The 60948-nt window shown below is 48.7% G+C and overlaps 1 protein-coding gene across 6 annotated transcripts; it reads right to left on the bottom strand.

Moving 5' to 3' along the window:
- Window positions 1-284: 284 nt before the first annotated feature.
- Window positions 285-59886, bottom strand: MEF2A (myocyte enhancer factor 2A). 6 transcript variants are annotated; one of them, XM_070400537.1, is made up of 12 exons: window positions 59753-59886; window positions 38916-39001; window positions 32658-32849; window positions 27820-28023; window positions 20110-20241; window positions 17373-17592; window positions 16304-16363; window positions 12262-12449; window positions 10905-10928; window positions 8221-8347; window positions 5105-5231; window positions 285-3959 (listed from the first exon to the last, which is right to left on the bottom strand). In XM_070400537.1, exons 3-12 carry the CDS (start codon window positions 32709-32711, stop codon window positions 3611-3613), a joined length of 1485 nt encoding a protein of 494 aa, XP_070256638.1. In that variant the 5' UTR covers window positions 32712-32849; window positions 38916-39001; window positions 59753-59886; the 3' UTR covers window positions 285-3610. The 6 variants fall into 6 exon arrangements, with proteins under 6 accessions (XP_070256638.1, XP_070256636.1, XP_070256641.1 ...); XM_070400535.1 differs by lacking the exon at window positions 20110-20241 and adding an exon at window positions 19909-20046; XM_070400540.1 differs by lacking the exon at window positions 20110-20241 and adding an exon at window positions 19909-20046 and having other exon boundaries at window positions 12262-12347.
- Between the last annotated feature and the right edge of the window lie 1062 nt (window positions 59887-60948).

Raw genomic sequence — 60948 nt, 5'->3', positions numbered from 1 at the left:
AGGGCGCTTTCTCCCACGACAGCCTTGGAAGCGGACTATTTATTTAGATCTTCTGCCTCTGCTCAGTGTTGTGCGCATTTGGGGTAAAACAGCTAAGATGAGTGGGATCTGCTGTCAGCCCCCCTTCCTCACCGCTGCCCCCGTGACCCCGCAGGACCCGCCGCAGGGGGAGGCCCGGGGCTCGGGGACCACAGGGCAGGGTCCGGAGGCCGCAGGAGAGGCCAGGTGCCTGGACGGCAGTGAGAGCAGGACACAGAGTTACCACAGCCTCAGCAGCTCAGCCATTTGATAAAAAGGTCACTATCATGTTTATTGAATAAGGAAGAAAAACACGTCAGGGAAAACAGGTTAACTTATTTTTCATCGCAAGGATGGCAACAAAGTCCAGCTTGTGCCGCCAAACGGTTCACATGATCAAACCGCGTACAGCTTCGTGTGACCTGGTGACTACAAACATTTACCAAAGACATAAATCTCTTGTAAAAAAGCCGTTTTAAATATAGCAAAGCAGTGTCTTCTCGCACAGCAAAGTGAAGGGGGTTTCTACAGAGAAAGGGAAGTGTTGCATTTGTAAACCCCTTTTCACATTCTCACGGCGCCCAGCTCCCTGGCTCCCACGCCCGGAGCCCCGCTTCCTGCTCACTGTGTCTCTTGTGCGGGATGGTTCGTGCGGAAACGTATGGGTGCCCGAGGGGGAGCCCTAGGGGAGGGAAACGGTGAGACGTTCCTTAGAACAAACCCTGATTTAGCCTCTAACGCAGTGGACAGGCGATGGAGTCTGGGGTGGGGCCATGTGACGGTCGATGGGGACCCCGCCCTCCCTGGGGTGAGGGTCCTGAGGGAAGGACAGCGGCTGGAAGCTGTCCCGGCCAGTGCAATTCACGCGAAGCTTTTTTTGTTTTTGTTTTTAGTAATAAAATACTTCCTCGGGATGGGTGCATTTTCTGGTGATGGTGTCATACAAAACCCACGCGTCTAAAAGGGTAAGAAATGGAGGTGCCGAGCGACCCCGCTAGTGTCCTGCCCAGTCGGGGTGGCGCCCACCAGGAGGCGTGTTCGTCCGTGGCGTCGTGGTGAGGAGTGTCGTGCTCCCGTCCCTGCGTGTGGGACGAGGGGTAACAGTCTGGATTCGGTTCCTGGAAGCGCAGCCCCTCGCCCCCTGGTCATGTGATTGTGGTCATGTGATTGTGGTTGTGGGTGCCGGACAGCAGCGGTTCTCAACCTGTGGGTCGCCTAAGCCCATCGGAAAACACATGTATAATTACATATTGTTTTGTGATGAATCACTATGCTTTAATGATGTTCAATTTGTAACAGTGAAAATACATCCTGCATATCAGATATTTACATGACGATTCATAACAGCAGCAAAATGACAGTGATGAAGTAGCAACGAAAATAATCTTATGGTTGGGGGTCCCCACAACATGAGGAACTGTATGAAAGGGTCGCGGCGTTAGGAAGGTTGAGAACCACTGCCGTACAGACTCCGAGCCGGGCGGGGCCTTGGTCTAGGGGAGCGGGCGTGCGGGTCAGAAACCTGCATAGGAAGAGAGGCTATCGGGACAGTCGGGAGCCGTCTCGTAAGGCACACAAGAAAGACAGTGAACGTGCGGGGCTCCCGCCCCATGTGCGGCCATGGGCATGGGCATGGACATGCAGAGCGGGCGGTCGCCTCCCACGGCCCCGCTCGGTGGGTGACAGCGGGAGGCTCATCGCGAGCCTCGTGGGGGGCTGTCTTGTCTGTCGGGGGTGGCTATGGATGTGCCTGTGAGTGAGTCGGTCAGGAAGATGAGGACATTTTCAAGAGAAGCGAGTCCTTCCCGAATGAGCCCTGTGTGTAGACGGAGGAGAGCACCTCCCTCCCTTTTTGGCCTGGGTGCACTTTAGGGGGGTGGACATGCAGGTACATAGGCAGCTGCTCCCAGTGAGTGTCAAATAGAAAATAGCAGCGTTTTGAACCCTATTTGAGTTTCTCGGGAAAAGTCATTAAAACCGTTGGTAGATGGACATACATTACAGGACTTGGAATTTCGTTCATGGCACCAGCCGGGGACCTGGGACCCCCACTCCTGGGAGAGGAAGGCTGTGGTCAAACCCCAGCTGAGGGTGCACTGACCTCGGGGTGACGGGCCGAGCCCCCATCTGCACCCGAATCCCCCCAGAAGGGCGTTTCCGGGTGGAGCTGGGACGGAGTCTCCATAACCAGCCACGTCGGGTCCCTGGGGGGGTCCGGAGAGAAGACCTGCCCCCACGGCGCCGCCCTCACCGTTTCCACGTGGGAAACCTTTGTGCACCTCGATTTGGCCATTTTCTCTGTCCATCAGGTCAGCATTTTCTATATTTTTAAAGAATGCCTTGTAAAATCCGTTACAAATTTTCCATTTATGCAGGATGAACTTCCTCCACTTTTGCCACTTTGCTATTTATGTACACACATAAAATATAGAATGCTGCTCGACCCATACAGCACACGGGTTACAATGCAACAGCACACACTCACCACTGGGAGGACCCCGCACAGCCCTCGCAGAGACTGGGCCAATAATTAAAACCCAAAGTACAGTATATTTAACAAAATAGGGAATACTCAACAGTGAGTACTCTACTTAAGGATCTCGCCTTGTCCCCCAAATTGGCGGCAAATCCACAAAAATATACTTTTTAATCTGGTGACCATACAATACATAGTTACTTACATCGAAGGTGATAATATATTTAAGATGCTATGTACAGAAAGTTTGGCTCAACTTTTAATTTATATATAGAATAATAAGTGTTCATGGCTTTTTTTTCCCCCAAGGTTCTGCTTGCAAGGTATTTTCCCCCTCTTAGAATAAAACTAAAAAGTTAAAACAAGATAAAGCTATTCTCAAAAAAAAAAAAAAAATTAAAACATACAGCTTTGGCTTATATAAATAATTCATAGCAGAATGTTTTCAAAAGTAGTGAATATAATTTTATATATAGTCATCAATTCATAAGGGTGTTTTCTTTCATATAAAATATACATGAGCTAAAATCCGTTTCTTTAATTTTTAAGATACGACTGTAAAGAAACTTCTGACATAGTCCAATTATAACTTAATATATTACTTTACCTCGTTAATGCTCTATCTCTCTAGGCTAGGGTTTCGGCAGGTCTCATGCGTTTCTAGTCTCTCTTATTGGCTAAGATCACTTCTCGGACCCGATACACTTGCGCGTGCAACATGGTTAGGCGGGGGGTTTTGTTGGACCGGACAGCCCGCCATGCACCCCTCGCAGAGCCCGTGCGGGGAGCAGGGGGACACTATGTACAGTATTGCTTTCTGGTGCCGGCGCTGCTCTGTCTACGAAGCGTTTCTCGGGCCCCGGAGGGAGGGCCGCCTGCGGGCGCGCGTTTCTCTGCGAAACTGTCTCTTAGGAAACACGGAGCCCGCGGCGCACGGACCGTCTGCAGGCGGAGGCGTCGCAGGGAGGGGCCGGGCTCTGTCAGCAACGCACACGCACACACACTCACACGCACACACGCACAGGCGGACGGGCCTGTCTGTACATATAAATAGCGTTACCTCCGGTCCCGGCCCCGGCGCGGGCGGTGCACTGCGGTCACACTCCCGCCGCGGGCCTAGGTCACCCACGTGTCCATCCGCATGCGCTTCACCGACGGGCTTTCCCGGTCCTCGGCGTTGGGGGGCCGGCCCAGCACCCCCGGCGAGTGGAAGTCCCCCCGCGGGTCCTCCCGGTCGCTGCCGTCGTAGGAGCTGCTGGAGCTGCTCAGGCTGTCCACGGGGGAGCGCCCCACTTCCTGCCGGGGCTGCGGGGGCTGGGGGGGCTGGGCGGGCGGCGGCGGCTGCTGCTGCTGGAAGCCCGACGGGGTCACGCGGTCCCGAGGAGGGGAGACGGGCTCCGACTTGATGCTGACGTTCTGGTTGGTGATGGAGAGGCTCGAACCCTGAGATAGCTGCGCCCCGGACCTGCGGGGAGAGGGGGGTCCGCTCAGCGTGAAGCGCCGTCACCGCCCCGAGAAGCCCGCCCCCCGCGGGAAAGAGCCCAACAGGCCCCGGCGACACGGGGGCTAGTTCTGCCCGGACCCAGCGCCTCGCGGCCGGAGCACCCAGCGGTCAGTGTGCAGGCCGCCAGGCCCCCGCGGCTGGAGGGCAGCCCGGACCGCACTGTGCTCCGGGACAGGCCCGCTGTGCTCACAGCAGCTCAAGGCAGCCCGCCCCCCCCCCCCCCGCCCACTTGAGCAGCAGCCTCAGGAAGGTAGGCCTGCCCCCCTCCCCAGGGCTATTGTTAGGGTGTCCCTCCGGGAGGCAGGGCACAGGCCGAGGGGCCTGTCCAAGACCCACTTCCCACAGGGTCACCGAGGGCCGCTGCAGGAGGGCCGGGGGGAGGTGGGGGGTCTGCTACGCTGGCCCAGCTGCTCCCCGGCCTCCTGCTTCTGTTCCTGCTGTGCTGGCGTCTGGTCCCACTGTCCCCTTCACTCGCAGGCGGGCAAGTGGGTGAGGAGTTGCTTGCGTGGGAATCACGGGGTAACCGTCTGTCCTCACAGCTGGAAGCTCCCGCTGCCCACACCTGCCCGTGAGCAGGTTCTCTTGGGGAGCACTTCCTGGGGGGCAGGCGGGCAGCGGGCTGGGTCTGCCCCACACCCACCCTCTCGCCCTCCCCTGGGAGCCGAGCGAGCCCAGGGCACGGCTCCTTTTCCAGGCGTCTGTGGTGGAGGGAGGGTGTGGCCAGGGGGCCTCAGGATGGTCAGGCTGCCTCTCTTCGAACAGGAGCATCAGACACGGGAAGTGGGGGTGCGTGTGGTGCCATCGGCACCCCGTCCCCCTAGATCCTGAGCATGTGCCTCCGTGCGTCCATCAGCCTGGCTGCCTGAACCTCAAGGAACCCCTTGTGCGCTCAACCTCCAAGCTCATGTAGAGCCTGCAAACGGTTCCACACGCTTGGCCACCTGGACACTGTAGGGGCAGGAGGACGGAGGCCGGGGAGCAGGGGGACAGCACCCCCGGCCCAGCCAGGACACGAGGGCCGGTCCTCGTCGCTGTGGGAGAGTCGGTGGACGCCCGCAGAGCCAGACCTGAGAGAAGGGAGCCGAGCCGGGGCGGGCGGTACTCACACCAGGGAGCTGAGGGCGGCCTGGCCCAGGTGGTGCTGCTGCCAGGCGGACACCGGGCCCAGCGACAGCATGCCCGGCGAGTTGAAGCCCTGCAGGGCCGACAGGTCCGCGCTGGTCAGCGAGTAATCTGCAAGAGAGGGCGCCCAGGCAGGTCCCAGGGTGAGTGACACTTGGGGGCGCTCACAGACCTCGCTCTCTCCCACGGTCCGGGGTCAGGTCAGTAAACTCAGTTTCAATGTTGTGCCAAATGTTCACAGTTTACAAGTATCTCAACTTTTTGTGAAATTATAAATAATACAAAGGCCATCGCCCAAGGCTGTTGCTAGGCAACTTATTTTAAATACTCCCCCCCCCCCCCCCCCCCCCACTAGCATCCTAAACACACACACTCCCTCCAGCTCCTGCAGACTCGGTCCCTGTCAGCACGTCCCAGGGACGACAGCGCCTTCTCCGGTGCCAAGCCCGTGCCCTGGACAGTCCGCGCGTCACTGCACAACTCACTCCATTTGCTACAGGACGGCCGTCCCCCTCGGTGGCAGGCAGCCTGTGTCCAAGTTCACGAGGAAACGGCCCCGACGCCTGTGTCAGTCACCACCACTGCGGCCAAGGCCCGGACACGCGCTCACTCAGTGATTCGTTCCTCATTAGCACTCGGCTTCCCATCTACTTCTAAACGAGGTGCCGAAAGCTCTTCTACTTTTAACTTTCTCACGTCTCCAGGGGCGTTGAAAGAAGTTGGTCTTCCCACCAAGTTACCATTTTTTTTAAAAAGCAGCTGAAGCTGTTTTCACAGAACGAGACCAAAGAATCCAGAAGTGTGTGTGGAACCTCGGAGGCCCTGAGTGATCCAGGGATCGTGGGAAAGAAGAAGTGGGAGGTGTGACCTGACATCAACCTGACGTACAGACGCCCACCAGGGGGACGGCAGAGCGCCCAGGAGGCAGCCACGCTGTACGCCAGCGACACTGGGCAGGAGGCAGGAGCTGACGCCGGGGAAGACGGGCACAGCAAGGCCCCCCGCTACCCAGCAGAGTGAATAAACTCACATGGATGAAGACTGAAATGTCAGGCTCGGAACGTAAGACTCCAGAAGAGAACGGGGTAAAACCTGACGATTCTCAGCGATGTTTTCCTGACAGATCCCCTCAGGCGGGAAGCAGATGTTCCGACTGAAAATGGGCCAAGGACCTGAAGGAGCCTCTTCTCCAAAGAGGACATGCAGCTGCCAACAGGCATCACTGACCGCCGAGAGGCAGATCAGAACCACAGGAGGTGCCGCCTCACCCGTCAGAACGGCTGCCATCGCTCCGTCCACCACCGAGCGCCAGAGGGTGCGGAGAAGGGAGCCCCTGTGACTGCCGGCGGGAAGGCAGACGGCAGCCGCTGAGGGAAACTGGACTTTCCTCAAAAATTAACAATGACCCCGCCTATGACCCAGCAAGCTTTTATCTGAATAACACACGTTCAAAAGAAAAACACGCCTGTTCCCTGCAGCACGTGCAGCAGCCCAGGTGCCGTCGGTGGGGAGTGGATGGACGGGCTGGGGCACCTCCACAGTGCGCACCCCTCGCCCTGCAGGAGGCTCTACCTCAGTGACGGCCGGGGGGGCCGGGAGGGGACTGTGCTAAGTGACGTCAGACAGAGAAATGACATGTGAGGTCACTTGTATGTGGAATCTAAGGAGCAAAATAAATAACAGATTCACAGACGCGGAGACAGGGGAGGTGTGGGGACTGGGTGGAGGGTGAAGGGTAGAGAAGAGGAAAGGGGCGGTCACAGAGCAGCCATGGGAACGTGCAGCGAGCACAGGGAATGGGGTCTGTAATGTAATCATGACGCTCAGGGAGGGGATGGGAAATATCAGGGCATCAGTTTGTAAAGTGTCTGTGTCACCACAATGCTGTCCACCTGAACCCAATACAAAACAATGTTGAACATCAACTGTAACTGAAAAATAAAATTAAGCAAAAGCAGCCGAGTGGAAACAGGATTCTCCCTTGTACTGTCCCGTGTCCCTGAGAGCGCCTCACCCGGCCCCACAGAAGTGGGGGTGCAGGCCCATCGCACTGATGCCTTCCACAGTGACCCTCAAAGCCCACAACCACCTCTTCACCTCTGACTGCCAAGCCTTCCAACCACCTCCTGGCTTGTGCGCTGGGATGTGTCCACGCGCCGCCTCTCCTCCTCCACACCTGCTCCTCTGCTCACCGTAGCAGCCTTCGCCTCGCCGCTCGGCCCACAACCTGGGGTGTCACCCCGACGCCTCTCCCCCATGTCCGCTCGGTTCTAGCTGTGTCCGGGCCACTGCCCCGGCCCACGGGGCCTTGCTCCCCCTGCCCCTACGCAACTGCAGCCACAACTAGGACCCCTCCCTGCTGAAAGCCCTGCGGCTCCCAGCGCGCTCCAGGCAACGCCCGCACCTCCCATGGGGCCTGTCCGGCCCTGACCCGCAGTCTCGCCTCCAACACCCAGCGCCCTCCCGGCCCGGGTCACGCACTGTCAGGCCAGAGCTGAGATGGAGCCTGAGCACGCCTGTCAGGGGTCGTTCCAGTGTCGTTCTGTCTCTCTCCCCCTGGACCCCAACTTCCCGCTAACCACGCCCTCTTCCCTGACAAACCCGCAGGACACGCTCAGTAACTGGTCACCGCTGACCGCTCAGTGTTAGGATGTGCCGCTCACCCCCGAGGGGCACTGGGAGACAAGGCCTAATGCCTGAGGGGAGGGAGGGAGGGAGGGAGGCCGCAGGCGGGTCCTGGAGGCACAAGGGAGCGCGTGCCGCCTCCTGACTCCCATTCCGCAGGGACAGGCCTCCCCCGAAGGAGGTTAACGGGGAGTGAGGGGAAATGGCTCATTCAGGGCCGGGCTGGGATGCTGTGCTGGTCGCCAGCAGGAAAGGCTGCGGGACGGGCCCTCCTCCCACAGCTGCTGTGCCTGTGGGTCAAGGTCACCGGGGAAGCCACTCGCTGGCCTGTCTTGTCTGTAACGTCCTAGAGGGCGGTGTGTTCCAATGCAAATGGGAGTCTCAAACGCTGGCAGTCATGTGTGTCCGTGAATGTGTGTGTGAAGAAGTCACAGGAGCACACGTGGGTCACAGGACAAAGGCGTGAGCCGCTTACCCGTGTTGTAGGCGGTGGGCATGGCCGAGTACACGAGCCCCTGCGGGGGCAGGCTGGGCGTCGTCACGGACACCACGGGGGTGGCGAGGGGCTGGGAGGCCTGCGAGCTGCTGATCCGCTGGGCGCTCTGGGGAGAGAGGGAGGTGTCATTACGAGGAACCTGCGCAGGCTGAGCCTTCACAAAGCACATTCCCTGAGAGGTGCCAGGTCTCAGCTGTAGGATGTGCCATTTCCTGCAGCAGTGACGATGTGAAAGCCTTACAGGTGAGTGCTAATGGGCAGATCTCAACGTTTCATGCTAAGGGGCATGTTTTTGCAGCAATGATTCACTCCCTCGCCTTCCTCATACAGAGCCGACGGCTGTCAGCCGCGCCCTGAGCGCCGGGCCCTGTGTGAGCATCAATGAGGCCAGAGGCACCGATGCTGCCAGGCCGCCCAAAACCAACGCCTGTGGGTTTAAAGGCTACGGCCAGCCAGGCACTCATGTCCAGGGAACAAGTCCAGGGCACAGGACCAACTACTTCCCAGCCGGGCTCCTCCCTGGGGTCCTGCAGCTGGAGGGTGTGTATGTATTTTTTACATTAAGCCTGTGTTTTAGGGAATCGGGGGGACAGATTTCCCATGTGCCCCTGCCCTCCTACACGCGTGCCCTCCCTCGTTACCCCCATCGCCCACCTGTGGGCCCCCGTTTAACAGCAGATGCACACGCATCGCTCCAGTCTCCCCCGCCTGCAGGGCTGGCAGAGGGCGTGGAGAAGGGGCCCGGACGGGGCTGTGAATGCACAGAGCAGCTGCCTGCTGGCGCCCCATCCCCAGGCGTCCTGCCCGCACGGAGTGGATCAGCAGGACCAGCCGTGCAGTCGGCAGGGCGAGGCAGTCCCTGTCCCGTGTGTAGGAGCGGCAGCCGCTTCTCGCCACCGTGGCTACAGGGACCCTTTCCAAAAGCCAGGGGCAGAGGGACCGAGCAGCCCACGCTCCGTGTGGCGGGGGCAGAGAAAGCACGTAGCTCGGTGGCCTCTGAGGGAGCAGTGCCGGCCATGAAGGCACAGTCAGTGCCTGGGAGGACGAGGAACCGACTGACTGGGCTCCTCTCACCACTTTCCAAGTGTCGTCTGCGCACAGGTGAGCCTGGAGGAAGGGACCCCTGGCTCCGGAGCCACATCTCAGCTCTTTCTCGTTTGTTTCCTGTGCCATCTTAGGGCAGAGAATGTGGGAAACACATTCAGGATGTGGGTACGCTGCCCGGGTTTGGTCCGGATCCACCACCTCGCAAGCACTGGGAAGCATTCCCTCCCCTGAACGCAGTCCTGCGAAAAGCAGCAGAACCTGTGGTCCAGCCACCCCTCAAGGTTCTGCAGGACTTGGGATTCGGAACCATCCCCGGAGCCGGCGGGAGGGACAGCTGGTCTAGAACCGGGGTCTCGGCCTGGCTCCAGGACACCTCCTTCCTCACTCTGGGTCAGAGCCATCAGGATTCTATTCTCAGTTCAAACTCTACATTCTAACAGATGGTGCTTGGCGCTGTGACTTCCGGAACCACTAGAGGGCGACATATTGCTGGGTAATTCACAAGGACACATTCATGACATCAACTTCAGGGTAAACAGTGAAATCTAATCTAATATAAATTATTTTATCTTGAATTGTAAACTTCCATTTGGTAATCATTACTGTGTCCCTAAGTCTTTTCCCAGTAGATAGTCCACATCTGCACATGATACAATCCGAGACAATGACAGCTGGCTGGTGTATGGAAGTTAACCAATACAAACCACATCCAAATCTACGAGAGCCATCACCAAGTTAAATAAAGAATGAGCTCTTGTTTTAAAATAAACAAATTGTGCAAAACACGCCAGCATGCACACAACCCCCCCCCCACACACACACGTGTGTGAATAAAACCAACAGATGCCATTCCCATGCTTTCATGCAATCTGACCCTGTCCATGCTAAAAACGAGGCATTTTCAAGACTTCATTCCCCTGAAAGTCCTCTCATTAGCAGCTGACTTTGAATTCGTCTGAGCCCTGCTATGAGGTGCGGGTTTTAGTTCTCAAAGAAAAAACATCAACTGAAAGTTATTTTTAGTCCAACTTATTTTCTAGAAGAAAAGCAAATAGAAATCATGTTTTGGAAAAAAGGGTATTAATAGCTACATTTTTTGAGAATGAAAAACCTTCTGATGGAAAATAGTAAATTTGTATAGAGTCGCTTACAGGCCCCCTGTTGGCGAACAGGGAAGCCCTTTGCACAGTGGAGAGATTCCAGCTCTGCAAAAGGTGACCTCACCGAGGATGATGTCACCATCTTGAGAGAAAGATAAATAACGCACGGCCATGTGTTACAATCTGAGGAACTAGGACTATGAAGGTGAGGTCATCATCTAAAAATATGTGAACTCTTGGGGAGCTATACACGGTGTTTGCATCTTTCCTTAAAAGCTGTAACAGCTGCCTCCTGACCATGGACAGCTATGGTTTTAGTCCAATGTTCCCTCCAACAAACAAAATGGACCGAGATTTACAATTATAAATAAACTAGACTGGTTTAGTTATTCACAGTGTTTCAATCACGTTTGATAAGAAAGAAACCTGTGCAGCGGAGGGAACATTGGCTGTAAACACATCAGAGTTAGTAATTTCCACCTCTTCCCGAGTCGCTGTAACAGACACCCCACTCACCAGCTCCAACTCCTCTTCCTCCGACTGCGCTCGCACAGAGAGGGAGAAGAGAGTTAGAAGCAGCTGGTACTCGAGAGAAAGTCTTTCTTTAGGAAACGTAACGCGGACGCGAGCGGGTGCTGGAAACCCTACAGGGACCACCGCGTAGGCAGCACCGGAAGTGACTTATTGTCTGTACACAGACAATCCCCCAGGGCCAGGTTCAAAGGCCTGTCTCCCCAACTCTATCTACCCTTCTGGCTGCACCTGCACACAGGCTCCTGCCACAGGGTTTGAGGGGCTCCGGCCGGCCGGCCGGCGGGGCTCAGTGGCATCTGGATGGAAAGCCCTCCCCTTTGCTTTAGGACTTCGTGTCTGGGCCCTGGCTCTTCCTCCCCTCCACCAGCCCAGGGCAGCTCCTGGGCGAATGAGCTGATGCTGGGACGTGTGGGCGCCCACCCACACTAGTGACCCCGATGCAGGATCTCTCATTCCGAAGCCTCAGAGGGCGCCGTCAGCGGCCACCCAGCCCCGAGGACACCTGGGTGCTGGCAGGCAGCCGCCACAGCATCGCTGGAAAGCCTGCGCGTACAACGTCTTTCTACAGAGACGGGGGGACGGACACCCTCTCTGCTCCCAGACCCCGGGTTCAGAAGTGAGCGAGGCTGGGACTGTAGACACCGCCAGCGGCTGGGCCGGGGAGACCGTATTCTTCATAGACTCAAATGGGAAGGGTTTTTTTGAGAAGAAATAAACAAAAAACTTACTGGCAGAATAACTCATTCACGTTTTTATGCATTCTTCCCTGTTCCACCACAGCTTTCCTTGGCGTGTAGAACTTTCTAACAAATAGTGTTTCCTCACAGAAAGCAGGCACAGTAGGTGACTAAAAGGAGGCCCTCCACGGAGAAAAATAACCTCTCCCTATTGAGCTTTGATTTAAATCGCCATTACCAGGTTCACTCCTGGTTCTCCATGCTCTCATCTCTGCACTTAAAATTGACTTGTTCCTTCAAATGTTAACTTCACATAGAAATAGTCATTAGGAACAAGTCTAGATTCTAGGGAAATATGAACATTATAAAGAAAACACAGACCGAGCCCGGCTGGCGTGGCTCAGTGGTTGAGCATCCACCCAGGAACCAGGAGTTCAGGGTTCCAGTCCCCGTCAGGGCACATGCCCGGGTTGCGGGCTCGATCCCCAGTAGGGGGCGTGCAGGAGGCAGCTGATCCATGATTCTCATTATTGATGTTTCTCCCCCTCCCCCTTCCTCTCTGAAATCAATTAAAAATATTTTTTTTTTAAAAAAGGAAATATAGGCCGAGTGTGTGTAGAATTCGTGCCCTAAAGGACAAAGCTGAGGGAAGAGTGACGTACCAGGGGAGGCATCATGCCTTTGCTGGACGGAGGGATGACGACGCGAAGGTCCGGTTTTCGACTGTTCATGCCAAGACTGCCGCCACCTGGAGGGGGGGGAGACTTTGTAGGCATCACTTTGCCTAAGCTATTCGCACCGGTGGTTCCAATTAAATTTGGAGAAGCTCTCGAGTTTACAAAGCCATTCCCTGGAAAAAAGAAACATCGCTCATTAACAAACAGTCATCCACTTACTTGGGTGTGAATATGCAGCAAGCTTTCCCCAGTTCTCATTTCAAATGAGTTCTGTAAGGAAACTCATTGGTAGCTCACCGTGTACCTTTGAACATTTTTAAAATAAGCAGAGGAACTTGACCAAAGTGTGACATAGATGTAATGCTTAAGCTCAACGTACTACTATATTTCACAAACTAGAACAAATATTCCAAAAATATACATGGAACCACAAAAGGCCACGAATAGCCACTGCAATCCTGAGAAAGGAAACACAGCAGAGGTATCACGCTACCTGGTCTCAACTAGGATACCAGGCTGTAGGAGTCCAAGCAGCATGGCACTGGCATAAGAGCTGACATGGGGCGCATGGAACAGTAGAGACCCCCCCACAGGTGCGGGCCTAGGTGGTCAATGAGTCCATAACAGAGGAGGCAAGAACACGCAATGGAGTAAAGGCAGCCTATTTGGTGAGTGGTATTGGGAAAACTGGACAGACACATGCAAAAACATTAAACTAGACGCCAGCTTACACCACACACAACGCTGACCAAAAAAGAAAACATTCGGAACAGTGACCTCCAAGTTCCTGGGAGGCTGAACGGCCCCCAATTCTCTGCTGGACTTGGCGTTGGCACAACTGTAGCAACATCTCAGCTCCCACACAGAGCTACCTGCATGATGTGGCAGTAAACCTTTACACCCGATTATGTGTGGAACACGCAGGGGGAGGGCACAGGAAAGAGGAAATCTACATGGTCTTCACGCAGCTTTTCCTCGACTGCCCAGGAGCAGGAGCAGGCACACTACCGAGGTGGGAGAGGGCGAAAGCACACACTAAGGGCGAAAGCACACACTAGGGGAGGAAGCACACACTAGGGGCGGAAGCACACACTAGGGGTGCAAGCACACACTAGGGGCGCAAGCACACACTAGGGGCGCAAGCACACACTACGGGCGCGCACGGAGCTTAGTAGGAGACAGACAGCTAGGCCCGCGCAGGCCTGGGGCTGTGGGAATGGCTCCGCGCAGGCTGCATGGACAGTGACAGAAGGCAGGCGTCAGGAAAAGGTGGGGACGGAAGGGACAGATAGCGGAGTCCACGGCTGCTCCATGACCATCACAGGAAACGGCAGCTGTGTTTGCTCTGCTCCTTCCCTCCAGCAGAGAGCAAGACAGACAACTTTACAATCCGCCACAGATAAGTGCACGCACACGCGCCCATGGGAGACCTGCGAGGACCAGCCCCTCAGTGTGTGCCACGCGCTGACAGGGCCCGAACCCTCCTCTCGCCCGAGAGCACCCTGAGAGAGGCCGCGGCAGTGAGGAGGTGAGACACATGTGCAGCCGCACGGGTGTTCGTCACTAAGAGCTGGGAGCTGGTGATGGGGCTGCTTTAATTCATCAGCGCTTCTTGTGTGAAACAGAAACATCATTTATAGCCGCTTAAAACGTATAGAGCGTCTGGCTGTTCAGGAAACATTTCAGGAACAGTATGTAAGGAATGGGGTCAACTGACAAACGGCTACATCAGTTCTGAAATTAAACATATATATAACTAGTAAGAGATGGAGTAAGTTCTTGAAGGCAAATGGAAGAAAACGGGCGCTTCAATACATCTGCTTGTAATACAGAGCTTGAGAAAGCCGTGTCACTCATTTATGAGACACTAAAAAGCGATGCTTTGCCAACAGGACGGAATCCGCCTCGTTGGCTCCGAACCAGCCTGTTTCTAAGGGACAAAGCGGGCGGTGAGCTGGTGCGAGGACTGGCGCATCTCCTCCAGCTGTCACTCAGGACCTCAGGGTTCCTCCCGCCCCCCACTCGCACCCCCACCCGGGCCTCTGGCTCCTCCAGAACTCGGCCTCGTGGCCCCAGCCGCAGTGTCTGTGCGACTTCGCCTGCTGTGGGTTTCGGGGACCCTCAGGGGCTGTCCCCTGCCGCCTGCTCCCCTCACCCTGAGGGGGACATACTGGGCCCCGGCCGCCGCTCCTCTCCGCGCCCAGCGAGCCGTTTCCTGCCTCTGTGGCTGCAGAAGCAGGGCTGGTAGGAAAAGTCTCCCTCAGCCACCCCAGCGGGCAGAGCTCGGCTGTGAGTCGGGCAGAGACGACCGCCAAGCAAGGCATCTGGGCAGGAAACACTTATCAAATCCTTTCGGTCACAGACAGGACGGGTTACTAGGAACCAGAACGCCGGGTTAACACGAACAGTGAGCTCAGCAGCCTTTCCTTCACGAAGTAAGGGCGCGATGTCTTTTCTCAATCTCTCTGATCGCGCTTGGGAGATGCTTATTTCCTTGCTGTGCGCTCCAGTCTGAAGGGTCAAGTCCTCTCAAACATTAGAAGGCGATACAAAGAGGTGATTCAGAAGAACGTTATCAAGAAGCGCTAGTTCCCCTTCCCCCGTGGACGCTCTGAGGCCGTTCGGCTGGACAGGGCGGCTGGTACCCGGGGGTCCAGGTAGGAGAGAGAAAGGGATGGGAGAGCGCAGGGGACGGGAGGGAGACGGGGACGGGAGATGCCCCTAGGTGCCCCATTCCTCTCTGAAATCAATAAAAATATATTTACAAAAACTACAAAGAAAACAAGACCCACCCAGTAAAGTGAACACTGAATGCAGTGGGAATGGCTGCTCCAGCCTCAGGCAGCTGGAGGTAAAGGGAGAGCAAGATGAAGGGGGGGGTAGTAGCGGATGAAAGTGCAGATGAAACGCTGACGTGCACACAGGTACACAGAGATGAAAGGCTGTAAATATTTGGAAAGACACATCCAAGTGTGAGAGCCCCGACGGATAATTGGTGAGGCCTTTATGAATTTTTGCACATTAATTATCTATTTAAACAGATCCTACAACTGGTCTTACCTGTTTAATTCCAGTTAAATGGCACTTAACACGGTGGCAGATGTAATTGGGCATTTATTCCGACATCAGGTCGCTATGTTTGTCGCTTGTCTTACTAATGAGCCTGTTTATTTCTCTTCAGCGTAAATCAAGTTATTCAGCATCTCGTCGTTTACTTGAGGAGAAGCTGGTTCCGTTTGTGTGAATGAGTGGGAGGCGTGGGAACTGTCCCTAGAAGTCTCCCGGGCCCACAGCAGTGCTAAGGCTTTTATTCTCAGGTCACTAGGACGGTAACCACAGATCAGAGACCAGGAAGCCTTAGTAGGACGGCAACCCAGAGGCACACAGCTGTCCTTGGAACTCGGGCACACGTGCCGTACTGTCATGGTAAGATCAGTCTCTCTTCACCAGCCGCCTGGGCGGGGCGGACACACTGTGACAAGGGTTTAAGGGTTTAAGTCCCCTTGGGAGGGTCCCTAAGTGAGAAACCAGCGTGGCTGCGACCACGCCACCATGCGAGTGTCCTGCCGTGACCACCAGCGCCCGCGGACCCGCTGCTCCCTCCTCTGTGCCTGAAGCAGCCGCCACTGCCTCCCCGCAGCTCCCCGCCCACATCTCCCGCTGTCAGATGGACCGGTGGTCTGTTAGTCTAATCTTGGGAGAAGAGATGCTACAGAAAGCTTCTCCTTAACGGTGTTGATGTAAAAGTTGTACTGTGGCGACTGAGACTTTAGAAAAGAACGATGCCTGCTGGGAGGGGGCTCTCCACAAGTAACTGAATATCTGAACTCCAGGCCAAGGTGTGAGGAATAAAGCAGGGAGTTTCCAGGAAACATGTGAGGCAGAGGAAGGCGTGCCCTCAGGGAGAAACCAAGTCTACAAGGGAATGCCACCACCCCTTCCCCCATCGGCAGAGCCCGTGGGAGGGACCGTTCCCTTCACCACAGCCGGCAGGTGCCCACAGAGCGCGAGCGCAGGATCCACTCACCGACGGGGCTGCTCCCAGCTCCATTGGGCACCGTGAGGTCCGACGAGCTCAGCATCCCACCTGGGAGGGAGAGAGGACACGGGGTGAATAGGAACCGGCCTCCTTAGCAGCATATGAAGGAAGTGCACGGAGGTGGCCTGGCTCCACGCCTAAGGGACACCAGGCCAGTCTGAATGTGGCATTGATGGGTAACGTACATAGGTTAAGTTACAGGCCATCACTCCCTAAACGGTAACTCATAAGTAAGGATAAAAATAACAACCACCATAATATAACCACAATATAAATGATACATTAATCAATAATAACGCTAGGGAAGCTGTGCCGCACACTCGCAGCTGCCGGCCTGCTCTGCCCGCCCTGCACACCAGCTCGCTGCCGGGCCCTGCGTGTGCCTGCCTTGCGGGTGTCAGTGCTCGCTGCTGGGTGAGCAGTGCTCGGGGAGGCGCGCATCCACTGAGGGCGGCCGGCAGTGCACTGCGAACCCTGCCGAGTAATGAACACATTCGGGCAGGGAGAGATGCAAAAGCACCAACTCCAGTCAGTTACGTCCGTTCCGCCATTTTCAGCATGAATGGCCCAGACAACTTTAAATCTCTGCTCACGATGTCCTGCCCGTCCAAGCACGGCTGTCCCGTGAGGAAGGCTGACAGTGGCGGGTGGTATATACTGCTCCCCTGGACCTGGCGCAGTGCCAGAGCCACAGCAGATTGTCAAAAACACTTCAGCCCGGCCGGCATGGCTCAGGGGTTAAGCATGAACCAGGAGGTCGAGGTTTGATTCCTGCTCAGGGCAGATACCTGGCTCCATCCCCAGTAGGGGGTGTGCAGGAGGCAGCCGATCCATGATTCTCATCATTGATGTTTCTCTCCCTCCCTCCCTCTCCCTTCCTCTCTGAGGTCAATAACAATATATTTTTTAAAATACTTTAAAAGAAAGCCAGTTATTGTTTATTAAAACAATAATACTAAGAGCAGCAGCATTAAGAACTGCTTAGAGTAGCAATTTAGTTTGGGTTTTTTTTTACCCTTTTTGATAAAGAGCTGCCAGCACAGCCGGCACTACCTACCCGCACTGCCGGTGCTGGGCGGCCGCTGCGGGGCGCCGGGGGACACGGTCCTGTGCAGCGCGGCCTGCGGCGGCGAGAGCATGCCCGAGTCCGCCAGCGCGGAGCCGGCTGCCAGCGCCGGGGACACCAGGGCGTTCCCGGGGTTGGTGTAGGACAGAGCGTTCGGGCTGCTCACGGGGACCGTGACGGACATGGAGAAGTTCTGAGGCGGCAGCCCAGGCTGTAAAGAAAGAACAAGAAGAGAAGCTGTCAGTTTCATGTCCACCTATGTAAACGCATTCACTTATGAACTTCACTAACTCACTAGTTATTAAAAGCAGAGGATGGGGACAGATCCTTATAAATCTTCAACTCGCAGGTGTAAGCGCTTTCCTTTAGAATTATATTTAAACAGGAATATGTTTCACACGAACCTTTTCCATTTTTTATGTATTAATACATATATTCTGACATAATGTATGTGTTATATATTTCAAACATTCAGAGATGAAAAAGTCAACCTAATGTTAAAGTACTGTGGTCAAATTTAGACATTACAAAATATATCGTGTTACCAAGTTAAGCATAAATCATCACTTTAATGAAACCAGTTTAGTAACATTACATTTCTATTGGGAGATTCCCATTATAATAAAAAGGGCAAAGTGTGTAGAAATATTATAAACTTAATACATAGAATTTCAGACATTATAAATAGCCCTGGAATGATTTAATTGACTGACATTCTTAATGGACAAAACTAAAAACAATTAAGTTACATATGTAGCACAAAGCAATCCGAGGGTAACGAAAGGGAAAAAATAATCTAAACAATAAAATTAACACTGACAAGCTCTCTCTAAATTGTCTGATGATTAAATTATAACTATTATCAATGCTATCTTCCTTCCCTCCAAACAGTCCACACCCCCTTTAAAGTATTTTCTGTTTTCCTCCTTCATTCCTGCATAGACCATTTTCAACGGATGTGTTAACCATGATAAATAACAATCCTTTTTATAATTTAAATGAGAGAAAAACCTTTCCTCTTCAGACTTTTTAAAAGTGATTTGCAAAGTAAGGAAACACTGCTAATTCAAAGTTGGAAGAATACAGTTTATATATTCTATTCAATAGTGTATTTCAGGTAGAAAATTATAAGTCATTAACAGACACAAAACAATGGACATAAGATTTAAAATTTTTTCCAAGGTAAACACTTTTATTTACACAATATTTTTTGCAGCTTAACATTAACTGCAGGGTCACCAACATCCCTATGAGGTCAGAAGGAATTTTATTTTTTTGTTTGCTATTGTTTTGTTTTTAAAGACAACGATGGTATTAGCACAAAAATATGTCCTTAAGTCTATCTTTCATGAGTGGCGTGTACAGTAATAGGACTGCTCTGAAGAAATAACCCATGATGCATACTTCAGGGCATAGTTTTAAGAGCGTTAACTCTGACGGTGAAATAAATATCAGCATCAGAACCAACGTGTCCCGTGAGGCCTACACAACACTCACAGCGTTTGAAACTCAGATTCACAACAGCTGCCGTGAGGAGCTCTTGCCAACGGGGCTTCCAATGAGAACTCTTTGAAGAGCTGTCCAAGGAGCATGAGCTCAAAGAAAGACCGTTTCCTTATGGTTGGAGGCGTGAGCGTGGACAGTTCTGAACGACTATTCACTCTGCAACCAGGTTAAGAAGCTGCTTCTTAAACTGAAATAGAGCCGGGGCTCCCTTCCCCGGTGCCCACAGGCTCAGCAAAGCACAGATGTTGTTGCCAAGTGGTTTGAAGACATTTACAAAGAGCCAAGCAGTGAGCAGCTACGATCACAGCAACTACACAACACGAGGAAAAATAATTTTGAGCCCCACCAGCGGGGCTCAGTGGTTGAGCGTCAACCCGTGAACCAGGAGGTCATAGTTCAATTCCTGGTCAGGGCACATGCCGGGGTTGCGGGCTCCATCCCCAGTGTGGGGCGTGCAACAGGCAGCCAATCCATGATTCTCTCTCATCATTGATGTTTCTCCCTCTCCCTTCCTCTCTGAAATCAATAAAAATATATTGTAATAATAATTCTGAAACAGCCAATTTTTTAATAAATCTAACCACTTTATACCCCATAGTCTCAAGATCTATTTAAAGTGCATGAAATGTTTTTTTTAAGTCCTAGGAGGGAGAGGACAGTCATCTGCACCCTATAGTTAAAATCGCTGAAATTTAGAGCTGACGAGACCTTAAACATGATGTGAGGCAACCCACTCCTTTACAGAGAAGGAAACTGGAATCCAGGATGTGGTAGGTGCCCCACCCACAGGTACAGGGCGCAGTGGGAAGCGAGCCTGATTAGAACGTTTCTCCTCACGTCTATGTTTAAGGCACTGAACATGTATGATGAGATTTCAGCAATTTTGACCTAAAGTTCTATAAAGTAAAATACGCTTTTTTTTCTCCTCCTACTTATCACTGCCGTCACTGAAAATAAACAAGACGTGTGGTCAGTCTCTTCATGCACAAGTTAAAAGCACAAACCAGACGGTAGTACTCACTGCGATTTTATGATTCCGCATCATATTATCAAACTCCTCATTAATTTTTTTATACTTCTCTTCTGTATGTGGCGTTAGCACATAGGAAGTATCGGGGTCTGGGCTGTCGCACCCTCGGTGCTCCTTCTTGTTCAGAGCCTAGACGATGAAGTTAACAAAAAGGATCAACACATCACAAGTAGAGGCGAGGGAAGTACTTACAGGGCCTCGTTTGAACATAAAATCCCCCTCTTCATTTAGTTTGCTGAATCTGTCCTCCGAGAGTGGACTGTGCTCAAAGTAATCGTCAGCATCGGGGCTCTCACAACCATTAAGGCCTTTCTTTCTTAACGTCTGAAACACAATTGGAAAGTTCACACACACAGGATACTGACGTGCCGCGAGGTTTTCTGTAACGTCGACTACGAGCACACAGGAGCCACTGGCATGGTCTCACGTGATCACATGGACTTGGTTCCTCGGTGAGGCAGAAGCAAAATCCATGTTCCCTCTGCACCCCAACAGCAAAGGAGTGTTTGTGTGGGCTCTTCCTTTCCGAACTTGCAAGGGAATACTGACCCATGGCCACTGCTCTCCAGCCTCGGCCCACCCTGATGAGAGCCTCACCCCCATATGATCATGAGGACGCCCCGAGAAGTTAGGATGGTACCTTAAAAAAATGGACATTTCAGCCACTTCATCTACTGACTGTGCTCTGAGAGTTTATCCTAATCCCCAGGGAGAATCACGTCAGCACAATATCCCCAAAATTTCCTTCTTAATCTGCTCTGAAATACGACCATTTTCCTACCTAACTTTGAAGTATACAAACTCAAATACTTATTTAATATATGACAGTAACGACTCCCTATATGGAATGAACGTATTAGCGCCCTTACATCTTTTTAAAATTTGTAAAAATAAGCAACTCAGCATTATCTCCCCGGCTCTTTCCATAGCACTTCATGGGTTAACTTAATCCACTCAGGTGACTTCCTGGAGAATTTTCTCGAATGTCAGCAAGTATCCCTGCACCAAAATGACTTTTCTTCTTCTTATTATTAATATAGTGAAAATACTCTGCACAGCTGGGTTTCTGCTTTTAAATTTTTTTAATGAAAAATCATCATGAAATGATTTGTCCAGTATTTAAAACCAAGGGCTTGACAATCTATGGAATACTAACTTACTTCTAGACGGTCTGTTTTTAAAAGTCCTCGTGGGTCTTATTTTACAGAATTCCTGGGTCCAACAACTTAAGTAGCTTTGAGATTTGTTGATTTCCCAGCCAACCAAAGGGAAGCTTTAGGAAGGTGAAATTTTCCAGGTAAGCCTACCTCCCAGAGTTCATTTAACTAGGAAAGGGTTTGATCCATAGACCAGCACTAGATAAGTTCATTCATAAATAATTATTTAAATTTGATTGAGGAATCTTTTAAATTAATCCATCGTAACAGATTTTGGCCTCCTTTAAAACATGACTTACAATAACTGTGAATGCCACTTTGACTCCTCTTTTCTTGGAAGAAGTAAAAAGTAATCGCACAATACATTAAGATTTGTGACTTTTTTCTTAGTTTCTCTGAAGTAGTTATTTTACGATTTCACTTCACTAAATGTGATTTTCTTTTCATGCTTAAAGAACCATCAAAAATCATTAGTACAGATATATTAGCGTCTCAAACTACTCGGTATGTGCTAGGAGCCCCACGCACAAGGCCCGACACCCACCAGTCTCCGACCACAGATCCAGCACACCCTGCAGCTGGTCCCAGCACCGGCCTGAGCCCTCGGGGCTGCGGTCTCACTCAGCACAGGGACCGGTGCGCTTGGCCATAAAAGGTCCTGTTGTTTGGAACCCAGGATGAGGACAGGCGCCCTCCCCCCGCAGCGCCCGCCCTGCCAGAGCCTGCGAGCCGCTATCGCAGGAAGGTGTTAACACTCAGAACTCTGCTCCGAGGAGCTCCAGGCCCGCACCGCCCTGACACAGAACACACAGCAGGTGCCTCCGCACATGTCATCATGAGGCGGCCGCCTTCTCCCGGCCCCACGTCCCCGGACAGCTCCCTCCTCTTCCTCAGCCTTCCGAGTAGACGACGCACAGTCCTGCGCTTTCACTAACAGCGATCACCTAGTGCGTGTCTCTTTGAACACCTTTTGTTACAAAGAAACATGGCCTGTTTAGCAGTTACACCCAGTGTTCACTGCACAACGGTGGGGTCGGCCTGCCCGCTCTCCGGGCCGGCGGTCCTGGAGGGAATGCGAGCCGCTATCAGCCGCAGATAAGGACCTAATGTGCCTGCCGGGAGCCACTGCGTCCTTATCCCCGAGCACTGAGGACCCGCTACCTAAAAAGGCCTTTTCCGTCTCCTTATCGTGACCACACAGCCCACAGCGAGGGCTCCGGGCAGGCCGGGTGCTAACAAGTGGAATGCTGTGATCTGCGAGGCCAGGCGAGGCGGAGAAGACACAGGCCGGCCTGGGCTCCACGGCTCCCGGGAGCCGCCAGCTGCCTGGTCGGCAGGGCCAGGCCTGAGAAGCTGCGTGTTTAACTCCTGCCTAAGAGAATGAGCATGTTCCTTAGTGTGTGCCCCGTTCTGGGCTGGTAACTGTCAAATCCCACTCCACAGGAACGGGGCCTCCGCGCTCAGAAGTGAAACTACGGGCCTGCAAGTACTCAGAGGTGTCGGCCCGGCGTTAACTGCCCGGGCAGCTCAGAGTACATCCCTCCACGCTCCCGCCACCCACCCTCGCCCTCCCTTCCCCCAGGCAGCTGAGCAGCGCATGCTCCCTGGGTGCCGGCTGAGTGGGGAATTAGATGGAGCACAAGGTACAAATGAGCACGTGTGAAATAACAGAATAATGTCCTAAGTCGCAAGGAACTTAAACTCTTAGAATTTTTTTAATGAGAAAAGTTCTCCCTTTCCCCATTTTTAATAATTGTTCTCAATTTTGAAAGACACTTATGTTTCCTAGACAAGTTGAAAATACATAAAAACATTTAATTTTTTTTTTATTTTAATTGTGAAGAAAAGTACATCAAGCCCGGCCGGCGTGGCTCAGTGGTTGAGCATCGACCTATGAACCAGGAGGTCATGGTTCGATTCCCTGGTCAGGGCACATGCCCGGGTTGCAGGCTCGATCCCCAATAGGGGGCGTGCAAGAGGCAGCCAATCAGTGATTTCAGAGAGGAAGGGAGAGGGAGAAAGAGAAACATCAGTGATGAGAGAGAATCATGGATCGGCTGCCTCCTGCACGCCCCCTATTGGGGATCGAGCCCGAAACCCAGACATGTGCCCTGACTGGGAATTGAACCATGACCTCCTGGTTCATGGGTCGACCCTCAACCACTGGGCCACGCCTGTTGGGCCGTATGTACATTTTTGCATAGTCTACACATCTGCACACATCTCTCTAAAGTATTTGAGTGAAGCTGTTAGTTCATAAAATGTCCTTCAGTTGGACCAGGCGATGCCACACTGTTTCCCAGCAGCTGTATCAGCGGACATGTCCCACCTGCGTTGCTCTCATGACTAAGACAGTAAAGCACACGTCGTATCTACTGGCCATGTGGGTTTTCTCTTGTGTGAAGTGCCTGTCAAGTCCTTTGCCAAGTTTTCTCCTGAGCTGTTTCTCTTCCTTATTGCTTTAGAGCCATTGTTTATTTGTAATCAACACAAGTCCTTTGCTAACTGTATGCGCTGTAGAAACCTTTCCCCATGCTTCGGCATGTTTTTTTTAATACTTGTCTTTGGATGAAAATGGTTCTTAATTTTAATAAAGTCGAATGTCCCCACTTTCTCCTTTACAGTTTTCCCTGATGGCAGTAATTTTTATGTCTTGGATAAGATGCTTTCCCTTCCTCAACATGATGCACACATTTTCCTATTTATCTTCTAAGAAGTCTGATCATTTTGCCTTTCCCAGTGCGGGTTACACTTTCCGTGAAGGTGGCTTTTCCCAGAGCACACGGCTGGCTGCGTAGGCGCTGCAGTGTGTGTGTGTGTGGGGGGGGGGGGGGGGGGGGGTCCGGGAGGCACAGACTGCCTGACAGCAGAAGCACCCGGACTTTTCCTTCAGGACACAGCCTGCACCCCACTTACTCTCCCTTCCCCAAGTGAGACCCACTCTTCTTCCTACACCTCAGCATTACTAACAACCTATGGAATTAAGAGATGAGAGAACAGTCTATTTTCAAAAGCTGTAAACCTCTTTAAAATGCTCAACCATGTGGCTCAGTGGTTGAGGCTGGACCCATGAACCAGGAGGTCACGGTTCAATTCCCAAGGGCCATGGGACAAATGTCAAATGCCACAGCCTGGTGTTCAAGGCGCTCTCCCCATCAACCGTCTCCACCTGCCCCTTCCTTACCCGATCACTCCCCTACACAAACCTACTCCACACTAGGGTGCGCCCGGCCGGCCTGGCTCAGTGGGGGAGTGTCCACCTATGAACCAGGAGGTCACAGTTCGATTCCCAATCAGGGCACATGCCAGGTTGTGGGCTTGATCCCCAGTGTGGGGCGTGGAGGAGGCAGCCGATCCATGATTCTCTCTCATCGTTGATGTTTCTCTCTCCCTCTCCCTTCCTCTCTGACATCAATAAAAATATTCTTTTTAAAAATTGGAAGGTGGATAAATGAGTGTCGTGTCTTTCTCACTATCTGTTTATCCCAACACCAACAGCTTTAGAATGTATTTAGCACAGCGCTCCCAGACAACATACAGATCCAACTCCACAGGCACAACACACGTGTCCTCACGCTGCAGACCATGCAGGTGCGGCTAACAACACAGGACTCCCGCCCTTTCTCTTCACAGTGCGTCCCAAAGGGCTGGTGTGTAGGACACATGGAAATGCATCTACAGTTGACTCCACTTTAATAGTCAGCGCTCTGCCAAAGGACATTCAGGTAAAACCCTGCCGATTGTAGAGACGAACAAATGTGCACCCGGAAATGGGTGAATTCAGCTTGAGGCCTTAGGAGAGCTGCTTGCCAGGTTCCCAGTCAGTTACACTTGACCATATTGCATAAGGACACACACTAGAGCCGGCCGCTTATAACGGTTTATATGCTTCCATTTCATGCTACACGAGAAGGCTAAAGAGTCTAGACCACCGCACACCAACGCGTTAGAAGCTCGTGGATATAAAATCCTCAGCTGGAAAAAGCTGATCTCAGTGCGTTATCCAACTCGGGCAGGAGGAACGGGCACTGGCTTCAGCTGGAGCTCTCCAATAACACCACGGCAGAGCCCACGCTCACAGGAGCCCGTTACTGTTGTCCAATGAGCAAATGGACATCAGAAAGAGGGCTTGCAATGACTACAGCTGTTTGAAAGGGAGCTCGGAAAACGGGAAATACTTACAATCGCATTCTAAAAATATCTTTAAGTGAGATATCTGTAAAGCGCTGTGAAGTGTCTGGGCCCTAGGCAGCTCGATATGAGGATTTGTCATTTCTCTTATCTGGTGAACTCGGGGTGGCTCAGAGTCAGTGCTGCATGAGCATAAGCCAGGGCCACGGCTGACAGAAGGATTCAGACGTGTGCGCACTGCTAGTGTGGCCAAGTTGTGGCACCTTCTATGTGGAAGAACATCTTACAGGTGCACCCACCGCTGTCTGAAACACAGGCGACCTCAGAAAGGCATTAACACACAGCAAAGGAGAAGCAAGCCTGAGCATGCATTCTACCACAGCAAATGAGTCCCTTATCATCAACTGTCTCCTACCCTCTGCATTTATGAACTTCATAAAAACCTGCTGGTAAGAGTTATGTTCCCTCTACGAATTCCAACTCTAAAGAAAATATCAGAATCCCAGTGGGAACCTGGGCTGCAAAAGTTCTCCTTCCTATTGAAGCAGACGTAGCAACACAGGAGACGGCTGAGAAGTGCTGAGACCTGCTCCCCGACACTCGGACACAGAGATGGAGACGGAGTGTCTCCTGGAAGCTCTGGGGGGACCGAGTGAGACCGTATTCTTCCTGGTCTCTGAGGAGGCACACGCTGCCTGTGCAACGCACGCTCGACTTCTGGGGCCCAGAGCGACACTGCTGCCCCCGCCACAGAGCAGAGAATCAGGTCAGAAGGTGGCCGCGCCTTCCACGGGAAACCAGCTCCGACATCTATTTGCTGACAGTATTACAGACAACTCTGTTTTTTTGGTTGACTTAAGGCACTGCAACCTTGTATAAGAAATCGAGATTTTAAAAAGAAGATATCATTTTAAACTAGATACACAGGGATCATCCCCATTTCAAGAAAATCCACTTATGAAATCTCTGTTAAATCGAACCCGAATGGTGATCTCCTCATTTACAAAGTTATGACTCAAAATTCATTGTGTTTCTATAAAGGGAAAAGGCTGCTGCATAGTTCGAGCTGGATGTAAGTGATGAGATGGACCAAAAATGCTCAGTGATATACAGTAATTTACAGTGAAGGGGGCGTGGCCAACGACGTCACCACGCAGTTTAAGCAAAGCGCTCAACAAGCGCCAAACAAAAGCGTCAGACACTGTCAGGGCGGCTCCCGAGTGAGCCACTGAATACAACCCGGCAGATCAAGCAGCAGAGACGAGTCCTCGCTGTAATTATGCTGCACTTTTCCTTCTATTTTCAAACAATTAACTGCTTTAAAAGTAACAGAAGGGCTCTTTTAATACAAGAAGGAGAATTTTTTTTTTTTTTTTGGCAGTCACAATTACTGTGAAAAAAGGAATGGCTAAGGCAGAGAAATATAGAAAAAACGTATAGATCTCATTGTCAGATCTATAATATAATCTGTGGCAGCAAATAGATTCCTACACAATAAAGTATCTTCACCTAAATTTCAATTATTTGAATGGGATCTAGATTGGAGCTTCATTCCTTCTTTTAGAGTTGGTTGTGATCATTTCACATGGTTTCAGTACTTTCACCAAGGAAATACCTAATTTATTGAAATCATTTTCTAATATTATGAGATTAAGCCAAAGTGTCTCTCTTTTCAAGGAGTAAAATAAATATGAATAAAAATAAAGCAAAATCTCCAAATATAACAAATAAGACAAAAGTAAAGACTGAGCTAACTGTAAATGCCATTAGGAACACACACGGGACGCTAGCTTTCATGAGAAGAGTTTGCAAGGGGAAGCATGCTGGTCCTCCTTTTTCAAGGCTTTGTTTTAAAACACCATTTCTGAATAGAGAGAAATCGTTCTAAAAACAATCCCGTCTCTTTCCTTCCCGCCAATGAGGTTGGCGGAATGACGATACGGACGGGCAGCAGATGGAGGAGAATGGGCCATCCTTCCCCCACAACTAAAGCGCTATTAGCAAAAGAGAAATCGTATCGACATCCCTTCCTTTCACTTCATTAATGGTTAGAGTTGTGGGCAATCACTGACATAATCACACAATTAAGACATTAAAGCTGTAACTCAGAGTGATAATCGTTTCTTAGAATATTAACTTAAAAACAGGGGACGTGCTACATGATGCCGGGTCTATGGTACCACAGCCTCGTTTCTTGTGTCTCCATGAGTAGGACACGGTTATAGCCGAAGTGGTTCATCCCATGCAACAACTAGATCCTCCCAAGAAATGATCCAGCCCGGCTGGTGTGGCTCCGTGGTTGAGCATCGACCTATGAACCAGGAGGTCACAGTTCCATTCCCGGTCAGGGCACAGGCCCGGGTTACGGGCTCGACCCCTGGGGGGCGTGCCGGAGGCAGCCAATCAATGATTTCTCTCATCACTGGTGTTTATCTCTCTCTCCGTCCCCCTCCCTCTCTGAAATCAATAGAAATATATTTAAAAACAAAGAAATGACTCAGAGACAAGATGTACCTATGACTGATCGGTATCTGGGATACAGAAAGCATCTAACAGTCACAGCCGTTACAGGAAAGACGCGGTGACGCCTGCGGTGAGGCGGAGGGGCCGTTACCTCGACGATGTCCGAGTTGGTGCGGCTCTCGTGCGGCTCGTTGTACTCGGTGTACTTGAGCAGCACCTTGTCCATGTCGGTGCTGGCGTACTGGAACAGCTTGTTGGAGCTGTTGAAGATGATGAGCGCGATCTCGCAGTCACAGAGCACGCTGAGCTCATAGGCTTTCTTCATCAGCCCGAACTTCCTCTTCGTAAAGGTGACCTAGGCAGGCAAAGGGGAAAAGGCCTTTTTTATTAAAAGCTTTAGTAGTCGCCCTGCCGGGGTGGCTCAGCGGTTGAGTGTCGACCCAGGAACCGAGAGGTCACGGTTCGATTCCCAGTCGGGGCACAGGCCCGGGTTGCGGGCTCCATCCCCAGTGGGGGGTGTGCAGGAGGCAGCTGATCCATGATGTTTCTCTCTCATCGATGTTTTTCTCTCTCCATCCCTCTCCCTTCCTCTCTTTCTAAAAATAAATTAAAAACATTTGTAAAAAGCATTAGTAGTACTTGAATATAGGCTCCCTGAAAATGAGTCTTCTTAATGCTGAGTCCGAGTTTGAAGATGGAAAAGGTTCCTAGCTTCACGCCCCCCACGAGCCTCTACCTCCCCATCTGCCATAGTGCGACAGTCCCGAGTGGATCTGGTATCTCCGTGGGCTCTGGTAAGGCAGCCTCCCAGGGGCTACTGCTTTACCCCTGGCCCTGTTCTCCTGCAGAAGGCAAAGGACCACAGAAGGAAACAGGTGCCAGTGGCCCCTGACCGTCTGGCTTTAAGTGGTTCCCACCAGAAACCCCCAGTCCTCCCTCCAGGAACCCCTCGTCACTCGACTCTTCCCCCCACAACTGCACTGAGCACACCTGACCTAACGCGGCCTCTCCCAGGCCCTCGTGTCGCACCCACTGAAACGCACAGCCCAGGACCAGCCGCTCCCTCATGTCCTCTCAGCGTTCTTCCCATCCCTGCAGGCCTCTCCAACAGGGACCCATCTTTGTTCAGCCTGGAAGATCCGTCCTTTTTGCTCCCCAGTCTCTTCTAAATTATTTTTCCCTCCTTCCCCTTCAAAAACCCCAGGTACTCTAAGCTCACACCATGGCATTTATACCACCCACCCCCCGTGGCAGGCACCCAGCGAGCCCCGGCCCTCTCCCTCGCACACTGATGGGCATCACCTACCCACCTCTGCCTAGCCCGGCTCGTATTCTGTCTCTGGTGACTCAGCTTGGGGGGGGGGGGGGGGGGGGGGAGATCACTGCAAACACCGTGGCCTCTCAGTTCCTGCGTCTCCCAACGCCAGATGGTCAGCCTCTACCACACGCCAAGTGCCCGCTCCTGAAGGCGCCTGTAACTCCGCCCCCAGCAATCAGCTCCCCCGTTCCGCTCCGCCGGCCCCTCTCCAGCTGTCCCACGTGTGCTGTGTCTCCAGAAACTCCTTCACCTTTACCAACCCCCGTTACTCATCTCACCACGCTGGTACCGTCTGTCCTCTGCAGATCCCATGGTCCATCACTATTTTCTCTCCCTGCAAACACAACTTCCTCCCTCTTCCCTCTTCATATAGTTGCCTGCAGAGCCCCGCCCAGGGGCCGACCCCCATTCTTATACCCATGATCCCTGCGTCTCTGTCCAAGTAGCTCACACTCCTGGGCGCGCACACACACACACACACACACACACACACGCACACACAACCACTTGGTGTTTCTAAACTGAAGATCACAGACCTCAACCAACCCTCAGTGTTGCCTGGCAACCAGGACTTGGTGTGTCTGACGGGCCCGTTCTCCCAGTCAGCTACTTCCTACCTCCCTCCCTCCAATCCCCTCTCCGCTGAGGAAACAGAAATGGGCGGGAGCTCTCTCATCTCCCTTCTCATCCCAAGTCCGTCCGTTCAAACGCTTCATGTACCTTCCCACGCCCTCCCGTCTCTGCTGTTGGTGATGGCACTTCCGCTCCTTTTCCTTCCCGTACACTCCAGGCTCCTCCCGACCAGTGGCCCCGTCCTCTCCTGACCCCGCCCTGCTCCTCAGGTGCCGCCCCTTCTTGCCCTACCCCGAGTGCACATGCCTGATAGAAACACCTATACAGTGGGGCCTTGACTTACGAGTGTCCCGACTAACGAGTTTTTCGAGATACGAGCCGTCTCTTGGTGATTTTTTGCTTTGAGTTTCGAGCTAAAATTCGGGTTACGAGCCAGCTTCCGATACCCCACCGCTAGTTGGCGCAGCGAACGTCACAGTGAACGCCACAGCATCAGCCCAGCATCACGTGTCTCACTCGTTCACTTTTTGATTTGACATACGAGTGATGTGAGTTACGAGCTCCGTCACAGAACGAATTAAACTCGTAAGTCAAGGCCCCACTGTACCTTCTCCAATCTCATGCCACCCATTCGCCTCAACCTGCTGCCCTCAGACTCCATTCCCCGTGATCCATGAAGACTTGTTAACATCCCCATATCCTTCCGTTTATGTGACTGAAGTCAGTGGTCACTTTTGTTCACAACTTAGTCTATATCTCAGCGAGGCTCCAGAACACGCCCGCTCCGCCCCCCCCACCCCGCACCCCCCACCACAGTCCCGGGGCCTGTTCCTGCCGTTCCTTCCTAGGGCGTCACCTCTGGCTTTCAGCACTTACAAGGCTTACTCAAGGGCAATCAACAGTCTGCAGACACAGAGCAAGCATCAGAAGCACAGCCGACCTGCTGGAATCAGCCCTAGGCGGTGTTGCTCAGTGGGTAGAGCATCGGCCTGAGGACTGAAGGGCCTTGGTTCGATTCCAGTTGAGGACATGTACCTCAGTTGCAGGCTCAATCAGGGCACGTGAGGGAGGCAACTAAGAGATGTGTCTCTCTCACATCGATGTTTCTCTCTTTCCTCCCTTCCACTCTAAAAATCAATAAAAATAAAAAGAGATGTTGGAATTATCGGACCAGCAATTCAAAACAGCTATGATTACCAAACTAAGGCTCTCATGGAAAAAGTAGACAGCATGCAGCAACAGGTAAGCAGAGAGGTGGAAATTCTTTTCCTAAAAAATTCTTTTTAAATGCTGGCAATAAAAACACTAACATAAATGATTGTCTTTGATGGGTCCATCAGCAGGATGCAACTAATGAGGGAGAAACCTCCGAGCTTGAGGCCATGTCAACAGAAGCTGTAAATAGCAGCAAGAGAAGAAAGAGAAATAACAGAAGAAATATTTGAATCACAACATTTGAGAATTTCCCCAAATGAATGTTAAGACACCGAACCACAGATCCGGGAAGCTCAAAGAACACCAAGCAAAATAAATGCGAACAACAAACAAACAAAATCCCCTCCAAACCCAGAAACGACAGCAAGGCAAATGATATATAAGCTACAAAAATCAAAGATAAGAATAACCTGAAAGGAGCCAGAGGGGAAAAAAGCACCTTATCACTGAGTGTAAATTAAGAGCTGCATCCAGGTTCTCCTCAGACACACGCAATGCGGACGAGCACACGGATACGCTTCAAGTGTCGGAGGGCGGGGGAGGACCCACCAACCTGAAATGCTGTAGCTTGAGAAATTGTACTTTAAAAGAAATAAGACCTTCTCAGACAAACACAAATTGTTGTGCACAAGCAAAACACAGTTTGTTATTGTATTATTATTTATTACTAGTGGCCCGCTGCATGAAATTTGTGTATGGGAGAGGGGGTCCCTCAGCCCGGCCTGCATCCTCTCCAATCTGGGACCCCTCGGGGGATGTCCAACTGCCGGTTTAGGCCCAATCCCAACCGGCAGTCGAACAACCCTCTTGCAATCCGGGCTCCTAACCGCTCGCCTGCCTGCCTGATCACCCCTAACCACCTCTGCCTGCCTGATTGCCCCTAACTGCTCCCCTGCCAGCCTGATTGCTCCTAACCACCTCTGCCTCAGCGCTGCACCAGGGGCCCAGGATTCCCTCCTCTAGTCGGCCACAGGCACCCAGGACCCAGGCTTCCCTCCCTCTGGCTGGCCACAGGCACCCGGGACTGCGAGGTATACAGTTTTTCTCTCTCTCCTGAGCCACAGCTGCAGGTGCTGGCACTAGGACCACAGGCAGGGGGCTTTGTCAGGAAGGACGTCCAGAAGATGTCCAGTCTAATTAGCATATTACCCTTTTATTAGTAGAGATTTACTGAAGGCCCAATGCATGAAATTCGTGCAAGAGTAGGCCTTTCTTCCCCCGGCTACCAGCATCGGCTTCCCTCTGGCACCCAGGACCTGGGCTTCACCTGGGACCCGGGCTTCCCTTGCAGCCCGGCTTCGACCAGAAGGACATCTGGTCTAATTAGCATATTATGCTTTTATTATTCAAACAACTGTAAACCTACTTTTGCCCACCCGGTACATAAATGATGCAGAATATTTGTGATAACAAGAGTTGTAAAAAAATATGATTATTTTTTGGTTAACCTGAAAATTTAACTGACCAGAACACATTCACTGATAGCAGTAGTTAACTTAAGAATTACCTACATATGAAAATAGAGGTGATAATTTTAAATGATCAATATGTAGGATACTAATAATGAAATGTACAGAATAATAAATATATTATGAAAAATGTACACAATTAGTGTACATAAAATCACTGCACGGATTTTACTTTTTTTCTTTCAGCCTATGTTTTTGTAATTAACACATATGATTTCTGAAATAAAATGTTTCCTTAAAGCACATGATAAAATGCCAAAACTTTCTGATTGCTAAAATATGTAATTTAGTCTAAAACTAAAAATATTTAGACTTAAAATTATGTGTAAGAAAAATCCAACGTTTATCCTACACTCCTTTTTAAAGAAAAAATATGTACATCTGTTAAATAGATAAATTAAGACGTTCATTTACCTGCCGGTTCCTTTCATCCATTATGCGTGTGATTTGTATTTTCTTCCGCCCCATTTTCGGTCACCTTTCCTCCCTTCTGTTCCAAATATTTAATTCAAAAATTATTTTTCTTCAATAGCCTAATGCATCATACACGGCTTCTGTTACTGCAGCTTCTAGTCCCAGGGCTACCGCTGAAATTTTCTGTAAGATCTAAAAGAAAACACAAATTCGAAAATTTAGGTTCTATAGATTTGCAAATCATGACAATGCTGTACCAATTTCAAACCTGTTTTGATGCTGCATGCGGACGGGAGTATGAGTTGCATTTCTGGTCACATTAACCAGTAAGTAATAAGGTGAAGCCCTTCCTCCCAGGCCGGGCCCTGGCCGGGGCACGTGCGGGAGGCAGCCCATCGATGTGTTTCTCTCACATCGATGTTTCTCTCTGTCTCTCCCCCTCTCTTCCACTCTCCCTAAAAATCAATGGAAAAATATCCTCAGGTGAGGATTAACAAAAAATAAAAAAAGTTGAAGCCCTGTTCACTCGACCCCTAAAATATCTCTTAAGTCTTTTTGTACCTCCAGTCCTGGCTACAAGCGTGCGACTGTGAACTCTTGAGTTTTTCCTCCAGGCTTGTGACTATAGCAACAAGAGCCAAGACTTAGGAGATTTTTCTGTGTGCCAGGCGCTTTTCTAAATACCGGATACGTTTTCATTCATTCAACCCTAACTGCAATCTTCTGAGTCATTTGATAGCTAGGATTACTGAAACACAGAGATAGTATGTAACGTGTCCAGGGTCACACAGTAAGAGGCATAGCATAGAATATGAACAGAAGGAGTCTAGCTCCAGAGCTTCTCCTCTTAAACATTATCAAATACCCTCAAAGGCTTCTGATGGCTAACAATCTGATAACTCCAATCTGCTTTTACAAACTTCCTGCAAACTGCCACCGACACCAGCAAAAGTACGATTTGTCAACCCACAAAGACACTCTACTTCCCTAATAATATGCACTTACTGTAATGCTTTTCTGTTGGCTATTTAATGAACCCTCATCCATCGGAACGGCATTTCCCTGATGAAGCCAAAATCAATGCCCCCGTAGAATCAACCCAGCGCCCTGCTCGGTGGGTGTGGCCTATGAGCCCCATGTCCATTTTCCTCTGACTCTGGGTCATTCAAAAACTAGGATTTTCTATTCCCTTTGTCTCTCTAGTGGAATGACTGGCCATGATATAATTTGTCATGTTGTGAATGACAGTTGTGTGAAAACCTAGTGCTTTCAAAACTTGCATGATAAAAATACTTTTGGAGGGATGGGGCGCAAATACTAGGACATTGATAAATTCACAGACCAAATGCTATATAATTCCACTTACATGAGGTATTTAGAGCTGTCAAATGCACAGAGACAGAAACAGTAAACAGGCAGTTGCCAGGGTCCGGAGGGAGGGGGTGGAAGTTAGGGCCAATGGGTGCAGGGTTTCAGTAGGAGATGATGGAGCGGCTCTGCAGATGATGGTGGCGATCCTCGCTCGGCAATGGGCAGCTACTTAATGCCACTGACTGTGCACTTCAACTGGCTAAAGTGGCAAAGATCACTTCACTACACTTTCAAAAAATACAATACTCTAAAAAGTATGCATGCACCTTTAAAATAATTGCAGGAGTATTATTAAACTCCTTTAATACAAGGAGTTTTAGTAGAAATAGCAACATTTAAAACCTACCTTGAAAACTAAAACTCATGTTTAACGAACACCACTGGGCACTTTTTTGCCCATAGAGAAAGTAATTTATCTTACCGTAGGGGGCAAAAATGAGTCTAATTAAATGCCAGGCCTATCACTGTATTCAGGCAAAATTAATACAGTAAAAAATCAGTTTAAACTGAACTCTCAGGTAACTGAATTATTTTTTGTAGAATGTCATTTAAAAAAATCAGGAACTAGAGTTTAAGCAAGATTCCCAATATGGGTTCTGTTGTCTTTATTTGCAAGATACCAGAATCTAGCACTCAAATTCAGACCAAGTCATTCTAATACTGATTATAGATGTTCAGTCTTTTACAATCAATTTTGTTTACTGTTTTAAAGAACCTGTGGTTTAAGTACATCAATATTTTAAGAGCACGGACTTTAAACAGAAGGTGAACTTTACTTCAACTTGGCCCTTATTAAGTAAACACCACTCTTTGAGGTCGCTCATCAGAACACACCATTTGGATGATTCTAATAATCAACTACCTGTTAAATTTTATCAAAAGCTACTAAAATAAACTTTCTAATAAAGTAACTATGTACAGTCAACAACTGAATGCTTTTAACAAACAAACAGGCATCTATCATGAGAAAATCTATAAGGATTCATTCCTTCTTTAAAAGAGAGGAACTTAAGAATTCAATTTTGGTCACATTAAACTTGAGATGGTCATGGATCAGGCAACTGGAAATGTCAAGTAGGAAGCTAGACATAAGGCTCAGACATCAGCGCTAAAGATACACTTTGGGGAATCTTGGGCATCTTGATGACATTAATATTGGAGGGAAAATGTGCCCACCTTGGGGTAAAATATAAAATGAAAAGGAAGTAAGCAACAGGGAACAAAACATTTAGTATTGTCTTTGAAAATCAGTCACTCAAAACTATCCTCTAGAGCAGTGATGGCGAACCTTCTGAGCTCGGCGTGTCAGCATTTTGAAAAACCCTAACTTAACTCTGGTGCCGTGTCACATATAGACATTTTTTATCTTTGCGACCATAGTAAAACAAAGACTTATATTTTTGATATTTATTTTATATATTTAAATGCCATTTAACAAAGAAAAATCAACCAAAAAAATGAGTTCACGTGTCACCTCTGACACGCATGTCATAGGTTCGCCATCACTGCTCTAGACTGAAGGTTCTTAAATGATTTGATCCACATTTAAAATATTTTTTCAAAAAGAAACCTAAATTTCAGCTTCCCTTGAAAAATATTCCACTTTCAAAAATTCTAAGGAAATAAGACAATGACAAATATATGTAAATGGATGTTCATCCAGTGCGATCCACATAGGAACCACAAGGGCAAATAGCATGTAAGCACAGGGATAACCTGTCTGTGTCATAAAATATGGCAGACAGTGTTTCCAGATTTGGTTGTAATGTAAAGAATCTAAAAAACAAAACAAAAAACTAAGGATTTTCTCAAAGGAAACCATACTATGGCAAATCCTAACCAAATGACTAAAATAATCATTTGAAAAAGTCTTTTGAGCAGTCCAAATGAACAGAAAATTTACATAAGGGGGTACAGTGTAACATCAGACTTTGTCAAAAACTAAGCAAGTGGACATAAAAGACAGACACACAGAGAAGGCAATAAAACAAACAAACAAACAAACAAAACTAGGTGAGTTATTTCAGAAACTATTTCACAACATATTACCAGAAATAAAGAGGGACATTTCAAGACAGTGGACCCAATTCATCAAGAAGACATTAAAAAAAAAAACACTAAATATGCATGCACCTAATTATAGAGTTTCAAATTCCATGAGCCAAGAAGTAAAAGGAGAAACAGACCAGCCCATAATCAGTGCTGAAGATTCCCATACTGCTCACTCAGCAGTTACTGGAATAATCGGAAATCAGAAGGGATAAGTCTTGAAACACTCTATCAACCAATGTGACCAAGTTAACATTTCTAGAAAACTCCACTCAACAACTGCAGAATGTTTAATGCACACCAAACAGTCACTAACGCAGACAACATCCTGCACTTATAACAAATACACAAGTATGTTCTTGGACTACAACAGAATTAAATTAGAAGCCTACAGAGAAAAATACCCATAAGAGGTCAACTCTCCCCAAACTGGCCTGTAAGATAAAAACATTCATAATCAAAATGCCATCAGGCATTTTTGTAGAGAATGACCAGCTGATTCTAAAATACATGAAGAGAAATGGAAAGAACCTAGAATAGAAAAACTTAGAAATAGAAGAACAAAATTGGAGGATTTATACCATTTGCTTTTAAGACTCACCATAAAGCTACAGTATAATCAAGACAATACAGTGTTGTCATTAAGGACAGATTTATAGATTAATAAGAACAGAACAGAGTCCTGAAATACACCCACATATAATGGGCAACTGATTTTCAACAAAGATGCCGAAGTAATTCAACAGGGGACTATATTAGCTTCTCAAAAGTGTTACATTTGCAAAGAAATAAATCGCATCCCTTACCTCACACCATATAAAAAAAATTAACTCAAAATGGATCACAGACCTAAAACAGAAGCCCAAAACAGTTCCAAGACATGAAAGAAAAAAAAGGTTAGAAAAATTTTTGCCCAATCTCTGTGCCAACTCCTCCCATTTCTACTCCAAATTAGGGCAGAAGTATAGGGGGAAATCCCTAATCGGAAGCTGTTGAGTCAACATATGAATCTATTCAAAAGAAAAGAGCATTCATTTCCCATCTAAGTTCTCAGAGTAACTCGTAAGCAAGTAGTTATGAACTCACGCATCACCCTCAGAGCCATGGAAAGCCTGTCATGAAGAATGAGACACTGGCGACACCCTGGAGCTTAGTTAGGGAAGGAAGCCTCGTAACTTCCTAACGCTTAAGCATGACCCAGAACAGAGCAGCTGCAGTTACGCACAGAGCCATCAGCAAGGCTCAGAGAGGGCCAGAGTTCTGAGCAACGGGCAAGAGAGTTCTGAGGCCAAGTGCTCCCTCCAGTGCTCCACCTCCCATCATTCCGTTTTGAGCAGTTAGTGACTTAGGAGAAATGTCGATAAGATGAAAAAGAAAGAAAATGAACATTCAGAGATTGACACAAGACCAACCAAGGATTCTATTTTAAAGTGTGAATGAGACATCCTTAGCCCCATCCTGCCTGGACATATATAAGTTTTGGTCTGAAGGATACTTTGCTTCGACTGAAAAACAATGCCTGTTCTCCATGTTCTCCTAAACTGAAAGATATAAGAATACACTGTTCTTCCAAGTTTAACAATAAAAATATAAAGCTACAAGAAACTGATATCAGAATAGTGTATTCTAACAAGGAACTCATTTTCTAAATTTATAAAAGTACTTTCTAACATATTCAAGGAAAAAATTAGACCTTATGTTAAATAGCAAAACTATTCTTACAATGACAAGAACGACGACGAAAAGTCTTAAGTACCTTTCCCAAGGTTTTTACTGACATAACCAGGCTTAATCAACGAGATCGAATATTTGAAATGTTAATGCTAACTTATTATAACATTCCAGAAATACCCCCTGCTAACACTTTCCAAAATTCCACTCTTTTAAAATAGTCTAGCCCTAACCAGTTTGGCTCAGTGGATAGAGCGTCGGCCTGCAGACTCAAGGGTCCCAGGTTCGATTCCGGTCAAGGGCATGTACCTTGGTTGCAAGCACATCCCCAGTGGGGAGTGTGCAGGGGGCGGCTGATCAATGTTTCTCTCTCATCGATGTTTCTAGCTCTCTATCCCTCTCCCTTCCTCTCTGTAAAAAAAATCAATAAAATATATTTTTAAAAAAATAGTCTAATGTCGATGTAGTTTTTCCCCTATTAAAAACAAAAAGGTAGACTTCAGATGAGGGTTCACTCATGAAAACTTCTGAGTAAGACTACACATCTTACTGACGTATTGGAACCATTAACCTGGACCAATAATGCTTAAAATCGAAATAGAGCACTCCAGGGCCTTGCAATTATGGGCCTATGATTTAAGGCAATAATTCAAAGTCACACAAAAAAGCCCACATTTTTAAGCATCTCCTAAATTAGCTTAATTTTTTTCCATTGACCCTTCCCATCTTTCAAGAAACAGGGCTAGATTTGTCCTCTTCATCTGTTATTTGAAAACTCCTTCCTCAGCTTATGCAATTCTCCTCACACCCTCCCATCCTCCTCATTCTTGCCACAATAAACACAGACTACCTACTGTAGATATTTTTCTTCTTTAAAAAAACCAACAAACAAGGTAACTGATATGGAGGTGGCAGCGATGAAAAGATCTATGTTATCTGAACAGTGTCAGATAAACTATCACTATATACTCTTATGCACTTCAATTGGACTCTATAAATCCTTAATTCATCTATATTAATCCCCAAGATAAACTCCAAAATGACTGCCATTCAAACTCACAGACAGTCTGAATGGGTTATAGTTAACTCCCAAAGTTAGATGTTTAAACAAAGCATTTCCATGGTACTTATTTACTTCATATCAGAGAAAAATGAAAAGTGTCTTACTAGAAACGACGTATCAACAAAAAGTGCACTTAGATAGGATCCTTGAAGAAACTTCTTCTTTGTGACTTTTTCACAAAATGCGACTCCTTAATAAAGAAAAAATATGAGATGGGTTAGTAATTGCTCTTAACTCCGACACAGAATTAAATATATTTCATTATTACAAATTCTAACAACATTATGTCTGGGAGATAGCTCCACAAATACTTGCTGAATAATAAAAAAATAAATGTTTAAAAGTCAATTGTTTTATTTGGCTAAGAAATATAATGTTAGGCCACTGAGCATGTCTAATGTCACTAATCCATTTTTTCAGGAAGTGTGACTGAAATGTTCAGTAACATTGTATGCACTCCAAGATTCACCAACTGGCTCCCTGGGTTCCATTTCCCCATTCGCTAAGTATATCACATGATAATGCTTTCTATTCACCTGATACACACAGCCTACTGAATTTATGGTTGGATAAAATAGTTGAGAATGCAGTACAGTGAACATTTCCATTTAGAAAGAAAACTGTCCATGGGTGATTTCTATTGCCAGAATACATGTTTGTATTCGTATACAATATATATACTTGTAGCTTTCACTGTCTTTCAAGGGAACATAACACGAAAATGACCATAAAATGCCAAAAATGAATATAAAACTGATCAATGTCAATAATTCACATTAACAAAGGAACACTGGGAATACTAACCAATGAATTAGTGCATAAAAAATAATCCAGTCCTGCTACATTTTTGCTTGGAAATAGTAGCAAGACATTTAGGCAGAAAAGGGAAACATGGTTAAAAACTATGCCTCTCTGTACCCCAAATGCCAGGCTAAATTATGATGCTAATCCAATAATGCAGACTTGCATGACTGGGAGACTTGCATGACTGTAGTGCTTGTATAATTATCTACCATGAAACACACTCTCATCTTCAAAAAATAAAACCAAAACTAAAATGTTAATGCTTTAGCCAGTTGTAAATAAGTTTCATATATTGAACCTCTAAATTCCACTGCTTGTCCAGGCACGGGCTAGACACCTGTTCCTCTAACTGCTGCCCCGCCCAAACCTGGTCCCAACCAACCACCTAGCTCCCTCTACTTCTAACTAACTTACATGGACTACAAGCCATTGCCCAAACTATCAAATCAATGTCTATGACTTTCTTCAGCTTTTTACCCAAGTGACCGAAGAATACCCCATAGATATGGCACGTTAGTAAAAAGTCCTTCATGAGAAAAAGAAAGCGAGAGAGAAAGTACTGCGGCAGGAAGGGGACTAAACCATGAGGAAAGGTATCCAGGGAAGACCCAGTGTAAGAATAGTAACAAGAACAATTGCAACAGCAGCGGGAACATCTGAGTCTTTATCATCTGCTAATCGGTATCCTAATTGCTTTACATGTGTTAACTGATGTAAAGCCAACAATAACCTCATTATTGTCCCCGAGAGGAAACTGAAATACTAAGAAGCAACTTGCCAAGCGTGACGCAGCTAAGCTGGTGGAGCGGTGAGGACCCAGGCATGCTCCAACAGCTCTGCCGCACCAACCACAGTCCAAGTCATGCCCCTATGAGTGAGCTAAATAAGTGACAAAACCAACGCACACTGTGGCAACAGGCTCAAAAGACCGCAAAGCAAACCTCAGTCTCAGAGGCCGGTACATCCGAGCAGCTGCTGATACACACTGATAGGCACTGCCCATCCACACCTAGAGGTGACAGATGCCCTGACCAAGGGCAGCGGGTGCCTGCTGTGAATACAAATGACAAACGGAGACCTTCTCTATACCTTGTAAGGTATACTTTAAATTTCTACAGGACAGTTATCACAAAAAAAAATTACACAAGATAGTATCACAAAAATCGCATGGTAAGTATTTTTTAATGAAGAAGGCACTCTGAAACAACCGAGACCTTCGAAGGCATCATCATTTCAATGATGAGTAAATGCTGACTATCATATTTTATACTGTGGCACAAGTTACTGTCAATTTCCAATTTTCCGTATTAACAAGAAAGGTTAAATGACCAAGGTCCAAATTCCTCTCTTCAAATGTCTCAACTACACTTGACCAAGCAAACAGACAACCCGTTACAATTGTTGATAACTGAAGTCCCAAGTGACCCAAAATAAATCACTTGCTCACTAACTCCTCTGTCGTTATTGATGCCTAATCAGTGAATGCCAATAAGCGAGAAAGCAAAGTGAAATCAAAGTACTGCTGACATGATAGGCAAGAAAGTATTCTACGATGGTGAGAATAAAAAGACTTCTATCTAGATAATGAACAGACATTTCACCACTGAAGAGACACCAATCCTATATAATAAAAGCCTAATATGCTAAGTGTCCAGTTGTTCAGTCACCTGTTCAACCAATCAAAGCGTAATATGCTAATGATATGCTAAGGCCACTCAACTGCTCGCTATGATGTGCACTGACCACCAGAAGGCAGACGCTCCGACTGGCAGGTTAGCTTGCTGCTGGGGTCCGACCAATCGGGACTGAGCAAGATGGGCCAGACATGCCCTGGAGCCCTCCCACGATCCCTCCCCGGCTGCCCAACCTCCCCTGTCCCTCTCCAGCTCCAATTGCACAAAGGATGTCTGACTGTCGTGCCTAAGGTATCAGTCGGACATCCCTGAGGGTTCCCGGACTGCAAGAGGGCGCAGGCCAGGCTGAGGGACCCTCCCCACCCCACCCCCCCCCGCCACCAGCAGTGCACAGATTTCGTGCACCAGGCCTCTAGTAAGTAAAACTGTTTAGTATCATTACTCAAAGAAATGCAACTTAAAACCACAATGAGATGCCAGTAGCCAGTAGTCCCCCCTTATCTGCGGTTTCACTTTCTGGGCTTTCAGTCACGGTCTCAAAAATGTCAAATGGGAAATTCCAAAAATAAACAATCCATACGTTTTAAATTACATGCTATTCTGACTCGCGTGAATCTCGTGCGGTCCAGCTCTGTCCGCCTGAGATGTGACTCACCCCTTTGTCCGGCGCATCCACGCTGCACATGCTCCCGCCCATTAGCCGCTGAGTAGCCTGCTAGGCCATCAGGTCCACTGTCGCGGTATCACAGTGCCCGTGCCCCAGTGACCCTCATTTTACTTAGCAATGGCCCCAAGCACAAGAGGAGTGATGCTGCCATTCGGATCTGCCAGGGGGAAGCCGCAAGCGCTTCCTTTAAGTGAACCGGTGAGTGTAGTGCAATAGGAGAGAGAGACCTCATTCTGTAACTTTTATTAAAGTATGTTGTTATAATTGTTCTATTTTATTAGTTATTATTGTTAATCTCTTGCTGTACCTAAATTAACTTTACCATCGGAATGTCTAGATAGAAAAAAACATAGCATGGATAGGGTTCGATATTACCCGTGGCTTCAGGCCTCCACTGGGGGTCTCAGAATGTATCCTCCCCCACCCCCCCCCACACACACACCATGGACAAGGAGGGGACTACTGCCTAGTCCAGCCATGGGCAAACTACGGCCCGCGGGCCGGATCCGGCCCGTTTGAAATGAATAAAACTAAAAAAAAAAAAAAAGACCGTACCCTTTTATGTAATGATGTTTACTTTGAGTTTATATTAGTTCACACAAACACTCCATCCATGCTTTTGTTCCGGCCCTCCGGTCCAGTTTAAGAACCCATTGTGGCCCTCGAGTCAAAAAGTTTGCCCACCCCTGGCCTAGTCACTAAAATAGCCAACCTTAAGGAGACTGACAGCACCCAGTGCTGATGAAGATATGGAGAAACGACAACTCTTACTGCTGGTGAGACTGTGAAACCGTACAACTACTTTGGAAACCAGTTTCACAGCTTCTTATCCACTTAACATACACTTAGCATGTACGGTAAAACATACACTTAACATGTGTTCCAGAACTCCCACTCCTTGGTTTTTGCCAAGAATAACGAAAGCATACGTCCACACAAAGGCTTGTACTCAAACGTACAAAGGAGCTTTATTCTTTTTTAAAAATATATATCTTATTGATTTTTTACAGAGAAAAAGGGAGAGGGATAAAGAGTTAGAAACATCGATGAGAGAGAAACATCAATCAGCTGCCTCCTGCACACCCCCTACTGGGGATGTGCCCGCAACCAAGGTACATGCCCTTGACCGGAATCGAACCTGGGACCCTTCCAGACACTCTATCCAGTGAGCCAAACCAGCCAGGGCAAGCTTTATTCTTAATAGCTTCAACTAGAAACAACCAAGATGTCCACAGAAGGTGAACGGAGGAGGTGTGGTATAAAGATACAATGAAATACTAGGCAACAGAAAAATGGAACAAAAAACGGATAGACACAAACATGAATGAATCGCAAAAACACGTTGGCGAGAGCAAAATGCAAAACACTAGTGAGTGCACACTGTATGCTTCCACTTGGGAATAAATCTGCCAATTCTTGAGCCCCGACCAGAGAACCTACAAAGATCCAAAATTGCCACATTATGAAAGCCAGTCCTCAACACTGGGAAGCTCCATACACATAATTTTCTGACCTTACAAAGTGCAGAACAATCGGCATTATCTTTTAAGCCTTGGTTTCTGCATCTGTAATAATGTAATAGTAGCTCATAAACTTCACAAGTTTAGTTGTGAGCATTCAACAAGCATCGAACATGCTCGGTGCTAACTAATCAAAGGGCTGTTGTTGCATCGCCGTCACGGTCACTGTAATTACTGACGGGAGGACAATGTGTTCGGAAAAAGAGAGAAGCCAGAAAACAGACAAGCGGGACAGACGGATGCCCCTGGACACCAATGAGTTAACTTCCCTATTAAAATCTCATCCTTTGCTCGAGACATCAGAAAGGCAAACATTACAGCAAACACCAAATTAGAACTTTTGGAATATATTTGGAATCATTCACTATCTGATACTAAAATTGAAAAAAAAAAATGCTGCTGAGGTCTTACAAGGATGCACAGGCATATAAATAGATACTAAGTCACAAGAAACAGTATCTTTAAGTCGGTAAAATTTCACAGAAGCAAGCCTTTAAGGAAGAAAGTGGTTTTAAGCACCCAGGGACTGTTCCAGTTACAGGAGGTAAGAAAGATGACACAAACTTGAGTAGGTGTGATGAACAAAAAGAGCAAAGCCGGTGCAAGGCAGACAGATGGGCACAGCACAGTTACGCCCCACCTTGGAGAGGGGAAAGGAAAGCATTTGAATTTCATATGACAAAAAAAATGCAAAGATAAAGGAAAGGCAAGACTAATAATCCCGTCAGCTGGAATCATGCACAACCCCAGCCCTGAGTAAGGTTTACAAGCTGGTTCTTATATAAGCCCCACGACAACACAACCTATTCCGTTCTCTGCCAGGCGAGAGAGAAGTGAGCATTTGTGTCCTATGTGACAATCTACTAAAGCCAAGAAACGCTGTTGTCCACCACGCCCCTCCACCTCCATCAATATCCCCTGAACTGCCCACGAGGCCCCAAACATCTCTTCACACAGCTGCTGCTCTTTTTTAAAGAAATACCACACAGCGTTCCTGGATAGAATTCGCACACCATACAATTCACCTGTTTACACACTGGAGTGTTTTTTATAGTCACAGGGATGCGCAATCGTCACCACTAATTGCAGAACATATTCACCCAGTACCCATCCGCAGTCACTCCCATCCCCATCCCCAGCCCGCAGCCCAGCCTGCAGCCCAGCCCGCGCGGTGGGACATCGGCTCCTGGCTCTATAGTCTGCCTGTTCTGGACGTTCTGTATAAACGGGACCACACCAGCCAGGCAATGGGAACACGCACTTCAGGCGGGAGACGTGCAGATGTGACACACGGCCTCACATCAGCCCAGGCCACTTCTTGCCACCGGATACCTTGAGGAAAGCTTTTATTCAGAGATCTCTGGCTATCAGAATTGCAGACAAGGGCCTGGCCAGTGTGGCTCAGTGGTTGAGTGTTGACTTATCAACCAGGAGGTCATGGTTCAATTCCCCATCAGGATATATGCTGGGTTTGCAGGCTCGATCCCCAGTAGGGGGCGTGTAGGAGGCAACCGATCCATGATTCTCTCTCATCAACTGATGTTTCTATCTCTTTCTTCCTCTCCCTTTCTCTCTAAAATCAATACAAATAGATTTTAAAAAAGAAAATGTATAAAGAGCAGGTCAAGTCGTTATCTAAGAGTCATGGAAAATATGAAAAAAGAAATAAATGAAAGCTCATAAATGAGGTTCCAAAGACGGACTGGGCATAGGTTCTGACTGCCTTTAAACCCCATTAGGAAGCAAGGTGGAGAGTTCCAAAGGCATCATCAATCGCAAAAGGTTTTCATTGACATTACGAGAGATTTCTGGTGTTTACAGTCAATATGCCCTTTAATTCTGGGTGATAGTTTTACAAAAAGAATGTAACGTGACTAATGAAACAAGTCAACTTCTACAGCAACATAAAACACTGACAAAAAAACAAAAACTTTCATTCTAGGGAAAAAGTGCTTACAGGTAATACATATTTCAAACAACTTCTAGAAACCAATCAGAAAGAACCCCCATGCCTAATTCCTACTTTATTTTAAATTTCCCTTGTTAGAAAGCATAAAAGACAGAACCAATTCACTTCACCTCCAATGAACATATACAGTGCCACCTTATGAAACTCAACAAGGCGTGTAGCGCCTAGGAATGGCACACCTACCATTCATTACAACCATAGGACAATTATCAAGATCATAAAATAAAACTGGGAAAACCAAGAGAGGAGAAAAATAATGAAAAGAGGTACATGTGGTGTAATTTTCAAAGATGATCATATTCACCAGATGAATCGTAAGTGTGGAAGCCACCTTTTCTGAGAACGTCCCGTATGAGAATGAAGTGGTACCACAGAAGCCCTGGGCTGCATATGGGCCCAGAGCTCATTCGTGTTAGGATAGAGCCGAGGCTTTGCCAATATACATCCCAGGGACCAGCCTTCGACAGAAGAACCTTGCTTTGCAGATAAAAGCATGTAAGACCCTTGCCGCCCCCAGAACCCGCAGCTGCGCGCTGTCCGATGCAGCCGGAGTGTTTATACTCAATTAGCCTATTTCTCAGACAAGGAACTTTCTGGAGCCCCTAGCTCACCCGGGGAAGCTGACTGCCCATGTCCTTTCTTAACTCCAAGCTCTGTAGCACCGACAGCATAAATCAGTGTTTTTCAACCTTTTCCATCGCACGGCACACACAAACGCATTCATTACTAAAATTCTCTATTTTTTGCCGATCTGACAGAAAAATCGGTATGATTTTGATTCCTTCACACCAGACGGCTATTGTGGTGTTGGCTGCTGTCATTCTTCATTTGACAACCTAAGGGAAAAGAGGGCAGTGCCCCGACTACACCGTCAGGTGCTGATGTTGTTAAAGTTCTTGCACCTCACAGGTTGGAAATCGCTGGCAAAAATAGAGTCCCACTCCCTCTCCCCCGAGAGTAGAGACTTTTATTCAGAACAATGGTGATAGAATATCTAAGTAACTCTAAAAACTATTTCCCTAAACCATATGAAAAAAGGCAAAGGAAATTCTACCAAAAAAAAAAACAACACAAAAAAACACACACACGCTTTCAGCATCGCCTGCAGACGAAGAATGCTGATACCACAAAATAAGGAATGAAGCCAGGAAGCTCACCCCATCCCAGCCCTTGGGGTCTCAGGCTGTCCCTTCACCCCCACTGGACACAGGCTTGGTGGCGAGGAGGCTAGCAAAGCAGCCGGGGGCGGGGGGCTGGGGAGGGGCAGGCATTTGCAAGGACCCCTGAAAATATTAAACCTACCCTCAATCTGAAAGTCCTGGAACCCAGTCAGGTGGATCAGAACTGAGAAGGAAGTTCAAAGTTCTAGCAATTTAAAGGCACAGACACCAATGAAGGCGCCCCTGCCATGTAGAGGGGCGCACCCGTGCCCCATGTGGCCTCTGGGGGAGGAAACGGAGAAGGAAAAGGGATGTCCTTGGGCAAGCGGACAGTAAAGGCAAAAAGAAAAGGGGGAAATCTAAGGTCTTGGGAGACAAAACAGAACCGTAACATTCCAAGTCTCACAGCCCTTCTCTGACCAGTCAAACCAACCAGAACCAGGGAACTAGCAGGGCAGTGGACACTGACAGAAGAGGGCACCAGGAAACTAGGGGTACCACAAACCCCAACGCCGTAAAGACCAACAAGGACACCGAAATCCAGGAGACCAGGAGACAGAATGTGGCCCCTACCGACCGAGCGGAACCCCTACCAACACCCCCGAAAGCAGGCGAGGAAAAGGGCCACTCAGTCCTCCAAACAGAATTCAATAGGTTCAAGCCAGACCTGAAGGCAGGAAAACCACTGAATCCAAAATCCAGACATTTAACCAAAAACGGTCCAAATGCAGAAAAGCTGGCCGAATGCAGAAAAGAAATAGAAAAAAATGAAAAGTTATCACAGAAGGGAGGCACCCAAGGGAGAATGGACTCAAATACAAATGCGCTACCACAGCCCACCGCGTGCGCCAGGAGCCACGGCCACCCACATCTGTGCTGTTTCCTCTGCTTCCACACTCCCTGTCCGCCTCTTCATAATCACTCACGAGCCACAGCCCTCCGACACCCACTTACATAAGCAACTTTGCTGTTGTTTTTCATAGGGAAGTGCCCTATCCGCTATGTCCTCATGTATGACTTAACCATTGAACATGTCTAAAACCATGCTGCTGTTTCAAATAGGTTTATCAGGTTCCTATTCTCTTTTTCACGTGTCACTAACGAAGTTTTTGAGTTTGTTCCCCAACTCCATTTATCGCATGAATCCTGTGGTATTTCGTGCCCAACCTCGTATAGCGCAGGGAATTTAGGGACGCATAGGCCGTATCAGACCTGACGGCAGACGTGTACGTGTGGTTGGTACACACACGCATATTCCGTCACTCTATTGAGAAGGCCTAGAAACAGCAACACCCCGGCCGCAATGAGCACACCCGGCGCCCAGACCTTGGTTTCTAAACGCCATCCTCCAAGAAAGCCAGGGCTCTTTGGGAAAGAAGATGATTCCAGGACTAGGTAAAATGCACGCTGAGCCTGCAGCTTCTTACAGGGCCAGACAGCAAGGAAGTCCTTCAAAAAGGATGGAGACAGGCCCAAAGGACACAGAGTCAACCAGAGGGACTCCCAAGGGCCAATGCGGACCAATTGGAGCAATAAAGTAAATAATGATAACGTGAAATCACAGCCTACCGATAAAGCATCTTGGGGTCTATACCAATATAAAGAAGTGACTAAATAAATAACGGAGAGGGGACAATTCTTCATTACGGTAGACTTTCAGTTGGTAACTGAAGGAAAAAACAAAATCATTAGGTAAACATTACAGTAGTAATTGCTGTAGATAAGTTCCACTGATGGATGCTAAAAAATGAATGGGTGAAAGTCTGAAGAGAAACGGGAAATCTAACAGACTCCCCCCTAAATATTTTCCCTTCTCGAAGAGAAAAGCTAACTGTACAATGGAGAAACCCAGCGGCCACCTTAACTGCGATCAACATGAGCATCGGCAGCAATAAGACACCGATGTAAATGGACCTCTGGGCCTGCCACCATTACTCGGGTGGTATTATTGCCAAAAAGAAAACCCCATATGAATCGTAAGAAAGCATTGAAGAAACCCAAACTCAAAGACATTCTAGAAAGGAATAACCAGTACTTCTCAGGAGCATCAGATCGCAAAGGCAAGAACGAGTTCTAGCAAGACTCCTCCTTATGCTTCCTGTACATAAGCCCCCTCGGGTCCCTGCCCATTTCATCCCTTCCCTTCCAGTGCCCTTCCAGCACCATTTCCTGGCCAAGTCCTTGGGCCTTATGACCAGGAACTGTCTCACTTCCGACAGCGAATCCTTCCCTCCCCTGACCCAGCTGTTTACCACCCATCAGGCGCTCCCTCACAGGTAAACACACCGCCATCCTCTCACGCCTGCTGCTCCTCCTGGCGCCCATTCAGTAAGCTGCCCACTCACTCCCCCCTGGTTGCCCATACACCTCATCTTCACTCCTCACTCTTCCTTTCACCTTCCACATGCCTCCCATCACGGAGTCTTTCCATTCTACCGCCCACCTCTCTCACAAATCCACCAATTCCTCCCTTCCCCATCCCCTCAGCTGTGGCAAGGCTACCTGACCCCTTTAACCAATTTCCTGCCACCCCTTTAGTTGTTCTCCCCGCCTACCAGGTTTAACTCTCCCCAGAGCTCTCTCCACAGTGCAAGCAGCAGCAGTCCATTCCCTCCCAGGCTGAGGGTGCTTCATTCTCCCTAGGACCAGCTGCAAATTCCCTAAGGCAGTGGTCGGCAAACTGCGGCTCGCGAGCCACATGCGGCTCTTTGGCCCCTTGAGTGTGGCTCTTCCACAAAATGCCACGTGCGGGCGCGCACATACAGTGCGATTGAAACTTTGTGGCCCATGCGCAGAAGTCGGTGTTTTGTGGAAGAGCCACACTCAAGGGGCCAAAGAGCCGCATGTGGCTCGCGAGCCGCAGTTTGCCGACCACTGCCCTAAGGTCCCTGGCAAACACTGTCCTCCCTCCTCACGCAGCTGTCCTATTCAGTCTGCAGGGTTCAACCTACATTGAAGGTGCCACTTCTGGAAGGAACTTTTCTGCCTCTCTTGCACCTGGTGAATCGCCCTTCTTTGTGTTCCCGGAACTCGCACTGCCCACATCAAGCACACAGCAGAGGGGATGATGAACATGTATGTCCACACCCCCATCCATCGCGCTGTGAAAGCCGAGCCTGTGCACCGGGAGCCTCCTCACCCAGCCGCGTGGGCTGAACGCAGAAGGCAAGGACCATCACGGTGAAAAAATCGCCAAAGCAACACAACGCTTAAAAGCAGCGAGCCCCAAGGAACCCCTGGCTCAGGAGCACAATATTCCTTCCACTATCTTTGTGGCACTTAATTCTTACTTTCATAAACAATTCCATGTTAATTGGACACAAAGCATGCCAAGTTAAAGAGCATCTAGATATCATCTCATTTTATAATTAAAGCGATGCCCAGAAAGGGTGTTACTTGCTAAAGCAGAAAACACTATAAAACAGCAATGCCAAGACTGGGCATTTTGATGTTCTTCAACTGCATACTTTAATCTCAGGAGTCAGGGTTTTAAATGTTGAAGTTGAAAAACTTGACCATTTTTTCATTTCTTCTAGGAGAGCAGATGACTAAAAACAGAACAGATGAATCACCAATTCACTTTAAAGGATCCACAAAATTACCTAAAATGTTATAACAAACATAAGAATATTTAATTACGGCATGAGAGTAATAAAGATAATACTGAGTCATTATTTTAATTATATGTTATAAACAAGACATGGGTATCAACTATATTCCAGGCCTGTGGAACATATTCGCTGAATATCTAGTGAGGTATCTAAAAGAGGATTCTTACTCCAGAGAAGCTGAAAATGTGGAAAACAACACCCAACCATTACAAAATTATGTCGAAAAATCAGGTGAAAGTCGTCCCTTAAATTGTTCCCACTTTCAGAGGAAAAGCCTTTCTTCTCCGAGCGTCAGGAATGTGAGGAGAAGTTACAACCTGCTGCCTGAGGCATCGGCATAAACTGGGAATGTCTTAGCCTGGACAACGCAACCTCAGTGTCAGCAAGCACACCTACCTACTGCCCCGTTCTGGCTTCTAAATACTCTCCCCCAGTCAAGAAGACGAGGCTCCCCGAAGAGATGGCTGGTTCTCAGGAGGAAAAGCAGGAGGGCAGCCTGGAATAACTATGGTCCCCAAAGAAGGAAGTGCTCCGGAAATGACAGGAGCACTTCCTGTCAATGAATTAAGCAGCACCCACTGACGGAATGTGAGTTAGCGTGGAACCTCAAACTCACATCAAAACGAGTCCTGTGCCAATAGGGAACAGAGTATAACCTGCTTGATAAAAAGAGTCTATGAATCTATGGTGTTATTAAATAAGCAAAGGAGAAGGCAAAGTTCTCCTTTACCATGGAATCAAATGCCAAGCAGTAAAGGTGGGAGGAATCATAGAAAAACACCGTTTTGAAACCATTGTGTGATAGCTGATTCAGGCAAGAATCCTCAATGAACGCTAAAACTCCTATGTGAGCATTGTAGGGAGGACAGAATATTTACAGCCCCAAGTGTCTCCCCACAAATTATTCAGTAACAGCAACGACTACAATGATCACTTTACGGGGAGAACCGGCGGGCACCCCTGAACTAAGGGGTCCCAGTGCGCATCATCAACAACGGGTCAACCTGACATCACACTGCTCCTAACGTGGTGCTGGGGACACGCCGTCACTCAGGTGGCATTCCTGCCACAACAGCGTAGCCAGGGTCTAACAGAGCAGCAAAATGGCGAACCCAAACCGAAAACCATCCTACAAAGGGCCTGTGCTCCTCAAAACTTTTAAGTTGGAAAAAGAAAAAAGAAAAGGTTGAAGGACCGTTTCAGAAGAAAAGAGACCAGATATGACAACTATAATGGAATAGATACTATATTAGAAACAATGCTACTAAAGAATAGAATTGGCATAAATAAGATTTCAACAGGAACTGTGTATTATAGTATCAATATTAAATTTCTTGAATCCATCACACAATGGTTACGTAAGAATATGTCTTTGTTCTTCGAAGATATCAGCTGAAACAATTAGGGTAAAGGATCATGATGTGTGCAACCTACTCTCAAATGGTTCAATAAAAATATTTATAAGAGGAAGAAGCCCGGCTGGCGTGGCTCAGTGGTTGAGCGTCAACCTATGAACCAGGAGGTCATGGTTCGATTCCTGGTCAGGGCACAGGCCCAGGGTGCGGGCTTGATCCCCAGTGTGGGGCGGGCTCGATCCCCAGTGGGGGGCGTGCAGGAAGCAGCCGATCCATGATTCTCTCTCATCATTGATGTTTCTCTCTCTCTCCCCTCACCCTTCCTCTCTGAAATCAATAAAAAAAAATTTTTTCAAGAGAAAGATGAAGAGGGGGAAAAGAGGAGGAAGGAGAGGAAGCAACAGGAGATCTACAGAGTGGATTCCTGCTATTACTTTACAAGACATGCTATTCTAACGTGCGGGTTCCTTGTTTCAAGAACACAGTGATGAATGAATGCAGCATCTCCGTCTACCCCTGTGTGCATCTGGGATGTGCTGCATCAGATGATACGCGTCTGACTAACTGAGCAGACGTCCAGCTTTGGCATACTCCACAAGATGTAATCAAGGGGCTTCCAACTGTAAATAAAATAAATACTAACATCTGTTTCCAGACTTTGGGGCCACTGTATAAACAATAATGAAGCAAACATGCCAAATGTTAACGATTGACAGGTACATGGAAGTTCGCTGTACTGTTCTTGTAACTTTTCTCTAAGTTTTTCCCCAAAACAGAACAAACACACACACACACAAATTTGTTTGCCAATACTAAAATGTTACTCGTCCTGGGAAACTGAGCCATTTCTGAACAACGCAATCTTAACTCCCAGATTCTTCTTTCCCTTTCCCTCCATAAACCTTGTCAAATGAAGGTTAACGCCATTAAGAAAAAGGTTTTCAGTGTCAAAATAAACATCCTGCTAAAGTGGTCCCCAACTTGCAAATGGGAGATAGTCCAAAACCCCACGTGGGAGTCAGCTGCTTAAAATGCGGAATGATTTTCACTATCACCAACAGTGGTTAGGTCCCTGACCTTGGCCACAAAAGCTCTTCGAAAATCTTTGTTAGCAATACAGGTGAAATCCGCACTGTGTTTCACGCAGACGGTGCTAAACTGCAGAGTCCCTCCCCCTAGCCTTTCTGAGATAAAACAGAAGTCGGTGGATAAGCTGAAGGGAGGAACTGGATGGAGGAGATGCTGGTTAGTAAGGAGCAACGAGTAACTAATGACACTTTCCAACACTGTTTCACAGGGAGAGGCATTGCCAACGCAACAAGATGGCGAGATGGAATATCAGGAAATGCCACTTGCGCTCAGCAGCTCTGACCTAAAATGCTGATGGCAATGTTTCTATGCATACGGATTCACAAGGGAGTCCTTTACAGCCCGGAAAGTCCCTTTATCGCTTTTAAGGCAGACTGGGAAAACCAGTTGTGGTTGATCCTTCTAGCTGATTAGGAAAACTTCCACACTGGCTCAGCATTCCCTCCGTTCCTAGGTTCCGTGATGGGCTGGTAGGTCCCGAGCACACACAGAGCCAGGTAGCCCTGCTGGAGGGACGCAGCCTAGCACCCCAAATGCTCTGAAATGGTATTCATTCTGCAAACAGTGTGTTGTATCAACACCAAGGGAGAGAAACTTTGTCTTGAGAGATTAAAATTGGTATCACGAAGACACTTGAGCCACAACTTGAATAAATAGTGCGATAGGTATATAAGCAAAGAAGCACGCTGGTTCCTAGCAAAAATATGAACAAAAGACACCAACGCCCTCATTCAAACATCTACTGTCTGCCCAGTGCCAGGCAGTGCGCTACTGCCTGGAGATGCAGCCACCAACCAGACAGACAAGGCCCCTGCCTTCACAGAGTTTACGTTCAGGTAATGGAGAAAGGCCATAAACTAGCCCAGCGGTGTGGCTCAGTGGTTGAGCATCAACCTATGAACCAGGAGGTCACGGTTCGATCCGGTCAGGGCACATGCCCGAGTTGTGGGCTCGACCCCCAGTGGGGGGAGTGCAGAAGGCAGCCGATAAATGATTCTCTCTCATTATGGATGTTTCTCTCTCTCTCCCCCTTCTCTCTTTTTCTCTCCCTTCGTCTCTGAAGTCAATAAAAATATTTTTTAAAAAAACTAAACAAACAAGATATGTATAAATTTTAATGAGTATCTGAAAGGAAAAAACAAGATGTGTGAAGACAGTAACTAACGGAGGACAACATTAAACTGGGTAGTCTGAGTGAGGACGTGAACCCATCTTACAAAGAACATCTCAAGCAGTTATTACAAAAAGTGCAAAGACCCTAAAACAAGGACATCCAGGGTTTTAAGCACACTGACAGGTCCAGGTGGCGGAGGGGAAAGATCATTCAGGCCACAGAAAAGAGAGGAATGGGGAGTCATCGGAAGATTCGAAGCGGAGAAATGACAGGACTTAGCTCTTAAAATAATCTCTAGAGCTGCCGTGTGATAAAAGAACTTGTAAGGAGCAAGAGAGGGAACCAGAAGCCCGTTCGGAGGCCACTGCGGTAATTCATGCAAAACGTACGGTGCCTTGGAATCAAGAGGTGGCAGGGGAGACAGAGGGGTGGAGCGGCTCAAGGTAAATTCTGAAGGTGCGACCGAATGCGAGATTGGACAGATCTGAGAGGAAAGAAGGGAAGGCGGAAAGATGGCTTACGTTTCTGGCTCGAGGGCTGCCATTCACTGAGACCGAGAAAGCCAGCAATGACACCAGGTTTGGGGGGAGGAGGGAGGAAGATCGTGGGAGAGGAATAAATAGCTGTGTTTTGGTCACATGGCTAAAATTACGCTCGAAATGCCAACTAGATTTCCAGGTGGATATGGAACTAAAGGGCAATTCCGGGCTAGGAAAATAAACGTGGCCATCGTCAGCCTGCGTGGCCTTCTCGGGGAACAGCCAGCAGCTGGCCTGAACGGGGTCAGAGAATGGAAGGGCAGAGGCTGACCATGAACCTGGATAGGCTAGAATCCTATCGGGAAGTGAACCATGACTAAAATAATAGCCATAGCAGCAGTGGTAATAGTATTGGCAGGGAACAAACATGACTGCATTTGAGGGACCAAGCTCCATGCTGAAGCCTTTATAATACACATCTCGCCTCATCCTCGCAACAACTCCATGAAGACTGAGACCCTGCCAAAGAATACAAAGTACCAGACTGGAGATTATAAGACAGTATGATTTTATTTATTTTATTTTTTTTAAATCCTCACCTGAGGATATTTTTTCATTGATTTTTAGAGAGAGAGAAACATCAATGTGAGAGAGACACATCGACTGGTTGCCTCGACCAGGGCCGGGAGCCTGCAACCGAGGTACCTGCCCTTGACCAGAATCGAACCCAGGTCCCTTTAGTCCCCAGTCGATGCTCTATCCAGAGCCAAGCCGGCCAGGGCAGCAGTATGGCTTTACAGGCCAATCTCTATCCCTTACATGACTGCCTCCCTGCTGATTTTCCACGCCTTCAAATTTTTTTCATAGAAGAAGAATGACATTTAGATCTGAATTTTAGAAATGTAATTTCCGTCTCTATGTCAAAGATGGATTGTTTGGGGGGGCAGGGGGGGAGATAAGAGGTGAGACAGGCAAACACAGTAGCAGTCGATGCAAGAGCACCCTGCTTTAATAAGCCAGCAGTCACCTTCCCAGGTTAAATGAAGAGGACCCCTTTGTCCCAAGGGTCACAAATCATAACTCAAACCAACCCAAGTCCACCTGCACACACATGCTGCTGGTAACAAAGATAACCTGGTAGATGGGTCCAGCTCATGCAGTGTAAGTTCACCACCCACTGCCAAGATAGTTCTCAAACCATAACTTTGATACTGATGGTTGAATTTTTTTTAAAGTTCACAGACTAAGGTCTATATTTTTGTTTAAGGAAGAAAATAAAAATAGTATTGATTCAAGACAGCCATAAAAAGATGTGCCGTGGTTGATGCTTATTAGTAGGCTGATCCACTACTGTCTGTTTTTCACCCATGTTAACAATTCCTCTGGCTCCCAGCACCATCAGATTCAACGAAAGAAGGAAGTCACCCGCTGTCACACACCAAGGTTCAAATACTGGCATTCTACCTCAGAGACCTGCCACTTTTTAACTTATACACTTATGACTTCATCTCAAGGGATTACCAAGACAATGTGATATTACAAAGAATATGAAGTTCAATAAACAATTAAATTCAGTAAATACAAATATCCATTCAAATCGGTAAATAAAAATGGATATTAAAGTATAGTATTTACGAATAGTATGTGTCAACACACATCAGGTGCTACACGTGAGACTTAACAAGTGGATTTCCGCTCAATGATAATAAACTGGACAGGTCCACAGATTACGGAGTACACAGGTAAAGCACACAAAGATAAGTCATTTCATTCCACAGAGCAGGTGAAATGAAGAATAGAAATTATACAGGGGGAGGCAAAAGTCACTTTACAGCTGTTCATATAGGAAATAATACAATAAATAATAGCACAAGAATAAACGGTTGCACGTGCTCGCAACTGTAAACCTACTTTTGCCCCACCCCGTAGACTACCTCCTAAAGAAAAGCTATTTTTAAAATACACCTATGGCAGGTATGTCATAAAAATATTTTTCTAATTTCACATTTTAATGACTGCATCTTGAAAACACAGTTCATTCCTAAAGGGCACGTTTCACGGAAGAGTAGGGAAACTTATATTTAACGGCAGCTTTTTTTTTTTTTTAATTTGGGGACATTAGAGAGGTTAGAATCAAACAATGATTGCAGATTAAAAATCTAATGTAGAAGAGCCAGATAAGCATTTTATGTAGACTCTGGCGGTGAATTTAAGAGGCTAGGATACTGTATCCCAAACAAATACGCGTGCATTCTCCTCTATTTACGCGCTATAGGAAGTCCTTTGGCCACAGACACTACACATACATGTACTAGGCAATGTACCTACGTAATCTTATTGGAAGAAGGGATAGATGGGGGAAGAAATCAAGAGAGATCAGGCAATGCGCATTTTTGTGCACTGAGCCTCAGGCAGTGCGCTGGAAACTTTCACACCCATTATTCCATTTAACCCTAACAACTCCCAGGGACAGGCAGAGTAATTCCTCCGGATTTTACAAACGCCTCCTAACTCTGTCAGGGGGGGAGCTGAGATGCGAACCAAGATCTGAGGACAAACGTGCCAATCGGTACACGGGCAGTGTCCTCCTGTTGGAGGCTATGTAACTGGAAGGAGCCACATGTATGCTCCTCTAGTTACTTCACCTGAGAATGTTCACAGATGCTCCTTCTCATCTAGAAAAAAAGCAATGATGATCATTTTCAATCCACAGAGCAGTATTTCCACGGTCCCATCACTGATAAAACTCCAGCACACTTTGTAACATTCATAGGTACCAAGAGTGTATCTTTAAACAAAACAAAACAAAAAGCAAGCAAACAAAAACAAGAGAGGTATGGTCTGATTACTGACAGTATAAATGCCCACAGACAACCCAGAACCATCATCACTGTATGTCCCCTAGCCAGATTAAAAGCAGCAAAAGGAGAAAAAAAAAAAAAAAAAAAGGAGGCTTTCAAAAACTTGGCTGTCAACAGGCTACTTCCCACTAACAAATTTGTTTGCAGCCTCCTCCTGGCAAATCAGAACACAGATCTACTCAAGATTTAATTGAAATAGCTCACACGTTAAAATCGTGGTCTATTCAACATTTCCCTAATTACTTAACTACCCTCAGCATACACGACACTATTTCTCTCTCGGTAACCAAATGAATGACGGATGTTGCTATTGCTCGAATGCTAATACAATTAATATTACCCCGCGGAGCATTCTACATGGAAGATACAAAGCTAGCATGCAATTGTCTTGAAAAATGAAACACCACTCCAAACAACGCAACATCCTTAAAAGATTATTTCCAGTTGTATTTACAAAAAAATAAAAATCTTTGTCACACATACCTATTAAGGAAACAGAAAAACTCTTAAGAATCTGGAAGGAGGTCATTCTCAAGCCATAAATCCACACGATGACACTGTACTTATTATTGCCGAATCGCAATGAGCTATGTTCCTTCCACTGAACAACCCTCACCATTCACTCAAATCCCTTAATTTAAAAAAAAACACAAAAAAACTTTTACTGGAAATAAATTTCTGTTAAGTATAATTTCATCACCTTTGTTCCAATGTGAGACACACAGTTTTATACACAAGTAACAATAATGTGAATTAAAAGAAACAGATAAGCAAAGTTTGTGTAGGGAGGTCGCTATTACTTCAGGAAGTTTAAGCTTCTGCTGGAAACAACCTTTGAAACACATTTCGAAAGTCTGAATGCACCAGGTATCCAAATCCCAGTCTCAGCTCTGCAGAATACTTTCATTATTATGACACTATCATCATCACCACTGTTCCACGAGAACCCACGCTGAGAACTGAAAGTGATTCCAGAATCCATCAGGACACCATCATCTACGGAACAAGCTAATCCTAATACTTCATGACACACAACGCGTTCGCTCCACGTGCTACAAAAAGTCTAGCGAAAACTGGCATCCACTTTGGTGGAAACATTTTTTAACTTTTTTTTCCTAAAACAAAAGTCACCATACAGTGAAAGAAATGAGTTGACCGAGACCCCCCAAAATACACACACACACACCCAAACAACACAAAAAAAATACAAAAAGTGGACACAAAAAAGCCATAACGGCCCAATGGTTATTTTACTCCCCATTCCTCCACTCATATTTTTTTTAAATGCCATACTTATGCTTTCAAAAAAAAAAATTTAACTATTCTGTTTACCTTTTGCACAGACCGTGCAAGCACTGCCAAGGTAACAAACAGATTTTACAACTGACAACCCGAGCGCTTGGCAGTCGCCAAAACAGCACAGCTGGACTCTTAAAGGGAAAGGGCTGCGGTGCCATCCGCACCCGGTGGCAGCTTCCAGACCCACGGGAAACAGGCTGAGGAGCGATGCTCTGCTGTAAAGGGCGCGCCCCGCTGTGGGCAACCCCCCGGCCTGCCCCTCGGATCGCCCCGGGACGGCGGGCGGGAGCCCCGATCTCGCGGGGGAACCGGAGCGCAGGTTGAGGCTGAGCCGCTCCCTTCCCCGCGCACGCGGTTCCCGACCCGACCATCTCGGGAGGCTCGCTTCCTACCTCCAGCCTGCACTTCCACGGGGTGAAAAATAACAATAAATGTTCCCTTAACTTAGCAAGGCTCACTTTTTCCCAAGTTTTTCTTTTTTTTTTTCTTTTTTACTGTGTCACCTACTAACTTCATTCTCGCTGTTCCAAGACAGACGATAATCGAACTAAAAGGCAAAGTTCTTATCGCACAAACCCTTCCCTGCGAGCCAGGGTCCGCTTGGATGTCGGGGGACAGCGAGCTGCCCCCTCCTCGGCCCCCCGCTTCCCCGAGATGGTCCCGTATCCGCCCCCGCAGGTGCCCCCGGCCCGGGCCGCCTCCCCGACCCTCCAATAGCGACCCCGCCGCCGCCACTGACATCTCCACACACGGGGAGTTCGCACCGAGACGTTCCGCCCCTTTAGACCGACCTTCTCCCGAAGCAGAAGTGGGGGGACTTCAAGTCCCGCAACAGCGAGCGCCGAACGCCCCTCACTCGGGGCGGGGGGGGTCAATCCCTTCGGGGAGACCCGGGGCGCGGGGTCCCGCCCCGGAAAGGCGCCAGGCCCCCCGGAGACTCCTCCAACTTTCAGGGAGGTGACGTCCCAGCCCCGAACGCCGTGCGCGCCCGAGAGGCTCCCGCAGCCGAGTCCGCGCTGCCCGATCCCGCCCCGGCCCCGCGGCACCCCTCCGGCACCCCTCCGGCCCGGGCCCGCCCTCGGGGCACCCCGCCCCCACCCCCTCAGGGCTCCTGGCCCCTCGGTGCGGACCGGACCCGACCCGACCCCCTCCAGAGCCGCCTCCCCGCACCCCGCCCGCCCCAGCGCCGCCAGCCCGCGCCACGGCCTCCCGCCAGCCGGACGCCGCCCTGTCCCAGCGTCGCTGGGGCCAGCGGGCTCCGTGCCTCGGTCGCCCTGCATCCCGCCCCAGCGAGCCATAGCCCCCGGCCGGCCCCGTCGTCGGAAGGCCGCCCGGTCCGGCGCCCCCAGCCCCGAGCCCCGAGCCCCAGCGGCCCTCACCGTGTCCCCAAGCCGCGGGCAGGCGTGCACACGCCGCAGCCAGGACCCGCCGCCAGCTCCGCGTCGCCCGGAGACGCCTCCCTCCCTCAGCCCGGGACTCGCCGGGACCGCCGCGCACGGATCCCCACACCGGGGCTATTTTTAGGAGCCAGGCCCGGGCCAGACCGGAACTCGTTCCTGCCCGCGCGCATGCGCACTGCGCCGGCGACCGCGGTGTCCCTCCGCCAGCCTCGCCTTCGCCTTCCTCTCCCCCGGATGCCCGGCTCGCTTCTCCCATGAGCCGTCCCTAGGGACCTGCTCTCTCTCCTCGGGGGGGCCCTAGAGTCCTGGGTAGGGGGGAGGCATTGGTGAGGGCTGAGGGAGGCAGGCCGATGGGGAGCGAGCGCCACTCCGCAAGGACAGGAGGGCGGACTATGTTTTTCCGGGTGGGTTAGGAGACGGATCACCCGGCACAGGAAGGGAGATGACGGCGGCTTGGCGCCGGGCTGCGGGATGGAGCTGGCCTTCCTCTGAAGGGCCGTGTTCTCCAGGGAGGGATACTGGTCATTTGATGAGGGCTGGGGCGGCTCCCAGGGCGGGCCGGCCCGGTAGCGTCGCGCCCGGCTGCCCCCACCGCCCTGACCAGCCGGCGGGGGCGGGCCCCGAGCTGCTAGAGTGACACGGCCCGTGGCCAATGACCGCGCGAGGCCGCCAGTGGCAGCCAACCCGGGACGCCAGGGGGCGGGGCCGGAGCATGAGGTCTCTTGCCCGACGGCGCCCTGCGCGGCGCAGACGCCCCCTGCCGGGCTCTGGGGCCGGGCCAGCCCCCGCCCGGACGGCACACTTGGCCTCTCCCGACCTCGGCTGGCCAAGCAGAAGCCCACGCCCTGTTTGTGGTCAGGCCCGCACCTGTGCCCACGCCTTGGCGGCCGCCAGGTTAACCTCATTGAGCAATCGCAACGGTACCCGGGCCGGAGAGAGCAGGGTTTGAAGGGGCTTCGAAGGCCTTTTGGGATTGGCCAGCCAAGCTCACCAAGACCCAGGAGAGCCACAGCCTCCTAATCTTTCCTATTAGTAATAATTAATTACTAATAGAGGCATAGCCAGTACGCCTTGAGCGCTAAACTGTGTGCCAGACATAGCTCACCAGCTCTTTCAACATCGCCACGCACTAGATTCAGTTTCTGTTCCCATTTTACAGAAGAGGAAAGGGAAGC

This window comes from Myotis yumanensis, unplaced genomic scaffold, assembly GCF_028538775.1.
Source record: "Myotis yumanensis isolate MYYU_CA2020_CCGP unplaced genomic scaffold, mMyoYum1.0.hap1 SCAF_20, whole genome shotgun sequence".
NCBI lineage: Eukaryota > Metazoa > Chordata > Mammalia > Chiroptera > Vespertilionidae > Myotis > Myotis yumanensis.
The sequence above is the reverse complement of the archived record's forward strand: the minus strand, read 5'-3'. Positions and strand labels throughout refer to the sequence as shown.

Coding starts and splice junctions, on each gene's coding strand:
- MEF2A (XM_070400535.1), bottom strand. CDS start 32,711: ATGGGGCGGAAGAAAATACAAATCACACGCATAATGGATGAAAGGAAC. Junction 20,047..27,819: donor CCAACTCGGACATCGTCGAG/GTAACGGCCCCT, acceptor TTCATCGTCTAG/GCTCTGAACAAGAAGGAGCA. Junction 12,450..16,303: donor AGCTGGGAGCAGCCCCGTCG/GTGAGTGGATCC, acceptor TCTTTTTTCCAG/GGAATGGCTTTGTAAACTCG.